This window comes from Ranitomeya variabilis, chromosome 1 (assembly GCF_051348905.1).
Source record: "Ranitomeya variabilis isolate aRanVar5 chromosome 1, aRanVar5.hap1, whole genome shotgun sequence".
Taxonomy (NCBI): domain Eukaryota; kingdom Metazoa; phylum Chordata; class Amphibia; order Anura; family Dendrobatidae; genus Ranitomeya; species Ranitomeya variabilis.
Window position 1 is genome coordinate 578,737,409 of NC_135232.1, and position 72,089 is coordinate 578,809,497.

Genomic DNA, 72,089 nt, shown 5'->3' on the forward strand with positions numbered 1-72,089 from the left:
GTCTCTGGAGAAGGGACATATTCGCCCATCCTCTTCCCCTCTTGGTGCAGGTTTTTTTTTTGTGGCCAGGAAGGACGTTTCTTTGAGACCTTGTATAGATTATCGTCTTCTGAATAAAATCACAGTCAAATTTCAGTATCCTTTGCCACTATTGTCTGATTTGTTTGCTCGGATTAAGGGTGCCAGTTGGTTCACCAAGATAGATCTCCGTGCTGCGTATAACCTTGTGCGCATTAAGCAGGGAGATGAATGGAAAATAGCATTTAATACGCCCGAAGGCCATTTTGAGTACTTAGTGATGCCTTTTGGACTCTCTAATGCTCCTTCTGTGTTTCAGTCCTTCATGCATGACATCTTCCGAGAATATCTGGATAAATTTATGATTGTTTATCTGGATGACATTTTGGTCTTTTCTGATGATTGGGAGTCCCATGTGAAGCAGGTCAGGATGGTGTTTCAGGTCCTGCGTGCTAATGCTTTATTTGTGAAGGGCTCAAAATGCCTCTTCGGAGTACAGAAGGTCTCCTTTTTGGGTTTTATTTTTTCTCCTTCTACTGTGGAGATGGACCCAGTCAAGGTCCAGGCTATTCATGACTGGACTCAGCCCACGTCTGTTAAGAGTCTTCAGAAGTTCTTGGGTTTTGCTAATTTTTCCGTCGTTTCATCGCTAATTTTTCTAGCGTGGTTAAACCTTTGACGGATTTGACCAAGAAGGGTTCTGATGTGACTAATTGGTCTCCTGCGGCCGTGGAGGCCTTTCGGGAGCTGAAGCACCGCTTTTCTTCAGCTCCAGTCTTATGTCAGCCAGATGTCTCTTTCCCCTTCCAGGTCGAGGTTGATGCTTCTGAGATTGGAGCAGGGGCTGTTTTGTCGCAGAGAAGCTCTGATGGCTCTGTGATGAAGCCATGTGCTTTCTTTTCAAGAAAGTTTTCGCCTGCCGAGCGGAATTATGATGTTGGTAATCGGGAGTTGTTGGCTATGAAGTGGGCATTTGAGGAGTGGCGACATTGGCTCGAAGGAGCTAAACATCGTGTGGTGGTCTTGACTGATCACAAAAATCTGATTTACCTTGAATCTGCCAAGTGCCTGAATCCTAGACAGGCTCGTTGGTCGTTGTTTTTCTCCCGTTTCAACTTCGTGGTATCATACCTGCCTGGTACGAAGAACGTGAAAGCTGATGCACTTTCTAGGAGTTTTGTGCCTGACTCTCCGGGAGTTTCTGAGCCGGCTGGTATTCTCAGAGAGGGAGTGATTTTGTCTGCCATTTCCCCAGATTTGCGACGGGTGCTGCAGAAATTTCAGGCGGATAGACCTGACTGTTGTCCACCAGAGAGACTGTTTGTCCCGGATAGATGGACCAGCAGAGTTATTTCCGAGGTTCATTCTTCGGTGTTGGTGGGTCATCCTGGGATTTTTGGTACCAGAGATTTGGTGGCTAGGTCCTTCTGGTGGCCTTCCTTGTCGCGGGATGTGCGTTCCTTTGTGCATTCTTGTGGGATTTGTGCTCGGGCTAAGCCTTGCTGTTCTCGTGCCAGTGGTTTGCTTTTGCCTTTGCCTGTTCCGAAAAGGCCTTGGACGCACATTTCCATGGATTTTATTTCGGATCTTCCAGTCTCTCAGAGAATGTCGGTCATCTGGGTGGTGTGTGATCGTTTTTCCAAGATGGTCCATTTGGTGCCCTTGCCTAAGTTGCCTTCTTCCTCCGATTTGGTTCCTCTATTTTTTCAGAATGTGGTTCGCCTGCACGGCATTCCTGAGAATATTGTGTCTGATAGAGGATCCCAGTTTGTGTCCAGGTTTTGGCAGACTTTTTGTGCTAAGATGGGCATTGATTTGTCTTTTTCATCGGCCTTCCATCCTCAGACGAATGGCCAAACCGAGCGAACTAATCAGACGTTGGAAACTTATTTGAGATGTTTTGTTTCTGCTGATCAGGATGATTGGGTGACTTTTTTGCCATTGGCCAAGTTTGCCCTTAATAATCGGGCTAGTTCTGCTACTTTGGTTTCGCCTTTTTTCTGCAATTCTGGTTTCCATCCTCGTTTTTCCTCAGGTCAGGTTGAGCCTTCTGACTGTCCTGGGGTGGATTCTGTGGTGGATAGGTTGCAGCAGATTTGGAACCATGTGGTGGACAATTTGAGGTTGTCACAGGAGAAGGCTCAGCGCTTTGCCAACCGCCGCCGCGGTGTGGGTCCCCGACTTCGTGTTGGGGATTTGGTGTGGCTGTCTTCTCGGTATGTTCCTATGAAGGTCTCCTCTCCTAAATTCAAGCCTCGCTTCATCGGTCCTTATAAGATCTTGGAAATCCTTAACTCGGTGTTTTTTCGTTTGGATCTCCCAGCATCGTTTGCCATTCATAATGTATTCCATAGGTCTTTGTTGCGGAGGTATGTGGTACCTGTGGTTCCTTCTGTTGAGCCTCCTGCTCCGGTGCTGGTCGAGGGCGAATTGGAGTATGTGGTGGAGAAGATTTTGGATTCTCGTATCTCTAGACGGAGGCTTCAGTATTTGGTTAAGTGGAAGGACTATGGTCAGGAGGATAATTCCTGGGTTGTCGCCTCTGATGTTCATGCGGCCGATTTGGTTCGTGCCTTCCACGCGGCTCATCCTGATCGCCCTGGGGGTCTTGATGAGGGTTCGGTGACCCCTCCTCAAGGGGGGGGGTACTGTTGTGAATTCTATTTTTGGGCTCCCTCTAGTGGTCACAAGCGGTACTGTGTAGTGTTGTCTTTCTGCAGGTTGGCTGCATCAGCTGGTTCGTTATCCTTGGTTGGTTTCCTATTTAGTTCACCTGGAGACTCAGTTCCTTGCCTGCTATCAATGTATTCAGTGCTCTTCAGATTCCTTGTGTCTACCTTGCTCCCAGTCTCTCCAAGACAAGCTAAGTTTTTGTTTGATCATTTTTTGATTATCAGTGTTCATTATGTTTTTAGTCCAGCTCGCTAAAATGTGATTTCCTCGCTTGCTGGTTGCTCTAGGGGACTGAGTTTCTCCCCCCACACCGTTAGTTGGTGTGGGGGTTCTTGAAATCTCAGAGTGGATATTTTGTAAGGGTTTTTTACTGACCGCATAGATTCCCTTTTCTATTCTCTGCTATCTAGTTTTAGTGGGCCTCATTTGCTGAATCTGCTTTCACCCCTGTGTATGTGCCTTCCTCTTACCTCACCGTTATTATCTGTTGGGGGCTTCTATATCTTTGGGGATTATTCCTCTGGAGGCAAGAGAGGTCTTTTCTTTCTCTCTAGGGGTAGTTAGTTCCTCAGGCTGGCTCGAGACGTCTAGGATTTTTAGACACGTTCACCGGCTACTTCTAGTGTGTTTGGATAGGTTCAGATTTGCGGTCAGTCCAGTTTGCCACCTCCCTAGAGCTTGTCCTATGTTTGTTACTTAGCTGGAGTAATTTGTGATCCTCAACCACTAAGGATCATAACAGAGCATATTCACTCATCATTACCTAACAGGCTAATTAAAGACTGAAACCTTGGTCAAACTTTTCTGAGCACACAAATCTACAGGGGTGCCCAAACATTTGCTTCGGTCCATTTTCCTTTTTGTAATTTTTAACATATACAAAATGTGATTTAAGAACCTGTGAATGATCGAGTTCATTGAGTTCATCCATACTAGAGTTAAAAGTTCGGTTCGAGTCTGAACTTGACCGCGAACCTGAGCCCAATAGAAATAAATGGAGACCCAAACTTTGATGCTTTAAAATGGCTGTAAAATGGTCCTAGTAAAGGGCTGGTGTGCTACAAAGTTAAGCTAAATGGGGGAAAGAGCAGGACAATTTCCTGCAGACAAATCTGGATAAGGAAATGACTTAAAATAACAAAGAATTAAAAAAAAATAAAAAAATTATTATGGTGAAGCAAGAGTCGGAGGTCCAAGTGGAGCAGAAGTTTGAGGAGAAGGTGGAGATAGCAGTGAGAAGCGTACAAGGAGTAAGTAGCCAACACTGTTTTTGTGTTTGGGATTTTTTAATTTACTTTTTTTGGGGGTACTCTGTATATAGGCCATGTAATACTAAGTAATATATAAGTTTTGGAGTTGAAAACAGTGAGGAGAGCGTCAAATAGTAGATGTGACCGAGTTGCTGGTGGTGAAGATGTAGCTGCTGCAGGGAGAGAGATGACATGGTCAATCTGTGTCTGCTATGCGCCCAAATGAAAAACCTTCCTTTGGTGCAAGCAGACGACAGGGCGTTCTGTGTAACTTCGTAGGCTCAAGTACCGCTGGGTGAATGTTGAGGCCTGAACAAGTAGAAGTGGTTTTAGATTGGTTGGTTGAGAGTGCCTTCAGTCCCTTTGCTCTGTCTTCCATCTGTTCCCCACTGAAAACTATGAGTTGGCACCTGAAGAAAATGGTAATATGGCTTCCACCTCATCCCCTTGTAAATCAGGCAAGCAGTTTAAGCCCCAAGTCATGCAGCAGTCACTTTTCTTTTTGATGACTCTGCTGGCTGTGGTTCTGTGGTCCATACACCTGACCCTAGCTCAAAATTCAAAGAAATTGAGTGCACTGATGCCCAAACACTTATTCTGTTGGAGGATGAATATTTGAGAGGAGTAGTGCAAGCGTTCAGCTGACCACTGCAGCAGATCTCTGATGATGCAGATGACGCATCACAGGTGCTAACTGCTGCAGCTTTCTGCTGTGCACACTGGAAAGGAGGGAAGAGGTGAAAACTAGGTGGAACAACATGATGGGGTTTATTATCATTGTATATTTTTAGAGAACCATTGATTCCATGGTGCTGTACATGAGGAGGGATAAGATACCAAACACAAATAGAAATTACAATGAACAAACTAATAGTGACAGGTGCAGTGAGGAGAGGACCCTAGCCCTGCGGCCTTATAGAGGATAATAGGGAAGGAGACAGTAGATTTGTGGGTTGCAGCAGCTCTGGTGTTTGAGGGACACTTTGAGGCTTGAGTGGCCGCTGTCCCCTGACTGCTGGGCCCCCTTTTCAGGTTATTATGGTCTCCCTTGCAGTGACGCTGGCAGAGGCTTGACCACACCTCCAGGGGGGTGTCCCCTACCCATGATGATGTGGATCAGTTGACCGGCAGAACATCCAGTCTCTTCAGTTACCCGGACCTGTTCCCGCCCTCCCTCCCTGTTTTATGTTGAATTTTTAAGTTGCAGCTGCGGAATGGGTGGAGATTTTGCTGAAGAAACCTGCACTGTGAGATCGGAAGGCAGATAATCTCCTTACACCCAGTTATTGGCAAAATATTGCCTGGTTTTGAGCTGCGACCACAATCTTAAGCCACATAAAGAGGAAAGTCTTGCTTAACTCTTTCCATATAATAAAGCAGTTATGTTTAAGAAAATGGTGTGGCGTCACTTCATGGGAGTTAAGAGTTTCAGGTGACAGCAGTCTGTGAGGTGGCTGCGAGGTCATTTCAGGCTGTAAGCTGTTCTAGAGACATGGGTTTTCAAGGTCCACTTGAAGGTTACGTAGGGGATAATTGGATGTGTTGGGCAACAGAATTCTACAGGATTGGAGATACTCGATGAAAGTCTTGCAGGCGATTGGATGAGGAACGATTGTGGAAGAGAGAAAAAGGTTTTGGGAGGACTAGAGATTACAAGGGGGAGGATATCGGGATATTAGTTCAGAGATTCATGGGGGAGACAGATTATGGATGGCTTTACAGTGTTAGTAGCTTGAAGAGGTTACGTTGTAGAATTGTGAGACAATAAAAGGATTTGTAGAAGGGAGAAGAAGAGGCATAGCGAGGACAGAAGTGGGTTAGTAGAACAGCAGAGTTATGGACAGACTGGAGAGGTGTGACTATGCAATGGGGGATGATGAGGTTCTAGACCTCAAGAGGAATCAAGGCTATCTGAGTGACATGGGCAGTTTGGATGAAGTGGTGGTCACACTGCCCCAGCTGCACAGCAAAAAAGGGAGCAGGGCGCAATAGCAGAGGCCAGCCCCTGGCCATTATGTTGGCTGCTACTGTGTACCACGGCCACCCCTAGACTTTTCTCTTTCCATGTTGCCTACTCATCTAACTCCACTTCCTTCTCAGTCTCCTCATCCGATCAGAAAGCGAGGGCCATCTGTGAGCACTTTTGGTGTTCTCACCCTGCTGCTTGCCTGTCTGAGGTGCAGCTTCACTTCTCCTTTTCTGCTCCACGCCTCGTATGTGATGTACCCGCAAGGTGGAACTCCACCTTGCATATGCTAGAGAGACTGTGCGAGCAGCTAGACACAATGGTGGAGTTTCAGCTGCAGCATACACAGATGAGTCAGCCTGCAGAACAACACCACTTCAAGACCAACGAGGTTGCCTCCATGCAAGATATGTGTGTACCATGTTGTGCCGCTTTCAGTACTCAATAAACATGGCCAACCCTGATGATGCCATCGTCAGCGTTACTATCCTATTTATATGCTTCCTTGAGAAAATGCTTCTGTCTATGATGGATCAGGTGCTGGCACAGAAGGAAGAGAAGGAAGATTACTTTAGAAATATATGGAGTCAGATTATGGACGGCTTTTGTGGTCAGTGTTAGTAGCTCGAACTGCATATGGATCGCCCCCACGTCAGGGCAATGGGGTACTCGGTACCAGGTCCTTCGGTTCAGGGGATGTCACGGTGGCTGACCCAGTCCGTGGCCCTCAGGGGTGTCCAGGAAAAGAGTTCATATATGGGAAAGGTCTTTAAAGGGGTAGTTCGTGAAGCCACCTGTGGTATTCGGTCAGGATGACCGACGCTGCTTAGGGATCCGCTGGGGTGATGTTATGGCAGCAAGATGGTATACCTTCCCACAGGTGAAGTGTATCCCCAGGGCTTCCCAGAAGTGTAGATGGTAGTGTTGAGCGATACCGTCCGATACTTGAAAGTATCGGTATCGGACAGTATCGGCTGATACCCGAAAAGTATCGGATATCGCCGATACCGATACCCGATACCAATACAAGTCAATGGGACACCAAGTATCGGAATGTTTCCTGATGGTTCCCAGGGTCTGAAGGAGAGGAAACTCTCCTTCAGGCCCTGGGATCCATATTACTGTGTAAAATAAAGAATTAAAATAAAAAATATTGATATACTCACCTCTCCGGAGGCCCCTGGACATCACCGCTGGTAACCGGCAGCCTTCTTTGCTTAAAATGAGTGCGTTTAGGGCCTTCCATGATGTCACGGCTTCTGATTGGTTGCGTGCCGCTCATGTGACCGCCACGCGACCAATCACAAGCCGTGACGTCATTCTCAGGTCCTAAATTCCGAATTCTTTCTTTGGATGCTGCCGCACGTCGGGCAGGCGCAGCTCCATGGACCCTCGTCCTCCTCAGACCGTAGTCTGGATCTGACTGGAACTTCCTCCAGCCAGCTCGGTCTGGAGACCTTTCTCACTCAGTCTCCAGCCAGGACTTTCTGTCTCACTTTCCCTCCAACTACCAGTTTTACCTAACTGTGAGGAGTGGCCTAATAGATAGAACCTTTGCTCCCCCTGGTGGCTGGAGTGTGAAGTGTGTGGTGTGTTGTGATACCTGAACTGGAGATCTCCTTTATTGCCTCCAGACGTAATATCACTCCCCCTGGTGGAAGAATGACACTACTGCAACGACCAGGACTCTGGGGCGCTGCACATACATTGAGAGACAATGAAGGGATGTCCAGAAGGGATACAAAAGGGAGAATCATTCATTTACAGTGCAAGAGCGGCTGATGAATACTCCCATCCGCCGCTCCTGCTTTCACTTTTATTCGTGGCAGCAGATGTCAGCTGATGGGAGCAGTAGTCCCATCAGCTGCCACCAGTGCCCGGAGGTAAACATTATACCTCTGATCACAGCTGGAAGCTCATGCTGTCTTTTGACAGAGTGGGAACTGTGGCTCTCTGACAGGCAGGGATGTTTACACCGCCGATCAGAAGCACTATGCCGGTGTTTCCCACGCTGTCACACAGCTTGGGAAACACCAGCTTTTGTGCTGTGTATGTTCGGCTATATTCGGCAATTAAAATGATGAATATTGCAGATTTGGTGATCGTGAGCCGAACTGAATATCGAAATATTCGCTCATCTCTAGATGAGGTCCTAATCAAGGCCATCCGAGTGACGTGGGCAGTTCAGAGGAAGAGGTGGTGGTCACTCTGCCCCAGCTGCACAGCAAAAGAAGGAGCGTGGCCACTAGTCAGTACATTGGCTGCTACTGGCCACCACACTGATGAACTGAGCACATCACAGGTCTGCTCAAAGGAGCTCCCTGACAAGACACAAACGGTTTGCATGCTGTGCTGTCAGAGACTGAAAAGAGGCATAAATGTTCTTAATCTGAGCACCGTATGCATGACAAGGCATCTGAATGAAAAGCATGAGCTGCAGTGGAGTACACACCTGAAAAACCAGAAAAGATCTGAGCCTCTTCCTGCTCCATCTTCTGCTGCAATCTCAGCCTCTTTCTTCCCCTTCCTAGCTCCCCACAAAGGCAGGATGTGACAGCACCACCAGCAGCAGTGTCCCTGAGCATCTCCACACCTTCCCACTGAAGGGTTCAGTATATGGATTCTACATGTGGCCTCACAAGTGATTTCTAAAGGGCTAATAATATGTTGGGATCACGGGAACCACAGTACATAGTTCCCAGCCGCCACTACTTTTCTAGCGGGCAATCCCTGCCCTGGGCAAACATGTTGCATACACAATCAGGTGTGCATTGTGCAAAGCCATCAGTGTAAAGGTACACATAACCACTGATACATGGACCAGTAAGCACAGACAGGGTTGTTATATCTTTCTAACTGCTCACTGGATAAAAGTGGTGGCTGGTCCTGAGGCAGAAAGCATTTTGGTGCAAGTCCTAGCATCGCAGAGGATTTCTGGATGTTTTTAGGATGTTTTTCTCTCCATGTTGCCTCCTCCTCCACCGCCTTCTCATCTGGTCAGCATAACACCTGCACCACTAACTTCAGCACAGCCAGGGGTAAACTACAGCAGGTAAAAAAAGGAGATACAAATGAGACAGGGAAACAACATGGCAATGCTTTTCAAACGTAGGTGACATTCTTCTTTAATGTTTTAAGGCCTTGAGAAAGAACACCATCTGCGTTCGAAATGCATTGCCATGTTGACTTCTGTCCCTTGTTTGTTACTTCATGATCTTGGGCAGCACTGATGACTCCATCATCAGCTTAACTATCCCACTTCTATGCCTTCTAGAAAAACAAAGCTTGATGTAATGATGGATGAGGTGGTTGCACAAGAGGAAGAGGAGGAGAAACAGGGACCACATCATTATCAGGCAAGGCATCCACATATGTCTTGGAGAATGAGTTTCTGTACAAAAGCGACCGGGTACACAAATGTTTAGCCAGCCAACAATTTTGAAGGACGAAGAGGGAGTAGGAGGAGGTGGATGAGAAACAGCCATGTTCACAGCAGGGTGGCACTCAAAGCAACTCACGGGCATCACAGGAGCGTGGCTGGGGCATACAGGTGACAGAGAGGGCCCAGACGATACACCTCCCACAAAGGACAGTTTGTCGTTGCCTCTGGGCAGCCCGACACATATGAGGAAATACATGCTGCTGTGCCTGCGCAAGGACCACCAAGATGATTATTATTATTATTTATTTATATAGCACCATTAATTCCATGGTGCTGTACATTAGATGGGGTTACATCAAAATACAAATATCACTTACAGTAAACAAAACTAACAATGGCAGACTGGTACAGAAGGAAGAGGACCCTGCCCTTGTGGGCTTACATTCTACAGGATTATGGGGAAGGAGACAGTAGGTCAGGGGTTGCAGTAGCTCTGATGGTGTTGTGGTGGCTGTGTTATAGGTTATAAGCTTTTTTGAAGAGGTGGATTTTCAGGTTCTGTTTGAAGGATCCAAATGTGGTGGACAACCGGACGTGTTGGGGCACAGAATTCCAGATGGTTTGGGATATTCGGGAGAAGTCTTGGAGGTGATTAGGTGAGGAGCAAATAAGCTTGGATGAGAGAAGGAGGTCTTGGTAGGACCGGAGATTAAGTGAGGGAAGATATTGAGAGATTTGTTTGGAAATATATGGAGGAGAAAGGTTATCAATGGATTTGTAGGTCAGTGTTAGTAGTTTAAACTAGATATGCTGGTAAATTGGGAGCCAGTGAAGGGATTTGCAAAGAGGGGAAGCTGGAGTGTAGCGAGGAGAGAGATTAATTAGTCGGGCAGCAGAGTTAGGGCTCATTTCCACATGCGAGGCACACGTCCGTATCTCGCATGTGGAAACCAAACTGTGGAGCCGGCACTCCTGAGCGGAGCGTGCGGCCGCATAGGAACACATGGAGCTGCACAGCTCCGCTCCAAAGTGCCGGCGCCAGAGCTTGGTTTCCACATGCGAGATACGGACGTGTGCCTCGCATGTGGAAATGAGCCCTTAAGGACAGACTGGAGGGGTGCGAGAGTGTTAGAAGGTAGGCCACAAAGAAGGATGTTGCAGTAGTCGAGGCGGGAGATGATTAGGGCATGCACAAGCATTTTGGTACAGTTAGGGTTGAGGAAAGGATGAATTCTGGATATATTTTTGAGCTGGAGGCGACAGGAGGTGGCGAGAGCTTGGATGTGCGGTTTGAAGGACAGGGCAGAGTCAAGGGTTACTCCGATGCAACAGGGGAAAGTGTGAATTTGATAGATAGATAGATAGATGAGGTAGAGAAGGTGTGCGAGATGGAGGAAAGATAATTAGTTCACATTTGTCCACATTGAGTTTGAGGAAACAAGAGGAAAAGGAGGATATGGCTGATAGACACTCTGGGATTCTTGAGAGCAGAGAGGTGACATCTGGGCCAGAGAGTTACAGTAGATCTGCGTGTCATAAGCATATAGATAGTACTGGAAGCCATAGTACTTTATGAGTTGTCCCAGGCCAAGGGTATAGATTGAGAAGAGAAGGGGTCATAGGACAGAGCCTTGAGGGACACCAACAGAGAGAGGGTTAGATGAAGAGGTAGTATGGGAGCAGGAAAAGCTAAATGTGCGGTTGGTAAGGTATGAGGAGATCCAGGACAGGGCAAAGTCTTTGACACCAAAAGAAGAGAGGATCTGTAGTAGGAGGCAGTAGTCATCTGTGTCGAAGGCAGAGGACAGGTCTAGAAGGATGTGTATAGAGAATTGTCAGTTAGCTTTGGCTGTAAGTAAGTCATTCGTAAGTTTAGTCAGGGCAGTCTCAGTGGAATAGTGAGGACAGAAGCCAGATTGTATGTTATCGAAGAGTGAGTTAGATGGGAGGTGAGAGGAAAGTTCAGCATGGACGTGCTGCTCAAGGAATTTGGAAGCAAATGGGAGAAAAGATATGGGGCGATAGCTGGACATAGCGCTCGGGTCAAGGGAAGGCTTTTTGAGGATAGGAGTGATTGTGGCATGTTTGAAAGCAGTGGGGAAGGTACCAGAAGTTAGTGATAGCTTTAAGAGATGGGTTAGGGATGGCATAAGTGTAGAGGTGACGTTGGGGAAGAGGTGGGATGGGGTCAAGTGCACAAGTGGTGAGGTGTGATTTGGAAAGAAGATGAGCATGCTGTCCTTCAGTGATTTTGGAGAGGGAAGTTAAGGGGTAAGGGCATTGGTCTGGCATACAAAGGGGTTGTGGTGGTCTATCTTATTTTTGAAGTGCATGGCAAAGTCCTCGGCAGAGAAGTCCGAGGGGGCAGTGGTGGGCAGAGGAGGGAGTTAAAACAGTTGAACAACTGTTTGGGGTTATGGGATAAGGAAGATACAAGGGATGTAAAGTAGGCCTGTTTAGCTGAGGTGAGAGCTGATTTGAATGTGAGTGTTGCTTTTTTGAATGCAGTGAAATCATCTTGCCACTGCATTTTCTTCCAACTCCGTTCTGCAATTCTGGATATTTGCCGAATCTTTTTGGTGATGTGATAGTGCAAGGGTGGTCTATTGATTCATCGCATTCTGTTATGCATGACAGGGTCGACCGAGTCGATGGCTGATGCCAGAGTGGCATGTAGAAACTAGTGGCAGTGTCTGTGTCGTGGAGTGAAAATATGGAGGACAGCGGTAAAATAGAGTCAGAGAGTGTGCGAGTGTCTAGATGTGCGAGGTTTCTGCGGGGGTGCGCATGTTGCTGGACATGGGTGACAGGTGTGGAGGACAGTGATGAGAAAGTGAGTAGATGATGGTCAGATAGAGGGAGAGGGGAGGTTGTGAAGTTAGATAGGGAGCAGAAACCGGTGAAGACCAGGTCTAATGTGTGTCTGTCTGTGTGGGTGGCTGAGGAGGACCACTGAGTAAGTCAAAAACATGAAGTAAGGGACAGGAGTTTGGAGGCTGCTGACTGATGGGTGTCAATGGAGATGCTGAAGTCACCCATGATGATGGTAGGAATGTCAGCAGAGAAAAAGTGAAGAAGCCAGGTGGAGAATAGGTCAATAAAGGTAATGGTCGGGCCCGGAGGTCGGTATACGACGGCCACTTGGAGGTTGGAGGGAGAGTAGATGCGGACAGAGTGGACTTCAAAAGAGGAGAGGATAAGGGAGGGTAGAGGTGGGATTGGATTAAAGGTACAGTTGGAAGAAAGGAGAATGCTCACTCCTCCACCATGTCTGTTGCCAGGGCGAGGAGTATGGGTGAAGTGGAGGCCGCCATAACATAGCACAGCAGGGGAGGCTGTGTCAGAGGGTGTCAGCCATGTTTGGGTGAGGCCCAGGAAAGAAAGATTGCGAGAGGTAAAGAGGTCATAAATCATGTGGAATTTATTGCAGACAGAGCGGGCATTCCAGAGTAATCCAGAGAGAGGGAGTAGGATGTTGGGCATCAAGGGCAAGGATTTGAGGTGGGCAAGATTTTGGGTGTTTATATTGGGTTGGCAGCGATAGAAGGGGGTAATAATGGGAGGTATGAGATGTGGGGGTCCAGAATTGGAGATATGTGACCAGCAGTAAGGAGAAGCAGAGAGACAGAGCAGGTGTGAGAAGGAGAGTGGGCGGCTTGGTCTGTGTTTTATTAGGAGAGATCCGAGGTTGAGGAGTAGGTCAGCAGAGGAGGTCAGGTGGGAAAGCAAGGAGAGATTATTACTTGGTTAGAGGGTGCTGGGGTTTGGGGATAATGAAGGAGAGTCAGGAGTAATGGAGCCAAAACTGTTAGAGCATATGTCAGCATGATGAGAGTAAGAGTGGAGGAAAGAGAAAGAAATTTAGTATATTTAATAAATGTGGTTAGGTGTACCTTCTGTTCACTTCTGGCTCATTTCTGGCATATTTCTGCTCCTTTTAGGGACATCCATGTAGAGACAGACCACAGTCAAAACAGACCTTTGACTCTAAATTTCTAACAAGCTAAGTGCACATGAAATAGGCCAGGTGTGATCAGGAGGGAGGGGCAGCAGGAAGACTGGTCACAGACACAGGAGGGGATTAATTAGAAGTCTGAAGGGAAAATGCAAAAGGAAATAGTCAGATTCAAATGGAAAGATAAAACCAACTGTGCATTAGCATCAAAGAATTAAGGTGGAAAAGCATGCAGGAAGAAAATAGAGAAGACAAAAAAACAGTAATAGCAGATGGATACAGGGTGAGTGGGATCACGAAAGATGGGTGATGATGATATTGCAGCCAGTGGACATACCAGGAATAGCAAACGGATACAGGGTGAATGGGATCACGAAAGATGGGTGATGGTGATGATATTGCAGCCAGTGGACATACCAGGAATAGCAGACAGATACAGGGTGAGTGGGATCAGGAAAGATGGGTGATGGTGATGATATTGCAGCCAGTGGACATACCTGAGGATGAAGCAGATTGATTGTCATATTGATAGCAATAATGAAGCATAGTGGTAATAATAATGAAGCATCTATAGGAGGGGGTTATTTTTCTGGCATATTTGTGCTGTATCCTTTTAGAGACATCCTTATTGAGACAGACCATGGTCAAAACAGACCTGTGACTCTGAGATGCCTGGATTGCAGATTACTGTATGATCACGCTGCTGGATCCCAACTCAGAGGCATAGCTAGGGTTTTGGTTAAGGGGAAACTTCTGAGTGGGCCCCTAACCAGGTAGCCTTCATTACAACTCGGTGATGCACCCTAATAGTGGAGGAGAACCTCAGCAGATGACCGCGCTGTTACTGAAGATAATCTCTATATAAAGACCAATATGGATATTACAGCCATATGGTCAGTGGTAGATACCAGCCCTACAGAACATATAACAGATCACTGCACTGCTACAGATAATGTCTTACCGCTGACGTTCTTTCTGATGGAATCGTTCATTTTTCCCATCTCTTCCATCTGGCCCAGACCGACATGACAACTTCTTCTAGCTACAACTCGGCTGCAGAGAATATAACAAAGACACATTTCACTCATATTCCAGCCCCATCACATCTATCTCCAACCTGCACAAACTCCTCATCCTGCGGATACCCCAATACTGAGCCACTGCTGCCGTATGTGTTCCTATTACTGCCCCTGATACCCCAATACTGAGCCACTGCTGCCGTATGTGTTCCTATTACTGCCCCTGGTACCCCAATTCTGAGCCGCTGCTGCTGTATGTTTCCCTATTACTGCCCCTGATACCCCAATACTGAGCCACTGGTGCCGTATGTGTCCCTATTACTGCCCCTGATACCCCAATACTGAGCCGCTGCTGCAGTATGCGTCCCTATTACTGCCCCTGATACCTCAATACCGAGCCGCTGCTGCCGTATGTGTCCCTATTACTGCCCCTGATACCCCAATACTGAGCCGCTGCTGCCGTATGTGTCCCTATAACTGCACCTGATACCCCAATACTGAGCCGTTGCTGCCGTATGTGTTCCTATTACTGCACCTGATACCCCAATACTGAGCCTCTGCTGCCGTATGTCCCTACTGCTGTGTGGTTCTCTGTGCCCTCTAAATTCTAAAGCACCCCTCTATAATATAGTAATACTGGGTGCAAGTGCTCTAGAAAACAGTGCCCATATTTTGCCCCCTAGAAAGTAATAATGCCCTGTGTGCCCCTTTGATAGTCACAGTAACCTGAGTTCCCCTATAACAATAAGTACCCACTTTACATTTAATAATGTCCCGAGTCTCCCCCTGTACAGCTCCCCTATACACAGCATGATGCTCTCTTATACACAGTATAATGCCCCCTCACTGTATAGTACCACCCACACATTATACTGACCCCTTAGTAGCCCCCAAACTGTTTGATTGCTCCAACACTGTATAATGACCCCCACACTGTAATCTCCATACTGTATGATGGCCCCTAGATAGCCTCCATATAGTATAATGCACCAGATAGTCCTCAATATAGTATAATGCACTCCCCATAGGCAGACTCTATAGCATAAGGCAGCCCCCATAGGCAGACACTGTAATAAGGCAGCATCCCTATAGGCAGACCCTGTAATAAGGCAGCCCCCATAGTCAGACCCTGTAATAAGGCAGCACCCCCCATAGTCAAACCCTGTAATAAGGCAGGACCCTCATAGTCAAACCCTGTAATAAGGCAGCACCCCCATAGTCAGACCCTGTAATAAGGCAGTACCCCCATAGTCAGACCCTGTAATAAGGCAGCCCCCAGAGTCAGACCCTGTAATGAGGCAGCACCCCTATAGGCAGACCCTGTAATAAGGCAGCCCCTATAAGCAGACCCTGTAATAAGGCAGCCCCCATAGTCAGACCCTGTAATAAGGCAGCACCCCATAGGCAGACCCTGTAATAAGGCAGCCCCCATAGTCAGACCCTGTAATAAGGCAGCCCCCATAGTCAGACAATGTAATAAGGCAGCACTCCTATAGGCAGACCCTGTAATAAGGCAGCCCCCATAGTCAAACCCTGTAATAAGGCAGCCCTCATAGGCAGACCCTGTAATAAGGCAGCCCCCATAGTCAAATCCTGTAATAAGGCAGCCCCCATAGTCAGACCCTGTAATAAGACAGCCCACATAGTCAGACCCTGTAATGAGGCAGCACCCCTATAGTCAGACCCTGTAATAAGGCAGCCCCCATAGGCAGACCCTGTAATAAGGCGGCAGACCCCCATAGGCAGACCCTGTAATAAGGCGGCAGACCCCCATAGGCAGACCCTGTAATAAGGCGGCAGACCCCCAAGGCAAACCCTGTAATAAGGCGGCAGACCCCCAAAGGCAGACCCTGTAATAAGGCAGCAGCACCCATTAAAAAATAAATAAATAAATAAATACTTACCTCTCTTCTTCCAGGTTCCTGCTCTACTCCCGCTGATCTCCTGACAGCGGGCGCCGTGCAGTGACGTAATCGTGCCCGCTGTCAGTGTCGGTGACGTCAGACGCCGACACTGACAGGGGGATGATGGGAGAAGGAGCTTAGCGCTCATTCCCTCATCATTGCGGTGAGCTGTATCGGCTAAATGCCGGTACAGCTGATCACCTGATGACGGCGGGGGGCCCACTGCTAGCACTGGGCCCCCCGTCTGCTCAGGGGCTGCACAGCGGCCGGGCGGCAGAGCAGGGAGATCGATTCTCCCTGCTGTGCCGCAGAATGTAACTGTATCGGCGCGCACAATAGCATAGCTCCGGGTGGGCCCCCCCAGAGCACCGGGCCCAGGGCCACCGCCCCCTTAGCCCCCAGTAGCTACGCTACTGTCCCAACTACAAGAACAACGTGCCATCCTTGCTTCACTCACTAGAGCGAGATCAGAAAATACAGGAATACAAGGGCACGCTGATAGACACAATATTCACGACATTCTCACCTTAAAGCAGAGGCTCAGTGGATGAAGAGAAGGAAGTTGTCAATGCTGCTTGGGCACCAGCACCACCTCATAAGAGAGGGTGAGCATGGCAGTAGTGACAGAGCCAATTTGACACTTAATGACCAAGCCAATTTTTACAATTCTGACCACTGTCATTTTATGAGGTTAGAACTCTGGAACGCTTTAACGGATCCCACTGATTCTGAGATTGCCTTTTCACGACATATAGTACTTCATGATAGTAGTAACATTTCTTCGATATTACTTGCATTTATTTATTTAAAAAAAACCGAATTGTGACGAAAATTTTTAACATTTTGCAATTTTCAAAGTTTTAATTTTTATGCCCTTAAATCAGAGAGATATGTCACACAAAATAGTTAATAAATAACATTTCGCACATACCTACTTCACATCAGCACAATTTTGGAAACACATTTTTTTGCTAGGAAGTTATAAGGGTTAAAAGTTGACCAGCGATTTCTCAATTTTACAACAAAATTTACAAAGCCATTTTTTTAGGGACCACCTCACATTTAAAGACACTTTGAGGGACCTACGTAACAGAATATACCCAAAAGTGATACCATTCTAAAAACTACACCCCTCAAGGTGCTCAAAACCACATTCAAGAAGTTTATTAACCCTTTATGTGCTTCACAGGAACTGAAACAATGTGGAAAGAAAAAATTAACATTTAACTTTTTTTTACAAACATTTTACTTCAGAACCAATTTTTTTATTTTCACAAGTGTAAAATGAGAACATGAACCACAAAATTTGTTGAGCAATTTCTCCTGAATATGCCGATACCCCATATGTGGGGGTAAACCACTGTTTGGGCGCACAGCAGAGCTTGGAATAGAAGGAGTGCCGTTTGACTTTTTCAATGAAGAATTGGCTGGAATTGAGATCGGATGCCATGTCACGTTTGGAGAGCCCCTGATGTGCCTAAACAGTAGAAACTCCCCACAAGTGACACCATTTTGCAATCTAGACCCTTTAAGGAACTGATCTAAATGTGTGGTGACTGAGCACTTTGAACCCCCAAGTGCTTCACAGAAGTTTATAACATAGAGCTGTGAAAATAAAAAAAAAATATTTTTTCCACAAAAATTATCTTTTGGCCCCCAAATTCTTATTTTTACAAGGGTAACAGGAGAAATTGGACAGCAAAATTTATTGCGCAATTTATCCTGAGTACACTGATACCCTATATGTGGGGGGGACACTGTATGGGCATATGGCAGAGCTTGGAAGGGAAAGAGCGCAATTTTGGAATGCAGACTTTAATAGAATGGTTTGCAGGAGTCATTTTGCGTTTGCAGAGCCCCTGATGTGCCTAACCAGTAGAAACCCACCACAAGTGACCCTATTTTGGAATAGAGACCCCCAAGGAACTTATCTAGATGTGTGGTGAGCACTTTGAATGCCCACGTGCTTCACAGAAGTTTACAATGCAGATTTGTGAAAATAAAAAAATATTTTTTTTCCACAAAAATGATTTTTTAGCCCGCAGTTTTTAATTTTCACAAGGGTAGCAGGAGAAATTGGGCCCCAAAAGTTGTTGTCCAGTTTATCCTGAGTACGTTGATATTTCATATGTGGGAGAAAACTCCTGTTTGGGCACACGTCAGATGGGAAGTAGTGATGTTTTTGAATGCAGACTTTGATGGAATGGTCTGCAAGCATCATGTTGCCTTTGCAGAGCCCCTGATGTGCCTAAACAATAGAAATTCCCCACAAGTGATCCCATTTTAGAAACTAAATCCCCCCAAGGAGCTTATCTAGATGTGTGGTGAGCATTTTGAACATCCGAGCGATTCACAGAAGTTTGACGAAGAGCCGTGAAAATAAAAAATCATTTTTTTCCACAAAAACGATTTTTTAGCCCCCAATTTTTTTATTTTCCCAAGGGTAACAGGAGAAACTGGACCCGAAAAGTTGTTGTTCAATTTGTCCTGAGTACGCTGATGCCCAATATGTGGGGGTAAAACACTGTTTGGGCCCACGGCAGAGCTCAGAAGGGAGGGAGCACCATTTGACTTTTTGAGCGCAAAATTGGCTGGAATCAATGGTGGAGCCATGTCGCGTTTGGAGACCTACTGATGTACCTAAGCAGTGGAAGCCCCCCAATTCTAACTCCAACCCTAACCCCAACATACCCCTAACCCTAATCCCAACCAGATCCATATTCCTCATCGCAATCCTAACCCCAATACATCCTTAATCCCAACCCTAACCATAACACTTATCACAACCCTAAACCCATCACACCCCCAACCCTAATCTCAACCCTAACCATAACCCTAATCAAAACCCTAAACCCAACACATTTCTAACCCTAATCTCAACCCTAATCCTAACCACAAATCTAACCCTAATCCCAACCCTAATCCCAATACACCCCTAATCCCAACCCTAACCATAACCCTAATCACAAACCTAACCCTAATTCCAACCCTAACCCTAATCCAAACCCTAACCCTAACTTTAGCCCCAACCCTACCCCTAACCCTAACCCAAACTTTAGCCCCCACCCTAACCCTAACTTTATCCCCAACCCTAACCCTAACTTTAGCCAAAACCCTAACCCTAACTTTAGCCCAACTCACTTTAATCCAACTGTAACCCTAATTGGAAAATGGAAATATATAATTTCTTTTTATTTTATTATTTTTTCCTAAATAGGGGGGTGATTACTGTGATTACTGTGATAGAGCCTGTCACGTGACCAAAATGAAACAATAGGAAAAATCTTCCTCCTGTTGCCGGGTGCCAGCCGGCAGATCTCTGGGGGCGCACTGCCCATGCACCCACCATTTTCTTACCGGAGGAAGACATCAGCGGCCGTGAGGGGAAGCAGCAGGATCCAGGGACACCGGGAGACACTGGAATGTATGGGGGTCATCGGGGACCCTATTTCTCTGTCCTATGATGTGCGATCACATCAGAGGACAGAGACATTGAATGGCACATTGGATTTTTTTTACAGTCTACGTTTAATACTGGCGAGTGTAAAATGGGGGTCAGTAAAAAATGACCTGGATCATGTTCTTTGGGGTCTTGGGTACCCACGGCAGCCGAGACCCCAAGATCTGCCTGGTGCCGGCCGGTAGGCGGGCGCACTGCGCATGCGCTCGACATTTTCTTACCGATCCGTCACCGTCCGTCGTTTCCTCGAATGGAAACCTATGGTGCCGGGACTGTCAAATGATGGAATCCGTCGAAGGATTCCGTTTTTTAACCCCTTTCTGACGTATGATGTACTATCCCGTCGAGGTGGTATGGCCCCGTATGACCACCGACGGGATAGTATGTCACCACCGATCAGCCGCGCTCACGGGGGCACGCGGCCGATCAGGGCCAGGTGTCAGCTGACTATCACAGCTGACATCTGGCACTATGTGCCAGGAGCGGTTACGGACCGCTCCTGGCACATTAACTCCCGGAACACTGCGATCAAACATGATCATAGCATTCCGGCCGCATAGGGAAGCATCGCGCAGGGAGGGGGCTTCCTGAGTGCTTCCCTGAGACCCTCGGAGCAACACGATCACATCGGGTTTCCTACCTCCTCCTACCTGCAGACCACGGATCCAAAATGGCCGCGGGGCTCCTTCCGGGTCTTGCAGGGAGATGGCTTGCAAGCGCCTGCTCAGTGCCGGCGCCAGCAAGCCTCCTGCAGTGCCTGTCAGATCGCTTATCTGACACAGTGCACGATCTGACACAATATAGTCATCTCCACCCCCCCGGGGCAAAGTAATCAAGTAAAAAAAAAATATTTACATGTGTAAAAAGAAAAAAAATATCCTAAATGAAGAAAAACAAATATTGTTCCAATAAATACATTTCTTTATCTAAATAAAAAAAAAACAATATAAGTACACATATTTAGTATCGCCGTGTCCGTAACGACCCAACTTATAAAACTATCCCACTAGTTAACCCCTTCAGTGAACACCATAAAAAAAGGCAAAAAACAACGCTTTATTATCATACCGCCGAACAAAATGTGGAATAACACGCAATCAAAAAGAGGCATATAAAAAAATGGTACTGCTGAAAATGTCATCTTGTCCCGCCAAAAATGAGCTGCCATACAGCATCATCAGCGAAAAAATAAAAAAGTTATAGTCCTCAGAATAAAGCGATGCAAAAATAATTATTTATGTAAAATAGTTTTTATCGTATAAAAGTGCCAAAACATAAAAAAATTATATAAATGAGGTATTGCTGTAATCGTACTGACCCGAAAAATAAAACTGCTTTATCAATTTTACCAAACGTGGAATGGTATAAACGCTCCCCCCAAAAGAAATTCATGAATTGTTGGTTTTTGGTCATTCTGCCTCACACAAATTGGAATAAAAAGCGATTAAAAAATGTCACATGCCCGAAAATGGTAACAATAAAAACGTCGACTCGTCCCGTAAAAAACAAGACCTCACATGACTCTGTGGACAAATATATGGAAAAATTATAGCTCTCAAAATGTGGAGACGCAAAAGCAATATTTTTCAATTAAAAGCGTCTTTTAGTGTGTGACAGCTGCCAATCATAAAAATCTGCTAAAAACCCCGCTATAAATAGTAAATTCATCACCTTCATCACCCCCTTAGTTAGGGAAAAATAATAAAATAAAAAAATGTATTTATTTCCATTTTCCCATTAGGGTTAGGGTTAGGGTTGGGGCTAAAGTTAGGGTTGGGGCTAAAGTTAGGGTTAGGGTTGGGGCTAAAGTTAGGGTTAGGGCTAAAGTTAGGGTTAGGGTTGGGGCTATAGTTAGGGTTAGGGTTTGGATTACATTTATGGTTGGGATTAGGGTTAGGTGTGTTTCAGGGTTAGGGTGTCATTGGGATTAGGGTTAGGGGCGTTTTGGGGTTAGGGGTATGGTTGGGAGTAGGGTTAGAAGCGTGTTCGTGTTAGGGGTGTGGTTAGGGTTATGCTTAGGGTTGGGATAAGGGTTAGGGGTGTGTTTGGGTTAGGGTTTCAGTTAGAATTGGGGGGTTCCACTGTTTAGGCACATCAGGGGCTCTCCAAACGTGACATGGCGTCCGATCTCAATTCCAGCCAACTTTGCATTGAAAAGTCAAACGGTGCTCCTTCCCTTCCGAGCTCTGCCATGCGCCCAAAAGTGGTTTACCCCAACATATGGGGTATCAACATACTCAGGACAAATTGCACAACAATTTTTGGGGTCCAATTTCTTCTGTTGCTGTTGGGAAAATAAAAAATTGAGGGCGAAAAGATAATTTTTGTAAAAAAATAGTATTTTTTATTTTTATGGCTCTACATTATAAACTTCTGTGAAGCACTTGGTGGGTCAAAGTGCTCACCACACATCTAGATAAGTTCCTTAGGGGGTCTACTTTCCAAAATGGTGTGGCTTGTGGGGGGTTTCAATGTTTAGGCATATCAGTGGCTCTCCAAGCGCGACATTGCGTCCTATCTCAATTCCAGTCAATTTTGCATTGAAACGTCAAATGGCGCTCCTTCCCTTCCAAGCTCTGCCATACGCCCAAACAGTGGTTTACCCCCACATATAGGGTATCAGCGTACTCAGGACAAATTGCTCAACAACTTTTGGGGTCCAATTTCTCCTGTTACCCTTGGTAAAATAAAACAAATTTGAGCTGAAGTAAATTTTTTGTGAAGAAAAGTTAAATGGTCATTTTTTGTTAAACATTCCAAAAATTCCTGTGAAACACCTGAAGGTTTAATAAACTTCTTGAATGTGGTTTTGAGCACATTGAGGGGTGCAGTTTTTAGAATGGTGTCACACTTGGGTATTTTCTATCATATAGACCCCTTAAAGTAACTTCAAATATGATGTGGTCCCTAAAAAAATGGTGTTGTAAAAATGAGAAATTGCTGGTCAACTTTTAACCCTTATAGCTCCCTAACAAAAAAAATTTTGGTTCCAAAATTGTGCTGATGTAAAGTAGACATGTGGGAAATGTTACTTATTAAGTATTTTGTGTGACATATCTCTGTGATTTAAGGGCATACAAATTCAAAGTTGGAAAATTGCGAAACTTTCTAAATTTTCGCCAAATTTCTGTTTTTTTTCACAAATAAACACAGGTAATATCAAAGAAATTTTTACCAGTATCATGAAGTACAATATGTCATGAGAAAATAATGTCAGAATCATCAGGATCCGTTGAAGAATTCCAGAGTTATAACCTCATAAATGGACAGTGGTTAGAATTGTAAAAATTGGCCCGGTCATTAACGTGCAAGCAACCCTTGGGGGTAAAGGGGTTAAACTGAGCATGCTTCAATTTATTTAGGATCCAATTAGCCAGATTCGCTAGTCAGATCCATAAAAAAACGAATCTGTCACATCAGTTTTTCACAATCTGCAACGGATCCGTCGATCCGTCAAGCCAACGGATTGTGACTGACAGCAAAAAACTGATGTATGAAGTGGGCCTTAGGATACGCTGTGCGGAACAGGAGTTTGTTGCTATTGGAGATTCGTCTTCCTGTACTGTGTGCTTATACTAAGTGTTTGGAAAGATGTTGTGGAGGTATCCTGCAGTACGTGTGTGCTAATCTCCTCGTCCCTTTTCCCATTTATTCCTTCCGGTCCCTATCCTCCTTCCTATTGTTAGCTTGTTTCCTATTGTGCTTTTGCATAATAGAGACTTCTGTCATCCTCGTTTTGTCTTTTGCGTCTTGTTCACATTACATTTCTGTCCCAGGCTCCACAAGGTGGGGGATGGGGCAGATCAGGGATTGACAGGAGCATAGTGAGGTCGGAGACTCAGGCCTCTCTACAATTAAGGGTACCACTGGGACAGGGATTGTTAAAATCCCAGTTCCCGGGATAATTTGAGGCCCCCCTCCCTTACATAAGACCGTCACTTTATGACAGCACAGCGGTAGAGTAGAATTAATTTTTAGGCTCACTACTCGTACAGATGGAGCGGCCCCCAAACGCAGGGCAGCGGGGCACTCGGTACCGGGTCCCTCGGTCTCGGTACTAGGGGTGTCATGGTGGCCCGACCCGGTCCGTGACCCTGCTAAGGGACGCCCAAATAAAGGTGTAGGTGAGAGTTTGTCAAGTGTTCGTGACGCCACCTGTGGTATTCGGTCAGGGTGACCGACGCTGCTAGGGGTCCGCTGGGGTGATGGAATGGTAGCTAGATGGTGTAACTTCCCACAGGTGAAGTATGTCCCCAGGGCTTCCCTTGATGAGTAGATGGTAATGGTGTAGGTCGCAGTAAATGACGAGGACACAGGGTTGCAGTCTCTTTACCTTTTTACTGAAGGCTTCGGCATCCACAATCCAGAGCACTGCTAACAGGGCTGGCTGAGACCGGCCGGTCCGAAGGCACATCCAGAGTTCCCTTTGCAGGTGGAAATCAGTAGCCTTCCTACTAGTGCCTGGGTGTTGTAGTACTTCCCTGCTGAGCACCACGGGATAGTCCTCACAACTGTCGTGTATGTTTCTGTTCTCTCTCTCCGTCCCCAAGATGGTTTGGATAGGACGCACCCATATGACGGGGTAGGCCTGGAGTTATTTTATAGGGACCCTAGAGACGCCCCTCTCCCACAATTGCCTCCGTTGTCTTCATTAGGTGTAAAGGTGAGGCAGCCAACCTAGAGTTAACTGCCCTGCCGTAGTTCAAAGTAATGCGTAGAGCCTATTACTTCCTTGGTGTGCCAGCCGCCGGCTATGCGCCTCAGAAGGATGTTGCCAATCTTGGGGCAAGACTCCTCCCGGTGTTATCTCCTTGTGCTGTGATCTCGTTTCTCACTTCTCCACAATATACTTCGCTTCGTGTCCTTTCTTAAGATGCCGCCGCAATGAAGTGCAGGCGCGGCTCCGTAACGATCTGTCTCGTGCTAGGCCACTGCCAGGATCCCACCCCTGACAGGAACCTCCCTGAGTCTTCCCAAGCAACTCTCTCTCTCACTAGATGTTACCTGGGCAAAACCCAGTCAGCTTCTCTCTAACTTCCTATCCGACTCCCAGTTTTACCAGAGTGTGAGGAGTGGCCTAATACATAGAACCTTTTGCTCCCCCTGGTGGCCGGAGTGTGAAGTGTAGTGTGTGACTGTGATACCTGGTCAGGTGAACTCCTTTAGTGCCATCAGACGTACTATGACTCCCCTTAGTGGCGGAGCGTCAGTACTGCAACGACCAGGACTCTGGGGCGCTGCACAGACATAGCTGCAAAGTATACAGAGAGGCTTTATGGCACAGTACCCCACTGAGGCTTTTTGACACAATACTCACAGATTCTTTTTAGCACAGAGCCTTATAGGCATAGTTATTTTTTTAGGCACAGCCACAACTCATATAGATACAGTGGTAGAATATAATTTTTTTATAGGCACACTACTCACAAAAAGACGGCTGCTGAGTAGAATCATTTTTTAAAAACACTTCTCGTATTGACACAGAGGTAGAACAAAATTTTTTTTGGCTCACATAATTTTGACCAAGGGTGCCCAAACTTTTGCATGCCACTGTATATATCACTTTATATACGTTTAGTACAGGCACTTTCATTATGTTCACCAGTTGAAAACAATGAAGTCGACCATTGTCATGATTCGTCTCAAGAGTGTGGATGAGACGCAAACTAATATTTTGCCGATAATCATGATGATCCTATCTGCAGTTCTTATTTTCTTCAGAATTTCACTACTGTGTGCAGACAGATGCGGAGCCTCTAGCAGGTGCCGCTCTGTATTTAATAATTTCAAATGTACTGGATACAAGGTAAAACATATGTCAACTAAATTAATAAGTTGGTATGGAAGATGGTAAAGCTGTCCAAATTTGATTGATTGACTCTGGAGAGTAGAAGACGGAGAGCTGGGGGTTATAATTATCTGTAATGAAAACATGTTCATATTCTAGACCAAAACTTTTCTCCATTGTGATCTGGATCTCATGAGTTGATGGATCATTATGTGACAGTCAGTGGGGTGCAGAGAATTGGAGACCAATGTTAACGTAGTGATTCCTAGTTGGATATGTAATAGGGTGATTGAGGGGTCTCACTTTAAAGAATCAGTTGCCCTAGGAACCAATCTCCAACTACAATTCTTACCTTTATGGCTGATGCAGTAAACAAGGCTGTTTCAACTCTATTGGTCAATTCCTCGGAGCCTTTCCCGATGATTCTACCCCTTCCTAGCACACTCCCTCTCAGTCTACTATACCACAAGGCTTAGGCTATGTTAACATTAGGTCTCTAACATGCATTTGTGGCTCTATTGGAGCTTCCTTATGGAGTCCTGAAATACAAGTTTTGGAATGAACACCTGATAGAGCCATAATGGGGTAGACAGAGATAATTAGACAACAGTGTTCTTCATTTTTGGTGGGCACATATGCATGATAGACTGCCCTTTCGTGCACACCTTACAAAAGACACACTGTTGAAAGGGATCTCTGACAGTCTAAAGTGACTGTCTAAATACATTGAATGGCTCCTGTTCTTCAATGCTTCAGACAGAAACCCAGAAGGGACCATATTCGTGTACCAGAAACCAGGTCAAACTTTAGGCTTTAGGCAGCAATTACAGGAGAACAGTTACTGCTCAACCTGGCCATACGTCCCATGAACTTGTTTACCCCTTCCTACAACATTGTCACTTAGGCTAGTACACCACAGAACTGAACCAGCTGGGTCACAGAACAGGTCTATGTGACAGTCAACTTTATGCTTCACCAGTCCCTCGCAGTCCAATGATACTGCTCGCTCACCAGATGTGAAGCATGTTCTCCAGATCTTTTAAAGCACTTCCTTATTAAAGAAAAGTGTCATGTTCCACAACTTCCAGCAGTGTTTAAATATCCCTTCACTTTCTATAAAATTTCTGTATATGTTGTGACCTCATCAGTCCCACAAACACAGTTAAATAGACAGGAAAGAGGAGGGAGAAGCAGCTGCAACTTTTTTCTTGGTAAAAGGCCATTAGGTAGGGAAGGATAATAGTGTGGGGAAACATATTATTGATTATGCACAACAGAAACTTCACACTAGGGATTGTCTGCTCACTTAGCAGGCATCAAGTGAAACATTTGCATCTTCAGGAGCTCTGCAGGCCCAGAAATAACCTACAAGCCTTGAACAACATTATATTTAGATCCAAATTTCAGTGCCAATTTCTTAATTCATGGAGCTACCTTCACTTTTTGGCACTTGCTAGATAGTTTCTTTCATTTGGAGAGAGCTAATTTGCATACTTTTTTCCCAAAGAGCATTGCAAATAAAACTGCATATTCATCTGATCTCCACAAGGAGGACCAGTTCCCATGCCAAACCTCTCAACATCTGGAACTTCAAATCCAAAAACAGAAAGGGGGCTGTCGTATCCACTACTTCTTAAATAGGAGGAGATCCCAGGAGCTGCAGCCATAACCTGATGATGTGCGGGGTGGTTTGACAATCATCGGAGGATGCCGATCTGGCTGGTGAAAGGAGCCACAATGAGGAAAAGGAAGGCTTTAGTCCGGCACACCCATCCTGATAAAATGGTAACGTTTATTTATTTCAATCTAAAAAACATAAAAGATGTTAATGTGTTTCTGGCACAGAAAAACGCCCTTAGTCATGACTAGCCTCTACTAAAGTAAGATATATGGCATATCAAACATCGGCGCTAATCGAGAGGGGTTTGCTACATCCCGTCACACTGTAGTCCTACCAACTTTGTGAGAGTTGGGGCAAGAATGGTGAGAAAATGCCAGAATTTGCACTTTTTTCGCAAAATCATGTTTTGTGAAAAAACAACTTTTGAAAGCTGTTGTCTTAAGAGATCTGGCAAAAAAGTTGTTGAATTGCTCCCATGGAATTTAGATTGAGGTTCCTCAAGTGGTGGACATCCCCTTTAGCTAATAGATTTCTATCGCTGTCCATCAGCTGTACTTTGTACTCAACTAAAAAACAGGATTTAGACAGCTCCAAAGCTCCCTCTAGTGGTGGTGGAAAGAAGATAGAATTGTAGCCATGGGACTGACTTTAGTTCTTGGGGTTACACTGTATTTTGTGAATAGTTGGTGGATAATTTAAGAAAATGCTGTACATTGTTCCACGCAGTCTCCATCCTCCGTGCAAGCTGGACTACTTCTGCAGGTAATTAGAATATTTGGCAGAGCGGTTTGAAGCTTCCTTGGCTTTTCTGTGCACCGAGCTCCTAATTATGTTCCGGTTGTGCTGCCCACGCTGTATACAATGCACTATGTGTATAAATAGAAGATTGTTACAGGATAATGCCGCCTGTACTTTCTAAGGCAATGTTCCCCAGCAATGTATTTCACTGCCCATTCAGACCACATTATGTGACTGCTGATATACAGTTGCAATTATAATTATTCACGCCCTATTGCAAATTAGGTTTATTGGCAAAATTTACAAACTTTTCACTGTTGGCAATAAATCAGATATACAGGTCCTTCTCAAAAAATTAGCATATAGTGTTAAATTTCATTATTTACCATAATGTAATGATTACAATTAAACTTTCATATATTATAGATTCATTATCCACCAACTGAAATTTGTCAGGTCTTTTATTGTTTTAATACTGATGATTTTGGCCTACAACTCCTGATAACCCAAAAAACCTGTCTCAATAAATTAGCATATCAAGAAAAGGTTCTCTAAATGACCTATTACCCTAATCTTCTGAATCAACTAATTAACTCTAAACACATGCAAAAGATACCTGAGGCTTTTAAAAACTCCCTGCCTGGTTCATTACTCAAAACCCCCATCATGGGTAAGACTAGCGACCTGACAGATGTCAAGAAGGCCATCATTGACACCCTCAAGCAAGAGGGTAAGACCCAGAAAGAAATTTCTCAACAAATAGGCTGTTCCCAGAGTGCTGTATCAAGGCACCTCAATGGTAAGTCTGTTGGAAGGAAACAATGTGGCAGAAAACACTGTACAACGAGAAGAGGTGACCGGACCCTGAGGAAGATTGTGGAGAAGGACCGATTCCAGACCTTGGGGAACCTGAGGAAGCAGTGGACTGAGTCTGGTGTGGAAAGGCGTGTGCAGGAAATGGGCTACAGGTGCCGCATTCCCCAGGTAAAGCCACTTTTGAACCATAAACAGCGGCAGAAGCGCCTGACCTGGGCTACAGAGAAGCAGCACTGGACTGTTGCTAAGTGGTCCCAAGTACTTTTTTCTGATGAAAGCAAATTTTGCATGTCATTCGGAAATCAAGGTGCCAGAGTCTGGAGGAAGACTGGGGAGAAGGAAATGCCAAAATGCCTGAAGTCCAGTGTCAAGTACCCACAGTCAGTGATGGTGTGGGGTGCCATGTCAGCTGCTGGTGTTGGTCCACTGTGTTTCATCAAGGGCAGGGTCAATGCAGCTAGCTATCAGGAGATTTTGGAGCACTTCATGCTTCCATCGGCTGAAATACTTTATGGAGATGAAGATTTCATTTTTCAGCACGACCTGGCACCTGCTCACAGTGCCAAAACCACTGGTAAATGGTTTACTGACCATGGTATTACTGTGCTCAATTGGCCTGCCAACTCTCCTGACCTGAACCCCATAGAGAATCTGTGGGATATTGTGAAGAGAAAGTTGAGAGACGCAAGACCCAACACTCTGGATGAGCTTAAGGCCGCTATTGAAGCATCCTGGGCCTCCATAACATCTCAGCAGTGTCACAGGCTGATTGCCTCCATGCCACGCCGCATTGAAGCAGTCATTTCTGCCAAAGGATTCCCGACAAAGTATTGAGTGCATAACTGAACATTATTATTTGATGTTTTTTTTGTTTGTTATTAAAAAACACTTTTATTTGATTGGACGGGTGAAATATGCTAATTTATTGAGACAGGTTTTTTGGGTTATCAGGAGTTGTAGGCCAAAATCATCAGTATTAAAACAATAAAAGACCTGACAAATTTCAGTTGGTGGATAATGAATCTATAATATATGAAAGTTTAATTGCAATCATTACATTATGGTAAATAATGAAATTTAACACTATATGCTAATTTTTTGAGAAGGACCTGTACAAGAATAATTTAAAGGAGTATTCCACTTTCAATAAAGTAGTCGCTAAACAACTGCTGACCTTCCCACAGTGCAGCTGGTCCGGGTTCTGTGTTTTGGCAGAAGCGATGACATCACAAGCAGATCAACACTGCAGCCAATAGCCAAGCTCGGCTGCTCTGCCGATGTAGACCGTACGAGCTGCTGAGCTTGGTGATTGGCTGCAGTGTTGATCTGCTTGTGATGTCATCGCTTCTGCCAGAACACAGAACCCGGACGAGCTGCACCGCTGCAGCCAATCACCGAGCTCAGCAGCTCATTCTATCTACATAAGCGGAGCCGCTGGGCTCAGTGATTGGCTGCAGCGGTGATGTGTACTGTAATTGTGATGTTACTGTTACAGCCAAAACAAGGAAGCCGGAGCAGTGGCAGGTGCTAGAACGGGAGATGGTAAGAACAGTGGCTGATTTTTTTTTTCTCTCCGCCACAAATATTTATTTTTTATTTTTTGACATTTAAAATGACAACTCATCCAGCACTAATCATATAGAGATTTCAACGGAAAAAAACGTTATGGATCTTGCGAAACAGGGATAAAAAAGTATAATGGCAGTAGCGAAAGTAGCGTACTAATTCTCAAACTCTCTCTCGCATCCAATAGTCCAAAACTTTTTTTTTTCTAGAATGATCATCAAAAAAGAAATAACTTGGGTGTAAAGGAATTTCCTCCAATTATTACAGTATATTGTTGTTATTATTGTTATATATTACTAGTGTGCTGTCGTTACTATTGCATTGATGTGCTGCATATATGAGAAAGTATTCATCGACATGCTGTACCTACCCGGGAAACCTATAAGTGAGTGACGCACCGGCCATAGGTGACAGCAATGATCAGGTCCTGCACAAAAAACGCTCTGAATATAGTCTATTATGAGCTTTCACGCACACAAGCCGCATTCAGAAAATAGCAGTGTGTCGCAGTCAATAACTGTATTCTCTTCCTCCTATTACCTGGCTCCCACAGTGCCGGCAACCTGGTACCGAGGATATGCCGCAGTCTCCCCATCACTTCTTACTCCTGCCAAGCTAATCACAATGTTGCTTTTGCATGCATTGGCCATTTTTTGAAGACATAAAAGCATATGGTAAGTGACGGTATTCCACTGTGTATGGCAGATGACACAATTAATCAGCAGGTAATGATGAGATCAGCCAAACATGAAGCAAGGAAATGAGAGCAATCAGCTTGCTATATCCATGAGATAGAATATACATATGATATCTGTCCATGATGTCTACTGGTAGCACATAGAGGTCTGGAATATTGGGGGTCTAAACACAAATCTTAAAGTTAGGTTAGCTACAGCTGGAAGCAGGCAGAAGATATCTGGAGTCCTAGGCTATTAATATCAGCCTGCAGCTGTCTGCCTAGTCTTTGCTGGCTATTAAATTAATTATATGGGGACCCCATGTCATATTTTGGGGGGTCATCCATTTTATTAACCAGTAAAGGCTTAGTATACAGTTGTGAGCTGATATTATTAGCCTAGGAAGCTCCACTGGTATTACCCCCTTCCAAGACTATAAACATTTTCACCAGCTGTCCACTTTCCCTCTGCTGGTTAATAAAATGTATGGGAATCCCACATCATGTATTTCAGATAATAAAATATTTATTAAAATACATGTACAATAAGCTACACAAGCACTATACTAATGGAGCGCCCCCAAGCGCAGGGCCGCAGGGTACTCGGTACCGGGCCTCTCTGTCTCAGTTCTGGGGTTGTCACGGTGGCTGGACCCAGTCCGTGACCCTGCTAAGGGGCGTCCAATGAAAGGTGTAGGTGCTCGGTGCGTGGTGCAGGTCGCAATGAATGACGAGGACACAGGATTGCAGTCTCTTTACCTCTTTACTGAAGGCTTCAAGATCCTCAATCCAGAGTACTGTTAACAGGGCTGTCTGAGACCGGCCGGTCCGATGGCACCTCCAGAGTTCCCTTTGCAGGTGGAAATCTGTGCCTACCTTCTAGCGCCTGTGTGTTGTAGTACTTCCCTGCTTAGCACCACGGGATAGTCCTCACAACTGTTGTGTCTGTTTCTGATGTTATTTCCCACAACTTATGTCTGTTGTGATGTTCTTCTCCGTCCCCCAGATGATATGGATAGGACGCACCCGTATGACGGGTAGGCCTGGAGTTCTTCCGGGACCCTAGTGACGCCCCTCTCCCACAGTTGCCCCCTATGTCTGCTTAGGTGATTTAGGTGAGACAGCCAACCTATAATTAACTGTCCTGCCGTTGGTTTGAAGTAATGCTTGGAGCCCAATACTTCCTCGGCGTTCTGGCCACCGGCTACGCGCCTCAATAGGATGTTGCCTCGATCTTACAGCACGACTCCTACTGGTGTTATCTCCTTTTTGCTTTGATCTCATTTCTCACTCTCCACAATAAACCTCGCTTCTTGTCCTTTCTTGAGATACCGCCGCGATGTAGTGCAGGCGCGGTTCCTTAACGTTCTTTCCTTTTCACTAGGCCTCTGTCAGGATCCCACCCCTGACAGGGACCCCCCTGAGGCTATGTGCACACTTTGCGGCGTCCTCTGCGGGTTCTCCCGCAGCGGATTTGATAAATCTGCAGGGAAAAACCGCTGCGGTTATCTCTGCAGATTTATCGTGGTTTGTTTTGCGGTTTCCGCTGCGGGTTTACTCCTATACTATTGATGCTGCATATGTAGCAATATGCAGCATCAATAGTAATGTTAAAAATAATAAAACATGGTTATATACTCACCCTCTGACGTCCCGATCTCCTCGGCGCTGCACGCGGCGGTCCGGTTCCAAAGATGCTGTGCGAAAAGGACCTTCGTGACGTCATGGTCATGTGACCGCGACGTCACGGTCATGTGACCGCGACGTCACCGCAGGCCCTGCTTGCACACCAACCCTGATACCGGACGGCCGCGTGCAGCGCTGAGAGGTGAGTATATCATTATTTTTTATTTTAATTCTTTTTTTTAACACAAATATGGTTCCCAGGGCCTGGAGGAGAGTCTCCTCTCCTCCACCCCGGGTACCATCTGCACATTATCCACTTACTTCCCGCATCGTGGGCACAGCCCCATGCTTGAAGTTAGTGGATCAATGCTTTCCTATGTGTGCAGAATCGCAGCGATTCTGCACAAAGAAGTGACATGCTGCGGAATGTAAACCGCGGCATTTCTGAGCGGTTTTTCCCACAGCATGTGCACAGCAGATTGCTGTTTCCATAGGGTTTGCATGTAAATGTAAATGCTATGGAAACTGCTGCGGACCCGCAGCATCAAAATCGCCGCGGATCCGCGATAAAACCCGCAAAGTGTGAACATGGCCTGAATCTTCCCCTGCAACACCCTCTGCCACAGGATGTTGCCTGGTTCCAACCCAGTCAGCTTCTGTCTAACTTTCTATCCAACCCCCAGTTTTACCAGATTGTGAGGAGTGGCCTAATACATAGCGCCCTTAGCTCCCCCTGGAGGCCAGACTATGAAGTGTATTGGTGTCTGTGATACCTGGTCAGGTGAACTCCTTCAGTGCCATCAGACGTACCATCACTCCCCTTAGCGGCGGAGCATCAGTAGTGCAACGACCAGGACTCTGGGGCGCTGCGTTCCCCCCCAGTTAAATCCAGTACTCCCGGACTGGGAAGAAAACAACAATACATGTCAGCAAATGACATACAAATTTTGGAATGCAATAAACAAGTAATAAGAAATAATAACAGTGCTTCCCTTTATGGGAGGTGAGGACCCTTAAACGTTGCAAACAAGACATGGTAAAATACTTTAAATAACACACTATAAATAACTTTTGTTACCCAGCCGGGTATTCTACTAAGTGCAAATTCTGAACAATAATTTTACTTTGCCTCTAAGGACGTATAAGCTGGATCCACTAAAGGCCTTCTATAAAACTCTTAAAATTTAAATTAACTTTTCTTCATTTCTTTCTTCTAAGTGCAACACCTTCTTCTTGATTTCTGATTTGTCTTATGCAGGACCGCCTGTCTATCTGCCCAGGCCTACTGCCTCTTTTCTTAGCACAGGAACACTGAACCATCTCTCTATGGCTCCTAGGAGGACTCACCCACTAACCCCTACGGGTTCACATCCTGTCCTCAATTTTTTAACAACACTATCAAACATTTTCTATGACTAACTAGCTACATATAACTTTCTATGTATAACATTATTACTGCGCACTCTCTTTTAAAGCAAAATTGTACATTAAGTGCAAATGGTGAACATTCCCTTTAAGAGGGAACCAAGTCTCTTTTAAGTAGTGCAACTGCTCAAGTTGCAAGTCCGTGTAGGGCAGGAACTCCAGTACTGTATCCAGGAACAGTTTCTTCGCAAAGAGTTCTGTTTCTTGTAAAACCAGTAGAGGGCACCCTTAATAAGGTGCAAACTATTTACAAAGCAGTTTGTGAACCATTCACCGTCCATGATTCGGTAGTCTTTATAACAGGGGTGAACAAGGAGCAAAAGGAAAAATAAAAGCAAAAATAAAAAAGTGTAATAGGGGTCCCAGGTAAACAAAGGGACCCCCCTTTTAGACCAACCCTGGTCGGGTATTAGCAGCAGGAAACACAGAAGACGAACAGTTAACTATTTACATACTCGTGGTTCCAAGGTTTATCCTCACAGAAGGTTGCACTGCATCAATTGGTGATGGGCACTCACCGGCCGGGAAGGCTGCGGTCCTCTGTCCTCGGTGGATGCAGAATCAGTATCATTGGTTGGTCTCCCAGGCGCGGTCAGATCACCCAGTGTCTGGATTCGAATGTCAGCTGTGGTTGCAAGTTCAGTAGTGGCGATTATACACACTGTGGCAACAGTAGTGGCATTGGTCAAATCTGGGTTAGTCGTAGTCGGGACAGCAGGTGGCGCTACCACAGGCTCACATCGTTGGACGTCCCGGGCGCACCACCCCTGCGCACTCCGGTGGCGAGTGTAGGTCACCTGGTCCCCTTTACATGGTAGCTGATTGTCATATCGATTGCGGGTCGGGGCTTTTCACATTGTAGCTGGTAAAGAAGATTTCTGTCGGCAGTCCCGGTTCTTGCATGGAGCCCCAACCCTGCTTTGGGTGAAAGGCTAGTACAGTCCCCTGCCTGACCGGGTTCCTCCTGTTGTGTTCAGTCTTTGGTCTCTGTACTCTCGGTGGGTCATTTGGTTCTGTCTCTTTTTGGTTTTGCCATTGTCGAATTAAGCATTGTTTATACTGTTCCCAGGTGAGTGCAGCAATGCTGAGGCCCTCCTGCTTGGCCCCGTCCAGTCCGATCCGTGGGGTATCCCACTGGAAGGTCACCCCTTCTGAGCTCACATCTTGCGGTTTCCCCATTGTTGTTGGTAACGGGGGCACCAGCTTCTCCATGGTGCCTGGGGTCAGTATTACTAGCTCGGCGGTGAAAACTCTGTTATTGTCGGGCTGGGGAGCGGTCGGGGGAGCAGGGACGCTTTCCATACCTGCGTCTGATGTGATTCCACCAATGTCGATCCGTTTTGTTGACAAGGACACTGGAATCGGCTGCAGCCCGGACTGCGGTTCTTCCAGGGCGGTCTCCTGGCACGGCTCCAACCCCCATTGCTTTGCATCGGCTGGCTCCTGATTCGGGATAGGCCGGCCCGGCTCCGCCGCCCATGGCTCCAAGGGATCCAGGCCCTCCAGTGGCGGCAGGTTCGGATCCGCCTCCGGTCGGTGGGGATAGTCCGGGATCACTTCGCCGTCGCTCGGGTACTCGCTGATCATCTTCGCTGTCCCGCAGTCGACGGCTGCACATGCACCTGGCTCCGCCATTCCTTCGGGGTGGAGCTACTTCTTCCCCTCATTCCCACCGTTGCAAATCAGGGGGCGGTTCTCCTCTGCTTCTGTGCAGGTCGTCATCTCGCAGCAGTAGTCGGAGGGGGCGGTCGCCACTTTTGGCACCGCTTTGGTAGTCTCCTCCCATGGCACGCCCTTCTTCTTCTTCTGTGCTCCCCGTGGCGCCGCAATGGTGGCGGTTTTGGCGGGAACTTTTGGCGGCAAGTGGCAATACACAGTCTTTGCAATAAATCACGGTTTAAGCACAGTTCAATCACAGCTCCAAGGCACACATGACCTGATTCTTCAGGCTTAAGTAGATCCTGTTCGTGACGCCAAGTTTGGAGCACCCCCAAGCGCAGGGCCGTGGGGTACTCGGTACCGGGCCTCTCTGTCTCAGTTCTGGGGTTGTCACGGTGGCTGGACCCGGTCCGTGACCCTGCTAAGGGGCGTCCAATGAAAGGTGTAGGTGCTCGGTGCGTGGTGCAGGTCGCAATGAATGACGAGGACACAGGATTACAGTTTCTTTACCTCTTTACTGAAGGCTTCAAGATCCTCAATCCAGAGTACTGTTAAGAGGGCTGTCTGAGACCGGCCGGTCCGATGGCACCTCCAGAATTCCCTTTGCAGGTGGAAATCTGTGCCTACCTTCTAGCGCCTGTGTGTTGTAGTACTTCCCTGCTGAGCACCACGGGATAGTCCTCACAACTGTTGTGTCTGTTTCTGATGTTATTTCCCACAACTTATGTCTGTTCTGATGTTCTTCTCCGTCCCCCAGATGATATGGATAGGACACACCCGTATGACGGGTAGGCCTGGAGTTCTTCCGGGACCCTAGTGACGCCCCTCTCCCACAGTTGCCTACTATGTCTGCTTAGGTGATTTAGGTGAGACAGCCAACCTATAATTAACTGTCCTGCCGTTGGTTTGAAGTAATGCTTGGAGCCCAATACTTCCTCGGCGTTCCGGCCACTGGCTACGCGCCTCAATAGGGTGTTGCCTCTGTTATGACCTGGTGGTTAGGAGCACCCAGAATGACCTGATGGTCAAAACGGAAAACCTGGGACAAGCTCTGAGTAGGTGGTAACTCTACTGACCGCAATCCCTAATCCTATCACACACACTAGAAATAGCCGTGGAGCGTGCCTAACTCTCCCTAGACGCCTCTTCACAGCCTAAGAGCTAACTACCCCTAAAGATAGAAATAGCAGCCTACCTTGCCTCAGAGAAATTCCCCAAAGTAAAGGTAGCCCCCCACAAATATTGACAGTGAGTTAAGAGGGAAGAGACAAACACAGGAATGAAACAGATTTTAGCAAAGGAGGCCTAATCTTCTCTAGATAGACAGAGGATAGGAAAGGGAACTATGCGGTCAGTAATAAAAACTACAAAAACCACGCAGAGTGTGCAAAAAGACCTCCACACTGTCTCACGGTGTGGAGGTGCAGCTCTGTACCCCCAGAGCTTCCAGCTAGCAAGGAAATATCATAATAGCAAGCTGGACTAGAAACATAGCATGTACTGAGAAATATATTCAAAAAACCATTAAACAGCAAATGGACTAGCAGGGACTTAGCTTCTGCTGGAGTAGACAGGTCATCTGAGAAATCCAAGAGAGATCTGAACCAGTACTGAGACATTGACAGCTGGCATGAACTAACGACCTGAGCAGAGTTAAATAGGGAAGCCAGCAGAAGCAATAAGCAAGGGCAGCTGAGAAAGCCAACCTCAAAGATCAGCAATTCCACTCAAAGCCACCAGAGCGTGTCCAACGACCGAACTCACCAAAGTACCATTCGCGACCACAGGAGGGAGCCCGAGAACGGTATTCACAACAGTACCCCCCCTTGAGGAGGGGTCACCGAACCCTCACCAGAGCCCCCAGGCCGATCAGGACGAGCCAAATGAAAGGCACAAACCAAATCAGCAGCGTGGACATCGGAGGCAACAACCCAGAAATTATCCTCCTGACCATAACCCTTCCATTTAACCAGGTACTGAAGCTTCCGTCTCGAAATACGAGAATCCAAAATTTTCTCAACCACATATTCCAACTCCCCCTCAACCAACACCGGGGCAGGAGGATCAACAGATGGAACAACGGGTACCACATATCTCCGCAACAACGACCTATGGAACACATTATGGATGGCAAAAGAAGCTGGAAGGGCCAAACGAAATGACACAGGATTGATAATTTCAGAAATCTTATAAGGACCAATGAAACGAGGCTTAAACTTAGGAGAAGAAACCTTCATAGGGACATAACGAGAAGACAACCAAACCAAATCCCCAACACGAAGTCGGGGACCAACACAGCGACGGCGGTTAGCAAAACTTTGCTCCTTCTCCTGAGACAACGTCAAATTGTCCACCACGTGAGTCCAAATTTGCTGGAACCTGTCCACCACAGAATCCACACCAGGACAGTCAGAAGGCTCAACCTGCCCTGAAGAAAAACAAGGATGAAAACCAGAATTAAAAAAAAAAGGCGAAACCAAAGTGGCCGAACTAGCCCGATTATTAAGGGTGAACTCGGCCAATGGCAAGAAGTTCACCCAATCATCCTGATCAGCAGAAACAAAGCATCTCAGATAGGTTTCCAAGGTCTGATTGGTTCGTTCGGTTTGGCCATTTGTCTGAGGATGGAATGCTGAAGAAAAAGACAAATCAATGCCCATCTTAGCACAAAAGGACCGCCAAAACCTAGAAACAAACTGGGAACCTCTGTCAGACACAATGTTCTCCAGAATGCCATGCAAACGAACCGCTTGCTGAAAAAATAATGGAACCAAATCAGAGGAGGAAGGCAATTTAGGCAAGGGTACCAAATGGACCATCTTAGAAAACCGATCACAAATCACCCAGATGACGGACATCCTTTGAGAGACAGGAAGATCAGAAATAAAATCCATGGAAATATGCGTCCAGGGCCTCTTCGGGACAGGCAAAGGCAAAAGCAACCCACTGGCACGAGAACAGCAAGGCTTGGCCCGAGCACAAGTTCCACAGGACTGCACAAAAGAACGCACATCCCGTGACAAAGAAGGCCACCAAAAGGACCTAGCAACCAAATCTCTGGTACCAAAAATCCCAGGATGACCAGCCAATACTGAACAATGAACCTCAGAAATAACTTTACTAGTCCATCTATCAGGGACAAACAGTTTGTCCACTGGACAGCGGTCAGGTCTATCAGCCTGAAACTCCTGCAGCACCCACCACAAATCAGGGGAAATGGCAGACAGAATCACCCCCTCTTTGAGAATACCAGCCAGCTCAGGGACTCCCGGAGAATCAGGTAAAAAACTCCTAGAAAGGGCATCAGCCTTCACATTCTTAGATCCCGGAAGGTATGAGACCACAAAATCGAACCGGGAGAAAAACAGCGACCATCGATCCTGTCTAGGATTCAACCACTTGGCAGACTCGAGGTAAGTCAGATTCTTGTGATCAGTCAAGACCACCACGCGGTGTTTGGCTCCCTCAAGCCAATGTCGCCACTCCTCGAATGCCCACTTCATAGCCAACAACTCCCGATTGCCGACATCATAATTGCACTCAGCAGGCGAAAACTTTCTAGAAAAGAAAGCACATGGCTTCATCAAAGAGCCATCAGAACTTCTCTGAGACAAAACAGCCCCTGCCCCAATCTCAGAAGCATCAACCTCGACCTGAAAAGGGAGCGAAACATCTGGCTGACGCAACACAGGGGCTGAAGTAAAGCGACGTTTAAGCTCCTGAAAAGCCTCAACGGCTGCAGGGGACCAATTCACCACATCAGCGCCTTTCTTCGTCAAATCAGTCAACGGCTTAACCACACAAGAAAAATTAGCGATGAAGCGACGGTAAAAATTAGCAAAGCCCAGAAACTTCTGAAGACTCTTCACAGATGTAGGTTGAGTCCAATCATAAATGGCCTGAACTTTAACAGGGTCCATCTCGATAGTAGAAGGGGAAAAAATGAAGCCCAAAAAGGAAACCTTCTGAACTCCAAAGAGGAATTTAGACCCCTTCACAAACAACGCATTAGCACGAAGGTCCTGGAATACCATCCTGACCTGCCTCACATGAGACTCTCAATCATCCGAAACGACCAAAATATCATCCAAATATACAATCATGAACCTATCCAGATACTTCCGGAAGATGTCGTGCATAAAGGACTGAAACACAGATGGAGCATTAGAAAGCCCGAATGGCATCACCAGGTACTCAAAATGGCCCTTGGGCATATTAAATGCTGTTTTCCATTCATCGCCCTGTTTAATACGCACAAGATTATACGCCCCTCGAAGGTCAATCTTGGTAAACCAACTAGCCCCCTTAATCCGAGCAAACAAATCAGACAGCAGAGGCAAAGGGTACTGAAATTTGACCGTGATTTTATTGAGAAGGCGGTAATCTATACAGGGTCTCAGAGAGCCATCCTTCTTGGCCACAAAAAAGAACCCTGCTCCCAATGGTGACGAAGACGGGCGAATATGCCCCTTCTCCAAGGACTCCTTTACATAACTTCACATAGCGGCATGTTCTGGCACAGATAAATTGAACAGTCGGCCCTTAGGGAACTTACTACCAGGAATCAGATTAATAGCGCAATCACAGTCCCTATGAGGAGGTAGGGCACTGGACTTGGGCTCATCAAATACATCCTGGTAATCCGACAAAAACTCAGAGACTTCAGAAGGAGTGGAAGAAGAAATTGACATCAAAGGAACATCACTGTGTATCCCTTGACAACCCCAACTAGACACAGACATTGATTTCCAATCCAGTACTGGATTATGAACCTGTAACCATGGCAAACCCAACACGACAACATCATGCAAATTATGCAACACCAAAAAGCGAATATTTTCCTGATGTGCGGGAGCCATGTACATGGTCAGCTGAGTCCAGTACTGAGGTTTATTCTTGGCCAATGGCGTAGCATCAATCCCCCTTAAGGGAATAGGATTCTGCAAAGGCTCCAAGGAAAAACCACAGCGCCTGGCAAACTCCAAGTCCATCAAGTTCAGGGCAGCGCCCGAATCCACAAATGCCATAACAGAGTAGGACGACAATGAGCAAATCAGAGTAACAGATAAGAGAAATTTAGGCTGCACAGTACTAATGGTGACAGACCTAGCAAACCTCTTAGTGCGCTTAGGACAATCAGAGATGGCATGAGAGGAGTCACCACAGTAAAAACACAGCCCATTCTGATGTCTGTGTTCTTGTCGTTCAGCTCTGGTCAAAGTCCTATCGCATTGCATAGGCTCAGGCCTCCGCTCAGAGGACACCGCCAAATGGTGCACAACTTTGCGCTCGCGCAAACGCCGATCAATCTGAATGGCCAAAGACATTGATTCATTCAGACCAGCAGGCGTGGGGAACCCCACCATAACATCTTTAAGGGCTTCAGAAAGACCCTTTCTGAAAATTGCTGCCAGGGCACACTCATTCCATTGTGTAAGCACAGACCACTTTCTAAACTTCTGGCAATATACATCTGCTTCATCCTGACCCTGACATAGAGTCAGCAAGATCTTTTCTGCCTGATCAACAGAATTTGGTTCGTCATAAAGCAATCCAAGCGCCAGAAAAAATGCATCTACATTTAGCAATGCCAGGATTTCCTGGCTCAAGGGAGAATGCCCAGTCTTGCGGGTCAACACGCAACAAAGAAATAATAATCTTTACTTGCTGAATGGGGTCACCAGAGGAGCGGGGTTTCAGAGCAAGAAACAGTCTGCAATTATTTTTGAAATTCAAAAATTTAGATCTATCCCCAGAAAACAAATCAGGAATTGGAATTCTAGGCTCTAACATCGGATTCTGAACTACATAATCTTGAATACTTTGTACCCTTGCAGTGAGTTGATCCACACAAGAGGACAAACCTTGAATATCCATATCTACACCTGAGTCCTGAACCACTCAGAGGTTAAGGGGAAAAGAAAGACAAAACAAGCTGCAAAGAAAAACAAATTGACTCAGAGCTTCTCTTTTCCCTCTTTTGAGATGCATTAACACTTTGTGGGCCAGCTGTACTGTTATGACCTGGTGGTTAGGAGCACCCAGAATGACCTGATGGTCAAAACGGAAAACCTGGGACAAGCTCTGAGGAGGTGGTAACTCTACTGACTGCAATCCCTAATCCTATCACACACACTAGAAATAGCCGTGGAGCGTGCCTAACTCTCCCTCGACGCCTCTTCACAGCCTAAGAGCTAACTACCCCTAAAGATAGAAATAGCAGCCTACCTTGCCTCAGAGAAATTCCCTAAAGTAAAGGTAGCCCCCCACAAATATTGACTGTGAGTTAAGAGGGAAGTGACAAACACAGGAATGAAACAGATTTTAGCAAAGGAGGCCGAATCTTCTCTAGATAGACAGAGGATAGGAAAGGGAACTATGCGGTCAGTAATAAAAACTACAAAAACCACGCAGAGTGTGCAAAAAGACCTCCACACCGACTCACGGTGTGGAGGTGCAGCTCTGCACCCCCAGAGCTTCCAGCTAGCAAGGAAATATCATAATAGCAAGCTGGACTAGAAACATAGCATGTACTGAGAAATATATTCAAAAAACCAATAAACAGCAAATGAACTAGCAGGGGCTTAGCTTCTGCTGGAGTAGACAGGTCATCTGAGAAATCCAAGAGAGATCTGAACCAGTACTGAGACATTGACAGCTGGCATGAACTAACGACCTGAGCAGAGTTAAATAGGGAAGCCAGCAGAAGCAATAAGCAAGGGCAGCTGAGAAAGCCAACCTCAAAGATCAGCAATTCCACTCAAAGCCACCAGAGCGTGTCCAAGGACCGAACTCACCAAAGTACCATTCGCGACCACAGGAGGGAGCCCGAGAACGGAATTCATAACATGCCTCAATCTTACAGCACGACTCCTACTGGTGTTATCTCCTTTTTGCTTTGATCTCGTTTCTCACTCTCCACAATAAACCTCGCTTCTTGTCCTTTCTTGAGATACCGCCGCGATGTAGTGCAGGCGCGGTTCCTTAACGTTCTTTCCTTTTCGCTAGGCCTCTGTCAGGATCCCACCCCTGACAGGGACCCCCCTGAATCTTCCCCTGCAACACCCTCTGCCACAGGATGTTGCCTGGTTCCAACCCAGTCAGCTTCTGTCTAACTTTCTATCCAACCCCCAGTTTTACCAGATTGTGAGGAGTGGCCTAATACATAGCGCCCTTAGCTCCCCCTGGAGGCCAGACTATGAAGTGTATTGGTGTCTGTGATACCTGGTCAGGTGAACTCCTTCAGTGTGATCAGACGTACCATCACTCCCCTTAGCGGCGGAGCATCAGTACTGCAACGACCAGGACTCTGGGGCGCTGCACTAATTATATACTGTATGTCACTGACATATTTATATCTATCTATTATATGTATATATATACATATACTGTATATATCTATTCTATCTATTCTATTCTGTCGGGTCATGCTGTGATTTTGCTGTACGTGGCAGATGAAATGTTGGGTTTTCAAGGACATGGGTTTGTAAAAATCAGACAGCAGTTGCATAGTTCAAGTGTCATGCGATTTTTTTTTTTGTTATCACACGTATTGACTTGCATTGGCGAGTCTCGTCCGAAATACAAGAACAATCAGAGCATGCTGCAATTTCTTTATTTAGCCCGATCTAAGCTGAGAAAAAAATCTCAGATTAGCAGAGAATCATAGATTAACATTAGACAGAGTGCAATCCAATTTTTTATCGGATTGCACAGGTCCATTTTTTTCTCAAGTGAGTATGAGTCCCCTTCTCAACATAGAGCCATGAAGTTCAGCTTCTCTAACTTTTGGAAGCCAACTGTTATCACTGGGAGAATCAGCAAAGACCACTGAGGTTTGGTAGTTAGGAATGACCTAATTGCGTCAAGGTAAATAAAACTCGCTCTTAATGTCACAAAAAAGAGATTTTCAAAATTGTATTTTTTGGCTAAATTTGAACAAACTGCCAAATTCAAATTTCAGCAAATTTGCTCATCACTAGTAATATATGGCTTCATTGAGTCTGCTAGACTGAGAAATGCTCTTTCTGATAGACTGAAAGGCACATAGAACTGTAAGAACCTGGAAAGCAGGTTATGCTGGACAGCAAACAAGCAAGGCAGAACGCAGGAGGGCGGAGCAAGTCAGATGTAGTTAGCAGAATTAACAGCAAAATGTAACATACTGAGGGCAGAATCTAAGAACAGTTGGTGATGCTTATATCAAATGATAGGTGAAAGTAAGGCTAGGGTCACATTGCGTTAGGTCAATCCGTTAAGCGCATAGCGCTAGCGGATTGCGCTTACGCAATGCTTCTCTAGGGTCCGCGTTCGGCGTCCCCGCTAGCGCAGATCCCCGATCTGCACTAGCGAGGACGGACCTCGGGCGCGCCCCGGACGCTGCAAGCAGCATCCGAGGTCCGTCACTCAAATGACGGCACATCGCTAGCGCACGCCCAATGTGGGCGGGCGCTAGCGACGCGTTCACCATTACAGGCTATGGCGGCGTTAACGGACTACGTTAACACCGCGTTATGCCGCGGTGTAACGTAGTCCATTAAACGTGGTCACATAACGCAATGTGACCCTAGCCTAATACAATCCACAGCATATTGTAACATAAAGCTTGTGATGCTAGCAGCAAATGAGGGTTTGAATGGAAGGTCTAAGAAGTACAAATGCAAATACTTGAAAATCAGAGGAGTCTGAGGAGATACAATAATGAGGCAATACAAGAATCTAGATGATGGCAACTGAACTCATTACAGTCTAAATACTCAGACACAAAAGAAGTGTGTCAGGCTTCTTTCACACTTCAGTTTGGCGTCAGTCAGCTCCGACATCGTGATGGATCGACGGATCCGTCAAAATTGTTGAGAAAACAGTTCTAACGGATCAGTTTTTGTGACGGATCAGTTACACTGTTCCGTTAAAAAAACGGATCCATTAGAACCGTTGCTACCATTTTTCCATCCGTTGTAACCGTTTTTTGATGGATCCGTTTTTTAAAAAGGGAGGATCTCAATGTGATTGGCTACTGGAAACTACTGGAAAACTATATATACTGTGTATTTACACCACAGCTTTGAAAGGTTGTAGAGAAAGTGGCAAAGATGGAAGGGGTGCTGGCGAATATTGTGAAGATATGTGCGGATTTCACTTTTGAGGCTAATCGGTTGGCAGTCATCATTCGAGACAAGGAGGAAGAAAGACTGCGCATCCTGTGGCAGCGGCGGAAGAGAAGGCCGTGGATCCATCCTATCACAGCCCAACGCATGACCCGTGGTGTTTATTCCACACTTTACATTGAATTGAGGGAAAATCCTCAAAAATTCTTCAGCTATGTGCGAATGAAAGTAGAAAATTTCGAAATTTTGTTGGGCCATGTGGAGGAATCTATACGGAGATGAGACACCCAGATGCGCTTCTCCATATCACCAGCGGAGCGTCTCATGGTGACTATTCAGTAAGTTTTTTTTTTTTTTAATGATTCTCATTCATCAGACTTATAACTATAATGTTGTTTTTTGAAGTTTTTATTAATTATTGTCTTTTCCTTTCGTTAACAGATTCCTTGCAACTGGAGAGTCATTTTCATCCCTACATTTCCAGTTCAGGCTTGGGATATCCACAATCTCAGGGATCATCAGAGAGACCTGCCGGGCATTGTGGGAGTGCTTACAAGCGGAATACATTCCAGAGCCATCACAGGAGAGGTGGCTGGAGATTGCCCACAATTTTGAACAAATATGCCAGTTCCCAAATTGTGTTGGAGCAGTCGATGGGAAGCATATAAGGATTGTAAAACCTTCTGGCTCTGGATCAGAATTTTACAACTACAAGAAGTACTTCTCTATTGTATTGATGGCCATAGCCTATGCACACTGCAAGTTTATAGCTGTGGATATCGGTGCGTATGGACGCGAAAATGACTCCCAGATTTTTAAAACTTCACCAATGGGGCGTCGTTTGTATGGAGAGACATTTGACTTTCCACCGCCTAGACCTCTCCCTGGAACCACCGCTCCACCATTACCATTTGTGTGCGTTGGAGATGATGCCTTCCAGCTATCACCACACTTGCTTAAACCCTATGGAAGTAGTGGACTGACCCAGAGGAAGAAAATTTTAAATTATCGCTTAACCAGAGCACGAAGAGTTGTGGAATGTGCCTTTGGCATCTTAACTGCTAAATGGAGAATCCTACTAACTGCAATTAAACTGCAGACTGAAACTGTTGATGATGTGGTGAAGGCTTGCGTGGTACTTCACAATTTTGTTTTATCCAAAGAACATGTTTCCCTGGAAGATAATGTGTCAGAAACCACCTTGCGGGATTACCAAAACACAAGTTTTCGCAGTCCAGTGGCAGTGTCCAGAATGCGGGACAATTTTGCAGACTACTTCATGTCTCCTCAAGGATCAGTTGACTGGCAGTACGAAATGGTGTAAAAAAAATTTTTTCACACTTGTAAATATACCATGTTTTTTGTTTTGTTACAAAACCTTTGGACTTTAACCTCACAGTATTGTATGTTTTGAACCGGTACCCCTTTACACATTTTCTCCTGTTACTTTTACCATAATCTTGGTGGTTTTAATACAGTTTAAAAAAAAAAAAGGAAAGACAATAAAATTGTTTTTGAACCCAAAAAAGTTTTATTTATTTACAAGTTCTCATAATTTGGGGTGGAGATAGTAGCGCAGGGGCTGACAGGGCGGACCACGTCGATAGTGGGGGATAGGACATCATGGGGAGGAACAGAAGTGGAATGGGTGGTGAAAACATGAGGTCGGGCAGGGAGTTGAGGTACAGATGTGGTCTGTGGGAGGTATGGTGAAGGTGTTGGTGGGATTGGGAACGGTGAAGTTAAAGGGGAAGAATGGAAAGGGGAAGGTAGGTACTGGGAAATACTGAGGGGGGAAGGAAGGAATGGCGAAGGAGTAGAAGTAGGATGGATGGGAGAAGGATGGACGGGAGGAGGATGGACGGGAGGATAGACGGCGGCTTGAGAGGGGAAAGGTGTTGAAACATGAAGGGTAGGTGGAGGGGCTTGGGACATCGCCTGTGCTAGAGCAGTGTGGCAGCCTTGCATCACATGCATCTGCAGGTCAGGAATTAGATTTTCCATGTGCCTGAGGACCGACTGAAAAAAACAGTGTCTTGGTGACAGGTTTGCATCTGAATGCATCCTATCCAGACGACTGCTGAGTTCAAGTATGCTTTTGTTAAGCATATTGTACCCAGCATATGTTTGCTCACCCAAAAGCTTGATGGCATTCTGGAAGGCTGCATTCAAATGCAAAAACTCAGGCGCATAGCTCCTTTCCTGACCTCTCTGGCGCTGCAGTCCTGACTCCAAAGGTGGTCTAGATCTTGCGGCACTGTCAGAGGGGTGGGGTAAAGGGAACTCTAACTCATCACCTGCAGCTTCAAGTGATGAAGTCCGCCCTGCTGCTCCAGTGCTGGTGGATGGGGCCGAGGATCACACAAAAGGGAAGGTACAGATACAGAGGGGTTGACGTGGTCCCCGGTGGCGGACTCCAGAGAGATCGCTCCAGAGGGGTGCAACTCTGATGCGGGCTCCCGAGTGCTGCAGACAGTGCTGTTAAAGAAGAAAAAAAAAAAACATTTGTATCTTGATATTACAATTGCCCTTGCTGCCAAAAAAATATGAAGGTTACACATTTTATCAGTTTGACTGAAAACATGTGGTGTTGAATATTTACCTTCTGCTCAGCAGTGTCGACCGGGGGAATGACAGGGCTCTTGCATATTTATACCTGCTCCTGCGTCCTCTAGACCCACTCGGGGCCTGCATCTCCTTGTTGAACTCCCTCTTGAAGCGATCCCTGAGTGACCGCCACCGCACGATAGCCCTGTTACCTGGAAAGATAAAGCAAAAATTGGTTACTATACAGCACATTAAATCATGCTAACATAAGGTAATGAAGTGTGAATACTTACGCGCTAGATCTTGGGCCCCAGCGTCGAGTTCCTCCCAGTTCTCCAGAACAGCACTGCACACTTCCTCCCATAGCCGTCGGGTGACGAACTGGTCAGCATGGTGGCGGTCCGCCATGTTCCACAGCGGCTCCCAACTTTGGACCGCTTGAATGAGGGTGTCCACATCAATGCCCTCCTCTTCCTCAGCCTGTTCGGGAGCACGCTGTGAAGCCTTAACAAAAAAATAAGAATAAAAAGGGAAAGATTATACCACATGAATTTTACAGTTTACGAAACACCAAACCAAAAAGGAACTTACTCTTCGGTGACCGCCGCGATTAGCATTCCGACGACTATGGGAGGTGCTTTGAGGAACTCTACGCCGAGCCCCGGATTGTGAAGACTAAAAAAAAAATAAATAAATAAATAAATTATGTGCTTGCATGGAGGCATATGTACTGTGTGTGTGCTGTGCTGAATGTTTGTGTTGGATGTAGTGTGTTTTATGTGAGGATCGGTCTCTGCAAAACGACGTACACTATGCGCTCCAGCTCCTCTCATTTCTCCACCCTGCCCGTCTCCTTCTGGAAGCCCCTCTGCTTCAGCTTCCTGTGAAAACAGAATAAATACATATAGGGTTCAAAAACAGAATAAATACATATAGGGTTACCAGAGATGTACCCAAAAAAAATTATGAAGAAAAAAAACTATCACCTCAGGTGGCTGACGATGTGAGGGGGGGCTCTCAGAAGAAGACATTATGGTCCTGCATCTGTCTTAGGTCCTTGCTGCATCTGTCTTGGGTCCTTGCTGCATTTCTCTTGGGTCCTGTTTTTCTTGGGTCCCTAAGAATCTGCAAGTATAAGGAGAGTTCTAAGCTACTATACAAAAGGATAGATAAAGCTTTTGGGACTTTATACTTACATCTGTTTTCCAAACTCTTGGGTCCTTGCTGCGTCTGTCTTGGGTCCTTGCTGCGTCTGTCTTGGGTCCTTGCTGCATTTCTCTTGGGTCCTGTTTTTCTTGGGTCCCTAAGAATCTGCAAGTATAAAGAGAGTTCTAAGCTACTATACAAAAGGATAGATAAAGCTTTCGGGACTTTATACTTACATCTGTTTTCCAAACTCGGGTCCTTGCTGCGTCTGTCGTGGGTCCTTGCTGTGTCTGTCTTGGGTTCTTGCTGCGTTTCTCTTGGGTCCCGTTTTTCTTGGGTCCCTAAGAATCTGCAAGTATAAAGAGAGTTCTAAGCTACTATACAAAAGGATAGATAAAGCTTTTGGGACTTTATACTTACATCTGTTTTCCAAACTCTTGGGTCCTTGCTGCGTCTGTCTTGGGTTCTTGCTGCGTCTGTCTTGGGTCCTTGCTGCGTTTCTCTTGGGTCCCGTTTTTCTTGGGTCCCTAAGAATCTGCAAGTAAAAAGAGAGTTCTAAGCTACTATACAAAAGGATAGATAAAGCTTTCGGGACTTTATACTTACATCTGTTTTGCAAACTCTTGGGTCCTTGCCTCTTTCACACTTCAGTCTTTTGGCGTCAGTCTGAAACCACCATTTTACTCAAATAGCGGATCCGCCATTTTTTTTTGGCGGATCCGCTATTTTCCCATAGACTTGCATTAGCGACGGATTGTGATGGATTGTCGTCCGTTCCATCCACCATGTGACGGATCCGTCGAAATTTGGCGGACGTCATCTAGACATAGACGGACATTATAACTTTTTTGTCTGCGCTGAAATGGCGGTTCGCGATGGATCCGTCGCGTCCGCCATTCCATAGAATGGCCGCCTATGGGCGAGGGAACCGTCGCGACCGTCATTTCGGCGGATCAGTCGCCCCAATCCGCTTTTTCAATTGCGCATGCTCCAAAAAGTAGATACTTTTCCCAGACAACCCCCAAGTAACGGATCCGTCAAAAAAACGGATCCGTTAGAACCGTTTTCTCAACAATTGTGACTTATCCGTCGAGCAGACTGACGCCAAACATCTGAAGTGTGAAAGAAGCCTTAGTGGGTCTTAAAAAGTCTTGAGAGCAGAGCAAAGGGCAATGACCATTGGAGAAGGGAAAAGAGCTTAGCCTAGAAGATGAGACACGTGTGAAACAGTGGGACTACTTTTATGAATACAAAAAAAAAACTGTTGAAAGGGAAAAAAAATCCAGTCCTTAGAGGGCTAATACACCTTCTCACACAACTCAGCTCAGACCTAGCTTTTACGCAAGTGACTGCAGAAGAATCACTCCCCAAATGTATTGTGTACAATAAAAAATTATGAATGCTAATGCCATAGCTCTGTTGTCTGAAAAAAGCTAGCAATGGAAAGCGTCAACTTTTATCACTGATTTCTTTGACAGTATTCCTTCAAGAGTAAAATTAGAAATGACACTAAGCAGAGGCGTAAATTGACACTTCTGGAGCACAATCTAAACCCTGCACCATATATTATGATAATGTCAACCTATGTGGCAGCAGAGTTTATGGGCTATCCTTAGATGCCAGAACTGGGTGTGACTATTTCAGCCTCCCATGCCTCTGACTTTTGGAAAAAAGTTAGAAATTTGGGATTTTATAAAGGCACAAGTAGAAAAAGACATAACCTCCTTAACAGTCTGTTGGGCACGCTTTACTTCTATTACAGGGCTGGGCTGCTGAGCATGAACCACAGATACACCTCTGTAGCAAATATGAAAGTAAACTTTACGAACATTTTCTTCCAGTGATGTGACTACTTTGGTGCTAACCACTTGATAGCTGCGCTTCAAAGACAAACTTTTCATCCACTGATGAGGGATCTTCCAAACAACAGAAATCCAGATCAGAGACTTTCACCTTAGATGTTAAGCTTTGCATATATAAAAAAGACAGAAGGGAGACTTCCCAGAAGGGAGTCAGAATGTGCATCTTTATCAAGCAGTCACGGGTCTCAGTGACCTCTACATCCCGGCTTCTATGATTCAGGCAGTTCTGACCTTTAACCTTCCCTCTGGCGAGCTTCAGGGTATATTGCATTGCTCTTCTCTCCATTCGCTGGTTTTTCATCTCTTTCTAGTTCACTTACTCGGTGATAAAGGCGCACAGCTTGCATTCATGGAAACAGAAAAGAAGCAAGGGATATGTTCCATAGAAATCAGCCCGGCATGCAATAATCTATCCCGCTCCGTAAGAAGAGAAGAATTCTACATATGTGTCGGCGAAGAAAAGAAAATGAGAATTTTGACTGCTGGAGTCAGGATGGCGGGTTTCGCTCTTGCAAATCATTGACCCCTTGGACATCCTTTAGAAGTAATACAAAAAAAAATGTATATATATATATATATATATATATATATATATATATATATATATATATATATATATATATATATATATATATATATATAAATCACATATTAGAAAAAGAAGACTTTTGGAAAAGTTTTATGGGATGAAAAGGCTTCAGTTGTGCCTGCATCTAGAGATGAGCAAACTTGTTGGGAAAACATTCATCAATCTCAAATTCGGCACAAACATTGCACATTCAGATTTGTGTTCAGATTCGGATTTTCCTCAAAATTGCAAAATTTGGCAAAAGATTGGTAAATCATTGCGTTTCTACTAATGCTTTTGTTAGGATTTTGGCTACAATAGTGGTGATCAGGGGTGGGATTCAAATTTTTAACAACAGGTCCTCTAAGTCGCGGCGGCCGGAATTTTGGCCACTCCCATTTTCAATAACCCCGCCCATACTAATAAGCCACGCCCAGTGGCACGATTCATATTTTTGGAAGCATGCGAGCAGGTCTGAGAGTGCTGGAGCGCATACCTGCGCTCCTGTTACAGAGCCCGCCCCGACCGCAGGTGTCCTAAACGGGACTCAGAGAGGCAGTGCGATGCTGCCTCTTTGAGTCCCGTTCAGGACACTTGCGGTCGACTCCGGGCTTTGAACAGGAGCGCAGGTATGCGCTCCCTCCAGCACTCTCAGACCCGCTCGCAGGGCAGGTTTGACAGCCGCTTTGCTGCGATTATACGCACCGTATAATCGCAGCAAAATCGTCCGTGTGCGCCTGCCCTTAGGTAAACCTGCATTCGCAGGGGGTTGGACCCGATGGCCCTTGAGGTCCCTTCCAACTCTACAATTTTATAATTCTAAGAATGCTAGCACCAAAGAACAGGGCGCTGATACTGTATATGGGAGAGGGGTGTTATACGGGTTGTGTACTACAGCTCTGCATTTCTCTATACATTATTCAAGGACCAAACAAACCTTGAGGAGTCTTCCATGATGTCAACGTGGCATCCACTGTGTTTCTAGCCAGCAGCTTCAGCTGGTAGCTAAAAATAAGAGAGAAAGTGTTAGGGGCACTGTGATGTCTATATGAACACGATCGTGTCATATACACATCAGCTTCTCCCTCCTATATAGTCCATGACTGGCTGCCACATCCAACAGGGCCCAGGGAAGGCTAGAGGGCTGCAGGGCAAAGGAGGAGGCTAGTGGGGACTGGGTGCTGCAGGGCCCAGGAGGGAGGCTACAGAGTCCAGCGGGAGGCTAGTGGGACTGGGGGCTGCAGGGCCCAGGGGGGAGGCTACAGAGTCCAGCGGGAGGCTAGTGGGACTGGGGGCTGCAGGGCCCAGGGGGAGGCTAGTGGGGACTTGGGGCTGCAGGGCCCAGGGGGAGGCTAGAGGGCTGCAGGGCCCAGGGGGAGGCTGGTGGGGACTTGGGGCTGCAGGGCCCAGGGGGAGGCTACAGGGCTGCAGGGCCCAGGGGGAGGCTAGTGGGGACTTGGGGCTGCAGGGCCCAGGGGGAGGCTAGAGGGCTGCAGGGCCCAGGGGGAGGCTGGTGGGGACTTGGGGCTGCAGGGCCCAGGGGGAGGCTAGAGGGCTGCAGGGCCCAGGGGGAGGCTAGTGGGGACTTGGGGCTGCAGGGCCCAGGGGGAGGCTGGTGGGGACTTGGGGCTGCAGGGCCCAGGGGGAGGCTACAGGGCTGCAGGGCCCAGGGGGAGGCTAGTGGGGACTTGGGGCTGCAGGGCCCAGGGGGAGGCTAGAGGGCTGCAGGGCCCAGGGGGAGGCTGGTGGGGACTTGGGGCTGCAGGGCCCAGGGGGAGGCTACAGGGCGCCCCCCCCTCTATAATACTATCTACAAGGCACAAATACCGCCACACCATGACCAGATGACATATTACCATCACAGTGATCGAATAATATCAAATACAAGGAACAAATACCAAAACATCATGACCAGACCACATATTACCACCACATAGTGACTGAATACTATAGTACTGATCAATAATAAAAAAAACCCCACAATACTATCACCATAAGTGCCATTATACACAGGAGATCTGTACTTAGTATGCAGTGTCTGTGTACAGGTAATCCAGTGATCACCAGTGACATTATACACAGGAGCTCTGTATATAGTGTATGGGTAATACAGTGATCACCAGTGACATTATACACAGGACCTCTGTATATAGTATACAGTGTATAGTGTCAGTGTATAGGTAACACACTGACTCACCAGTGACGTCTCTAGGTGAAGTCCTTCATCTTTCATCCCGCACAGACCGCCATCACTTCATCCAGCCAGGACTCGTCTCTGCAGGAAATAACACAGTTATCTCGAGTTCCACTTGCAGAACACATTACTTAATTTTCCCAACTTTTACATTACACCACACGAAGAAAGCGACATAGTGTCACTGTACACAGTAATAGGACCGCCCCTCCATTTAAAACAGTGTACTCAAAAAATAAAATAAATACATCACTGCAGTAATAATATCCCTTAATTAGCCCCCTATGGTAATAATATTCGCCATCCTAGCCCCTGTGTGTCTCATTCCTGGCGTCAGCCATATGTTCTCCCATCCTGCCCTAATGAGTATCCATCCTGCCCCATATGATCTTCCCATCCTGCCCCATCTGTCTCCATCGTATCCATCCTGCCCCATGATCCTGCCCCATCTGTCTCCAATCCTGCCTCCAGTGTCTCCAGTCATGCCGCCATGTCTGTCATCCTGCCCCCTGTGTCTCCAATCATGCCCCGTTTCTCCATTCTGCCCCTGTGTCCAGCAATCTGCCCCTGTGTCATGCTTTCTACCCCCGTGTCCAGCTTTCTGCCCCCCTGTGTCCAGCTTTCTGCCCCCCTGTGTCCAGCTTTCTGCCCCAGTGTCCAGCTTTCTGCCCCAGCATCCAGCTTTCTGCCCCAGCGTCCAGCTTTCTGCCCCAGCGTCCAGCGTTCTGCCCCAGCGTCCAGCGTTCTGCCCCAGCGTCCAGCGTTCTGCCCCAGCGTCCAGCTTTCTGACCCCCTGTGTCCAGCTTTCTGACCCCAGTGTCCAGCTTTCTGCCCCTGTGTCCAGTTTTCTGCCCCTGTGTCCAGCTTTCTGCCCCAGTGTCCAGCTTTCTGCCCCCGTGTCCAGCTTTCTGCCCCAGCATCCAGCTTTCTGCCCCAGTGTCCAGCTTTCTGCCCCCGTGTCCAGCTTTCTGCCCCAGCGTCCAGCTTTCAGCCCCAGCATCCAGCGTTCTGCCCCAGCGTCCATCGTTCTGCCCCAGTGTCCAGCTTTCTGACCCCCTGTGTCCAGCTTTCTGCCCCTGTGTCCAGCTTTCTGCCCCTGTGTCCAGCTTTCTGCCCCAGTGTCCAGCTTTCTGCCCCCGTGTCCAGCTTTCTGCCCCAGCGTCCAGCTTTCTGCCCCAGCGTCCAGCTTTCTGCCCCCGTGTCCAGCTTTCTGCCCCAGCGTCCAGCTTTCAGCCCCAGCATCCAGCGTTCTGCCCCAGCGTCCATCGTTCTGCCCCAGCGTCCAGCTTTCTGACCCCCTGTGTCCAGCTTTCTGACCCCCTGTTTCCAGCTTTCTGCCCCCCTGTGTCCAGCTTTCTGCCCCAGTGTCCAGCTTTCTGCCCCTGTGTCCAGCTTTCTGTCCCAGCGTCCAGCTTTCAGCCCCAGCGTCCAGCGTTCTGCCCCAGCGTCCATCGTTCTGCCCCAGCGTCCATCGTTCTGCCCCAGCGTCCAGCTTTCTGACCCCAGCGTCCAGCTTTCTGCCCCTGTGTCCAGCTTTCTGCCCCCCTGTGTCCAGCTTTCTGCCCCAGTGTCCAGCTTTCTGCCCCCGTGTCCAGCTTTCAGCCCCAGCATCCAGCTTTCAGCCCCAGCGTCCAGCGTTCTGCCCCAGCGTCCATCGTTCTGCCCCAGCGTCCAGCTTTCTGACCCCCTGTGTCCAGCTTTCTGACCCCCTGTGTCCAGCTTTCTGCCCCTGTGTCCAGCTTTCTGCCCCTGTGTCCAGCTTTCTGCCCCAGTGTCCAGCTTTCTGCCCCCGTGTCCAGCTTTCTGCCCCAGCGTCCAGCTTTCTGCCCCAGCGTCCAGCTTTCTGCCCCCGTGTCCAGCTTTCTGCCCCAGCGTCCAGCTTTCAGCCCCAGCATCCAGCGTTCTGCCCCAGCGTCCATCGTTCTGCCCCAGCGTCCAGCTTTCTGACCCCCTGTGTCCAGCTTTCTGACCCCCTGTTTCCAGCTTTCTGCCCCCCTGTGTCCAGCTTTCTGCCCCAGTGTCCAGCTTTCTGCCCCTGTGTCCAGCTTTCTGCCCCAGCATCCAGCTTTCAGCCCCAGCGTCCAGCGTTCTGCCCCAGCGTCCATCGTTCTGCCCCAGCGTCCATCGTTCTGCCCCAGCGTCCAGCTTTCTGACCCCAGCGTCCAGCTTTCTGCCCCTGTGTCCAGCTTTCTGCCCCCCTGTGTCCAGCTTTCTGCCCCAGTGTCCAGCTTTCTGCCCCCGTGTCCAGCTTTCAGCCCCAGCATCCAGCTTTCAGCCCCAGCTTCCAGCGTTCTGCCCCAGCGTCCATCGTTCTGCCCCAGCGTCCAGCTTTCTGACCCCCTGTGTCCAGCTTTCTGACCCCCTGTTTCCAGCTTTCTGCCCCCCTGTGTCCAGCTTTCTGCCCCAGTGTCCAGCTTTCTGCCCCTGTGTCCAGCTTTCTGCCCCAGCGTCCAGCTTTCAGCCCCAGCGTCCAGCGTTCTGCCCCAGCGTCCATCGTTCTGCCCCAGCGTCCAGCTTTCTGACCCCAGCGTCCAGCTTTCTGCCCCTGTGTCCAGCTTTCTGCCCCCCTGTGTCCAGCTTTCTGCCCCTGTGTCCAGCTTTCTGCCCCCCTGTGTCCAGCTTTCTGCCCCAGTGTCCAGCTTTCTGCCCCCGTGTCCAGCTTTCAGCCCCAGCGTCCAGCTTTCAGCCCCAGCGTCCAGCGTTCTGCCCCAGCGTCCATCGTTCTGCCCCAGCGTCCATCGTTCTGCCCCAGCGTCCAGCTTTCTGACCCCCTGTGTCCAGCTTTCTGACCCCCTGTTTCCAGCTTTCTGCCCCCCTGTGTCCAGCTTTCTGCCCTGGGCCCCCCCCGATCGCCGCTCTCAATAAAAAAAAAAAAAAAAAAAAAAAAGTTCTGCTTACCTGACCGCGATCCTGCTCTCTCTGGTTATCGGTGGGGCGGCCATCTTCCTGAGGCCGCGCGTGCGCAGGTGGAGTGCTCTGCTGACCGGGGCTTCAGGAAAATTTTTCTGAAGCCGAGATGCGAGCAGGTAAATTCTGCGCCGCCGGCGACCCGCCCCCCGTATTGTGCCGCCCCCCGCATTGTGCCGCCCGGGGCGGACCCCCTCCGCTTCCTACGCCACTGCCAGTGGTAACCATTTTGAAAATTTCTATCTGCCAGCGTTCCGGTAATTGAAAATGGCATTTTCAATTACCGGAACGCTGGCAGATAGAAATTTTAGTAAACGGCTGCCCCGTACCGGGTCGTACCGGCTGAATCCCACCCCTGGTGATGAATGGGGGGATGTGTTTGATGAGGGGAGAGGGTGGGAAGAGGTCAGAGTAGCGGTGGACTGTATTTTTTTTTTTATTAACTTACTGTGTGGAGATTGAGCTAGCATGTTAGTGATGCAACTATTTTTTATTCACGGTCTTAAAGCAACTGCTGTAGATGGCCACAATGCAATGCCCCCAGTCCACAAGATTCCACTCTTCCAACTTTTTAGGAGCAACACTGGAGCTATTTTTTATATGATAATGTGAGCAAGCCCTAAGATGTTGTCTGATTTCATAAATTTATGTGTAAGTTACCGGGGTGTTGACCTTTTACCTTTTTGTGCTTACTGCTGTTATATTGGCCTTATACACTTTTATAGCTTTACCGCTATTCACTTCCTTTTTTTAAATTGGTAATAAAAAGTACGCTTATTATAGGGCCCAGCAGACAGGCTTTATACACAGACAGACTACTGTGTATGCTTCATCTCCGACTTGTCTAAACCAACATTTGGTCAAAACTGGCAAATGTGCAAGACCCCTTGTGTGGTGACCCAGTCCAGAGTGTGTCCTTCCCTTTAAGTAATCCTGGATTGTGAGTAGCTTCTGTACACTACAGCTCACTCTCTAACTGACCCTCTACATTATCGCCTGCATTTGTGAGCTGTAATTCTCTATTTCTAGTCACCTCCATTTTACATGCAATGCATTTCTTATCTGCTGTGTTCTGGCACCATCTAATGGTAAAAGAATCATAATGACTCAATGACTCATAATTATTGTTTTGTAAGGATCTGTGATGTGAATTAGGTGTCCTATTGGCCAGCTCCTAGTCACATGGTCAATAGGAGGAGCTGTTTTCCAGGCAAGTCTAGAATGTTCTTTAGTCTGAGGGATGCCCTCAGGGAGAGCAGAACACACGTGGAGGCGGTTTTCACTACAAGATCTGCAGGCCTAAGAGACTGAGATCCCTCTCTAACCTGTACAGACATCATTCTAAAGTCTTTCTGACTGGATGCACCACAGTTTTTACATTCACCTATAAGTGACATCATTCTTTAGTCCTTCTGACTGGAATTGCCTTAGTTTTTACATTCATTTCAGTAATGTAGCTACCAGGGGGCAGAGGGGGCCATCACCATGGGCCCCGCACTCTGAGGGGGCCCACCCTGAGCTACACTACTGTAACTGTATCGGTGTGTGCACAGCGTGCCAATACAGTTACATTCTGCGGCAGAGCAAGGAGAATCGATCTCCCTGCTCTGCCCCCTGGCTGCCATGGTGCCAGCAGTGGGCCCCCACTTGTCATCGCAGGTTCAGCTCACCGCATTGATGAGAGAAGGAGCGCTATGCTCCCTCTCCTATCATCCCACTGTCAGCATCTGACTCAGACAATGACAGTGGGCGCAATGATGTCACTACCCGGCGCCCGCTGTCCAGAGATGAGCGGGTGCTCGGAGCAGCGGAGGAGCCAGGAAGAAGAGAGGTGAGTATTTATTTATTTTTATTGGGAGCTGGGTTATACTACAGAGTCTGCCTATAGGGGGGTCTGCCTTATACTACAGAGTCTGCCTATGGGGGGTCTGCCTTACACTACAGAGTCTGCCTATGAGGGGCTTCCTTATACTACAGAGTCTGCCTATGGGGGGGTCTGCCTTATTACAGAGTCTGCGTATGGGTGGCTGCCTTATTACAGAGTCTGCCTATGCGGGGTCTGCCTTATACTACAGAGTCTGCCTATGAGGGGGCTGCCTTATTACGGAGTTTGCCTATGGGGTGGTCTGCCTTATACTACAGAGTCTGCCTATGGGGTGGTCTGCCTTATACTACAGAGTCTGCCTATGGGGGGCTGCCTTATTACAGAGTCTGCCTATGGGGGCTGCCTTATTACAGAGTCTGCCTATGGGGGCTGCCTTATTATAGAGTCTAGAAAAAAGAAGAAAAAAACAGTTTGCACTCACCAGGCCCGATGAACCAAACTTATCTTTATTTAGGACATGTGCAGTAAATCAGGGAGAACGTGCTGAATGTCGGATGACAGCTGTTTCGCGCTCACTGCGCTTCCACTGATCCTGACTGATGCGGACAGTGTAATTTCTGCTCTCATCATATTACGGCAAAATCCTTGAAAATTGGTCCTATAGATCACGTGGTGTGTGAATTCATCTCCTGCAAAACCACACATGTAGTGTACGCCATAATATGACCTTGTGGCTTTTATTATATAGGCAAGACTTATCGCCCCCTATTTGTGCGGGTGAGGGAGCATTTTAGCTCGGTCCGCACTGGGAAGGGGGTTCCCCGCCTCATTAATCATGTTCGGCAGGTACACCAGGGTGATGTAAGATCGCTCTCGTTTGTGGGTTTGGAAAGGGTGTTTCTACCACAGCGGGGAGGGAATTTGAACAGGTTGCTTTTAAGACATGAGGCAACATGGATATTGCGTACGAACGCTGTGGGCCCTTTAGGCCTGAATGAGAAAATTGATATGTCCTTTTTTTATGACTTGATTTGTCTAGTGACCTTCCTTTGATGTGTTTGTCTTTTTGCTTGTTCGTCTTTTTCAGATTAAGCTGTACTGTTTTTAAGTTATGTTTTAACTTTTGTATTCACATTATGTATAAGGGGAGTGATTGCGTATGATGTCATGAGGTGGGAGGGGTGTGCATTTGTTTAAATGGTTACCTCATTTCCCCCATGCCATCAGGATCAGTGGAAGCGCAGTGAGCGCGAAACAGCTGTCAACAAAGAGATCAGGATCAGTGGAAGCGCAGTGAGCGCGAAACAGCTGTCATCCGACATTCAGCACGTTCTCCCTGATTTACTGCACATGTTCTAAATAAAGATAAGTTTGGTTCATCGGGCCTGGTGAGTGCAAGCTGTTTTTTTCTTCTGTTTTCTGGATTGTATATACTTTTTTGGCTATGCACCGTGAGTGCCCTCGCATGGACGAGTGGGTATGAGTACTGGAGCAGCTTTTGCAGGGCACACCATAAGAGGATCGCATCAGGCAGCAGTGCGGGTGCTTTTTCTTTTTTTGGACTTATTACAGAGTCTGCCTACGGGGGGTCTGCCTTATACTACATAGTCTGCCTATGGGGGGCTGCCTTATACTACAGAATCTGCCTATGGGAGGCTGCCTTATTACAGAGTCTGCCTATGGGGGTCTGCCTTATACTACAGAGTTTGCCTATGGGGGCTGCCTTATTACAGAGTCCGTATGGGGCTGCCTTATTGCAGAGTCTGCGTATGGGGCTGCCTTATACTACAGAGTCTGCCTATGGTGGCTGCCTTATACTACAGAGTCTGCTTATGGGTGCTTCCTTATACTACAGAGTCTGCCTATGGAGGTTTCTTTATACTACAGAGTCTGACTATGGGGGCTTCCTTAAACTACAGAGTCTACCTATGGGGGGCTGCCTTATACTACAGAGTCTGCCTATGGGGGGCTACCTTATACTAGAGAGTCTGCCTAAAGGGGGCTTCCTTATACTATAGTGTCTGCCTATGGGGGCTGCCTTATGCTGTAAAGTTTGCCTATGGGGGCAGCCTATGGGGGCTGCCTTATGCTATAGAGTCTGCGTATGGGGGCTGCCTTATGCTAAACAGAGTAGGCCTATGGGATTACATAATTCTATTTGAAGGTCTATGGGGAATGCATTATACTATATTGAGGACTATCTGGTGCATTATACTATATGGAGGCTATCTAGAGGGCCATTATAGAGTGTGGAGATTACAGTGAGGGGGTCGTCTTACAATGTTGGAGCCATGAAACAGTTTGGGGGCTACTAAGGGGTGAGTATATATACAGTGAGGGGTCATCATACTGTGTATAGGGGAGCTGTACAGGGGGAAACTTGGGACATTATTAAATGTAAAGTGGACACTTATTGTTATAGGGGAACTCAGGTTACTGTGACTATCAAAGGGGAACACAGTGGGCATTATTACCTTCTAGGGGGCAAAATATGGGCACTGTTTTCTAGGGCACTTGCACCAGGCATTACTATATTATAGAGAGGTGCTTTAGAATTTAGAAGGCGCAGAGAACCACACAGCAGGTGCACTAATAGGGACACATACGGCAGCAGCGGCTCAGTATTGGGGTATCAGGGGCAGTATATACGGCAGCAGCGGCTCACTATTGGGATATCAGCAGGATGAGGAGGTTGTGCAGGTTGGGAATAGATGGTGATGAGCTGGAATATGAGAAGTGCAATGTGTCTTTGTTGTATTCTCTGCAGACGAGTCCTGGCTGGAAGAAGTTGTCATGTTGGTCTGGGCTAGATGGGAAAGACGTGAAAAGTGAAGGATTCCATCAGAAAGGACATCAGCTGTAAGTCATTATCTGTAACTGTCCTGTAATCTTTTATATGTTCTGTAAGACTGGTATCTACCACTGACCATATGGCGGTAATATTCATGTTGGTCTTTTTATAGAGATTATTTTCAGCAACAGCGCGGTCATCTGCTGAGGTCCTCCTCCACTATTAGGGTGTGTCACTGAGTTGTAACCATGGTTACCGGGTTAGCGGCCCACACAGAAGCTTCGCCACCCCCTGAACCAGGACCCCTACGCCTCTGATTCATCTATAAGTACTTGTGCACGTGTCATGACACACTGTGGAGGTAACCCCAAGTACAGATCTGTAACCTCTAATTGCTGCATCTACCTCCTTCTGGAAACTACCAAAAGACACTGTCCAGGGCTCTTAAAGCTCCAGACCCCAATCACATCTCAGCATCTAAGTGTGAACAGTAATTGCCATGGACTACCCATAAGAGACTGTTCCTTATTTGTTCCAAGTTATAATTCCTGTTCCTGCTGAAGTAAAAGCAACTGTTATCTCTGAGACCGGTGTGTGTCATAATTCCTTCGGCTGCGGACACTGTGTGGGGGTGGATAGCAGGGAATGTTCAGCCTGGTCATTACACTTGTGTCTCTCCTAAAGCTCTACCTAAATAGGGGTTTCCATGACAGAATCAAAAGCCATAACTGTTGATGTAGCTGTACAGGGGCTTTTTGTAGTTTGTTCCATGCAGTTTTTATTATTATATTTTAGGACCTCCCGATCAGCGTCACCTGCATGTATACCAACTCAAACCAAGCTCAATGTTTGTGTTTTTTCTTTGTATTTTTGCATTCTGTGCAAGCCGGGGTGTGACCTGAGCCTCCCATTCTTGAGCTGGAAATCACATTTAAAAGCTTCCCCAGACTGGTTGGGACCCGGTCCTTTTGTCTGCCCTTATTCACACACTGAGGTCAACATTGACACATAGTAAGGTTTTAATATTAGACAGTATAGGACCGTCCCTATCAGAGTTACCTTGTCATGGTGGGATGGCTTTTATGCTATTTTTGATCAAAAACAGTACTAAGAACTCTGTGTTATTTAAATGCACTTTTGCTCTTTACTTATTTAGTTTCAGCAGAGTTTTTTGCTCAATTCGTTTCTTGTAGGTTTTGTAAATATAAGATCATCTGTCTGACATTATATATTGTTTGGTGATGCTATCTCTGGAACCTCTTGTGGAATACTTACTCTTTGTTCATGGTTTTACCTACTATTAATAATTAACTATATTTAATTAACTATAGTTAATCTCTATATTTTAAGCAGCACTCTATGACTCCCTACCCTTCCCTTTCCTTCCCATGTTTCTCCCCACTACTGACCCTTGTTTTTTAAATTCTTCTTACAACCATTTTGGTTCACAAATCCGCAGCCTTGTAGCGTTATCGTTGTGGTTTATTACGATTGTATTTTTGTTTTTCTATACTTTTCTATTTCTGGAAAATATTTACTCTTTTTTCCTTTCCTGTTATATTATTGAAATTTTCTAAATAAAGAATATATATCTACTATATAATTGTCTAAGGGTCACTTCCGTCTGTCTGTCTGTCTGTCACGGATATTCATTGGTCGCGGCCTCTGTCGGTCATGGAAATCCAAGTCGCTGATTGGTCGCGGCAAAACGGCACAGTCCAGTGGCAAAATGGTCGCTCCTTCCTCCCCGCAGCCATGCCCACTCCATACTCCCCTCCAGTCAGCGCTCACACAGGGTTAATGGCAGCGGTAACGGACCACGTTATGCCGCTGTGTAATGCACTCCGTTACTGCCGCTATTAACCCTGTGTGACCTACTTTTAACTATTGATGCTGCCTATGCAGCATCAATAGTTAAAAGATCTAATGTTAAAAATAATTTAAAAAATAAAAAATCATTATATACTCACCGTCCGTTGGCACTCGGATCAGGAACAGGCCTTCCCCGCTCCTCGCGACGCTCCGGTGACCGCTCCATGCATTGCGGTCTCTCGAGATGATGACGTAGTGGTCTCGCGAGACCGCTACGTCATCACCTCGCGAGACCGCAATGCACTCTTGGGACCGGAGCGCGCGAGGAGCATCGGTAAACGTCTCGCTTGGATCTGGGGCCAGCGGAAGGTGAGTATATAACTATTTTTTATTTTAATTCTTTTTTTTTAACAGGGATATGATGCCCCCATTGCTATATACTACGTGGGCTGTGCAATATACTACGTGGGCTGTGCAATATACTACGTGGGCTGTGCAATATACTACGTGGGCTGCTATATACTACATGGGCTGTGCAATGTACTACGTGGGCTGTGCAATATACTACGTGGGCTGTGCTATATACTGCGTGGGCTGTGCAATATACTACATGGACTGTGCAAAATAATACATGGGCTGTGCAATATAATACGTGGGCTGTGCAATATACTTCATGGGCTGTGCAATATAATACGTGGGCTTTGCAATATACTACGTGGGCTGTGCAATATACTACGTGGGCTGTGCAATGTACTACATGGGCTGTGCAATATAATACATGGGCTGTGCAATATAATACATGGGCTGTGCAATATACTACGTGGGCTGTGCAATATACTATGTGGGCTGTGCAATATAATACATTGGCTGTGCAATGTACTACGTGGGCTGTGCAATATAATACATGGACTGTGCAATATACTACGTGGGCTGTGCAATATAATACGTGGGCTGTGCAATATAGTACATGGGCTGTGCAATATACTATGTGGCCTGTGCAATATACTACATGGGCTGTGCTATACACTACATGGGCTGTGCTATATACTACGTGGACTGTGCAATATACTATGCAGGCTGTGCAATATACTACGTGGGCTGTGCAATGTACTACGTGGGCTGTGCAATATACTGCGTGGGCTGTGCTATATACTACGTGGGCTGTGCAATATACTACGTGGGCTGTGCAATATACTACGTGGGCTGTGCTATATACTATGTGGGCTGTGCAATATACTACGTGGGCTGTGCAATATACTACGTGGGCTGTGCAATATACTACGTGGGCTTTGCAATATACTACGTGGGCTGTGCAATGTACTACATGGGCTGTGCTATATACTACATGGGCTGTGCAATATACTACATGGACTGTGTTGTACACTATGTGGGCTGTGTTATACACTACGTGGCCTGTGTTATACACTACATGGGCTGTGTTATAGACTATGTGGGCTGTTATATACTACGTGAGCTGTGTTATATGCTACGTGCGCTGTTATACACTCCATGGGCTGTGTTATATACTACATGGCTGTGCTATATACTCTGTGGGCTGTGCTATATACTACGTGGCTGTGCTATATACTACGTGGCTGTGCTATATACTACGTGGCTGTGCATTATACTACATGGCTGTGCAATATACTACGTGGCTGTGCTATTTACTACGTGGGGTGTTATATACTACATGGCTGGCCACGAACAATCAGCGACAGGCGCAGTCCGGCTGCGAATTGGCACAGGATTTGAACCACACTTCGCTAATTGGTCGCGGCCGGCTGAATCCTGTGTATTCAATGTATTATTCTAAATCTTCATAAATAAACTACATACATATTCTAGAATACCCGATGCGTTAGAATCGGGCTACCATCTAGTATATATATATATACATATATATATATATATATATATATATATATATATATATATATATATATATATATACTATAAAACTATTCATTTCCATAGGAGCAACCAGAGATAAATCCCAGTAGCTTCCAGTATATATTTTTTTCTGTCTGTGTATACCATGAGCTGTCTGTCTGTGCACTTTGCACTTTATTAATGATACATTATCAATTATGTAATTGCAACCCTATGTATTTATTTTTGCTAAGAACCTGATCTGTAAGTTCATAGTCATCATTAATTCTCATAGTATGCAATAGTCAGACACAATTCACATGGAAATTATAATGGTACTTGGGTCATTCCATGTCAAGTGGACCAGTGGTCCCCACTCGACCTTCTCCGATTTTGCTAAAATTTATAAGGATGTACATGTATGTTTGAAAAGAGGTTCTGTAAATTTTTAGGGCCAGATCTCAAATACATTGGGCACTGTTGACCTTTCACTGGAGGTTCAACCAAGCCTGCGGCTTCAGCTAAGAGGATTTTGCAATCTTTGGCACATAGCCATTAGAGTTTTATACTTGCTATGATGCTGAAATTTGGCATAGTAGCCCAACTTTTGCTGCTAAACATGATAAAATTATTACCGGCTATGAATAAACTATATTTTGGCCGCAATTTTGTGTCAAAGTAGCTTGAAAAACGCGTTGCATAAAATTTATGCCAAACTTTGCCCATATATAACTCAAGACCAAAAACCAATAGTAACTGGTGCTTTGCCCTGTACACCAAACATCTACATGACTTTGCATTGCTGCAATATCACGGTCAAAGCATATGTATTTGAGGAAATATTCACACCCACATATGATGAAAAAAAAAACAAAACGAATTTTACCTATTTTTAGGTCAAATTTCTCAAAAAGGGTACCCCTAAAATATATTAATTCTGATATCATTAGAAAGAGCACATTTTTCTCTACAAGGATCATTGTTTTTTTTTTTGGAGTCTCTCAGTTTAAGAAATGAAAGATGCCACTGAACATGGTGTTATTTATTAATACGCAATGAATGGTAACTGCACTATTCAAACCCTTGCGTTGGTCCATGGTAGTTATACCACAACCAATTCCCTAAGAATTGGTATTATAATCCTATTAAGAATTGTAATAATGCTGTCTTTCGAGAAATGGCAGCCCCATCGCCTAGGAGCCATGGCCGATAGCCGTGCAAGGCGAGCCTTGGGCGGTCTCTTTATCGCAGGTTCCGAAGCCTGAGGGTGGGTGTCTTTGCCTAGGATCCCAAGCCTAATATTGGGTATCTTTTGTTGGTTCCCAAGCCATAATGTTCAGTCTAAGTAGTCTGGAATTGTTGCTGAATTTGCAACATAATCAGTTCAGAGAAGCTGTATTGTCGGCCCATTGCTGTTGCAGCTGGTGCTGGAATTATTGCAATGATTGACTGCTCGGGAATCCAGCATGTATCATTTCTCACAGGCCAGTGAAAGAAGCTAGCTGGTCCATAAGAATGCATAAAATTTATTAATGAATCATGCTCGTCGACTGAAATTTCAGAAATATTTCCAATCCACCAGTTCCTATCGTAAATGCAGGCAATGTATTGCCCTGGCTGGAGGTTTGCAATTGGCACAAAAGGCATTTCTGATCTGACAGATCTATCTACATGGGCAATGAAAGATGATGGGTCATTTGACACCCTTGAAATGCGAATCTTTTTGTCATCAATTGGCACAAACTGATGATTTTCTCTTGCTCCAGCAATTGTATGTCCATCTTTGAACCTTTCCTCTTGAACTACCCGTATTTCGTCAATTTTTTCTTTTGGAACAAAAAAAAACTTGATTCCATGCAGTTGCTCGTTGCAAAATTTGAATAAATCCACCGGGGTCAGTATTTGGTTTTCAGTTGGGCGTTGAAGACTGGCACGAGCTGCCAACCTCTTCGCTGTCCCTCCAATCCCATCACAGGGCGACTTTCCATGACTGGTACCAAAAAAATTCCATTCAGCGCTGATATTGAAATCAGCATTGTGGTGGCACAAGTTGAGAAAATTTTTGAAATTTTTGTACTGGGCTGCAGATCCATCGCTGAAGTAGAGGATATGATGAATCCCATAGATGAGTCTTGAGATACTCCACAATTACTGTTAAGAAAGTGTGGACTGCAACTGTGTCATGTCGTGAGCAATCACTGATTATGCACAAGCTGATGTTCTGCGCAGCTTCACCATTTAACTCCTTGAAGTAAATTACAAATGGGTGTACTGTAGCTTGACTATTTTCCCAGTGGAAACCTTGAATGGCATCTTGAACAATAAATGAGTAATTTTCAGCAAAGTCCATAAGGATCACAAGCTCTCCAGGTCTCAGATTTTCCTTCAACGATTTCAGATAGCAACTTTGATGCTTGGTGATGTAGTGATGGCTACAAAGTTTAGAAATTTTCAAAACCAATTCTTCAATGAAATCTTCTATAGTCAGTTGTTTGGCATCAAGCGTGTCTCGATCAGTGTGAATCCATTGTTTGAACTCAATAATATCTTCAGGGTCACTGTTGACAAACACATTGACTAGAAATTCTTTTAAAACTTCAGGACCCGGGCATTTATCACAACGGCCAAGCATACAGTCCTTTGATTCAATTCCACAGATCATTTTGCATATGAGCGCTTTGTAGTCATCATTGATTGGGCATGCTGCAAGCATTAGTTTGACATTTTGGTGAATGGTACTCACACAAACGGAATGTGTTCCAGCAGATCCAACGGATACGCACCACTTTGGCCGAAGCTCACAAAACTTGGAAAATCCAATTTCAGGGCCATTCCGATCCCGATAGGCAACAAACATTTCCCTCATATTGCTCAGTAATAGTCGCTTTTGCATCTGCTTTTTTTCTCCTGCTATTCGCACTGATACATAGTCTTTTTTACCAGGGCACATTCGACTGAATTCATCATCCTCAAAAAATGCCTGCACCTTTTTCTTCACGTCCTCAGAAACTTTCTTGCCACACTTGATTCTAGGTAAGGCTAAGATCTAGTATTGAGCATTCCGATACCGCAAGTATCGGGTATCGGCCGATACTTGCGGTATCGGAATTCCGATACCGAGATCCGATACTTTTGTGGTATCGGGAATCGGTATCGGGATTAATATCAATGTGTAAAAGAAAGAATTAAAATAAAAAATAGGGATATACTCACCTCTCCGGCGGCCCCTGGACTTTACCGCCGTAACCGGGAGCCGTTGTACCTAAGAATGCGCGCTTGAAGGGCCTTAAGATGACGTCACGGCGCTCTGATTGGTCCGTAGCGGTCGCGTGACCGCTACGTGACCAATCACAAAGCGGTGACGTCACCTAAGGTCTTTCAAGCGCTTGAAAGACCTTAGGTGACGTCATGGCTTTGTGATTGGTCGCGTAGCGGTCACGCGACCGCTACGGAACAATCAGAGCGCCGTGACGTCATCTAAGGCCCTTCAAGCGCGCATTCTTAGGTACAACGGCTCCCGGTTACGGCGGTAAAGTCCAGGGCGCGTCAGAGGGTGAGTATATCCCTATTTTTTATTTTAATTCTTTCTTTTACACATTGATATGGATCCCAGGGCCTGAAGGAGAGTTTCCTCTCCTTCAGACCCTGGGAACCATCCAGGATACCGTCCGATACTTGGTGTCCCATTGACTTGTATTGGTATCGGGTATCGGTATCGGATTAGATCCAATACTTTGTCGGTATCGGCCGATACTTTCCGATACCGATACTTTCACGTATCGGATGGTATCGCTCAACACTACTAAGATCCCATGTTCACATTTAAGCTTTCGAGCTTGTTTGACCATTCGTTCAGAGACACGGAATTCATCTGATATAGCCTTAATGGACCAACTTTTAGGTGCCAATGTCAAGATATGGACCTTTTTAGACAGCAATGGGCCGACAATACAGCTTCTCTGAACCGATTATGTTGCAAATTTAGCAACAATTCCAGACTACTTAGACTGAACATTATGGCTTGGGAACCAACAAAAGATACCCAATATTAGGCTTGGGATCCTAGGCAAAGACACCCACCCTCAGGCTTCAGAACCTGCGATAAAGAGACCGCCCGAGGCTCGTCTTGCACGGCTATCGGCCATGGCTCCTAGGCGATGGGGCTGCCAATTCTCGAAAGACAGCATTATTACAACTCTTAATAGGATTATAATACCAATTCTTAGGGAATTGGTTGTGGTATAACCACCATGGACCAACGCAAGGGTTTGAATAGTGCAGTTACCATTCATTGCATATTAATAAATAACACCATGTTCAGTGGCATTTTTCATTTCTTAAACTGAGAGACTCCAAAAAAAACACAATGATCCTTGTAGAGAAAAATGTGCTCTTTCTAATGATATCAGAATTAATATATTTTAGGGGTACCCTTTTTGGGAAATTTGACCTAAAAATAGGTAAAATTCAGTTTTTTTAAGTTTTTCATCATATGTGGGTGTGAATATTTCCACAAATACATATGCTTTGACCGTGATATTACAGCAATGCAAAGTCATGTAGATGTTTGGTGTACAGGGCAAAGCACCAGTTACTATTGGTTTTTGGTCTTGAGTTATATATGGGCAAAGTTTGGCATAAATTTTATGCGACGCGTTTTTCAAGCTACTTTGACACAAAATTGTGGCCGAAATATTGTTTTGTCATCATAGCCGGTAATAATTTTATCGTGTTTAGCAGCAAAAGTTGAGCTAGTATGCCAAATTTCAGCATCATAGCCAGTATAGAACTCTAATGGCTATGTGCCAAAGTTTGCAAAATCCTCTTAGCTGAAGCGGCAGGCTTGGTGGAACCTCCAGTGAAAGGTCAACAGTGCCCAATGTATTTGAGATCTGGCCCTAAAAATTTACAGAACCTCTTTTCAAACATACATGTACATCCTTATAAATTTTCAGCAAAATCAGAGAAGGTCGAGTGGGGACGATTTTTAAAACTGGTCCACTTGATGTGGAATGACCCACTTGTTTTCTCAGTCTTAGTGTTTTTTTCTTTTCTTGTATGGTATTTTAACATCGCCACAATTTTAATGGTTTTTATGTTTATTTTGCGTCAATAAAATTGGATATTTATATTATGTGCTGCTGTCTGGAGGACCTGCTTTCATTATATGTTTTTGTGCAATCACGGTCCTCCGTGTTATTTTGTAGGGCATCCTAGGCTGTTTTGTACAGGAGATAAACCTCACACCACAACAGTTAAGGTACCGTCACATTTAGCGACACTGCAGCGATCTAGACAACGATGCCGATCGCTGCAGCGTCGCTGTTTTGTCGTTGTGTGGTCTCTGGAGAGCTGTCACACAGACAGCTCTCCAGCGACCAACGATGCCGGTCCCCGGGTAACCAGGGTAAACATCAGGTTACTAAGCGCAGGGCCGCGCTTAGTAACCCGATGTTTACCCTGGTTACCAGTGCTAATGTAAAAAAACCCAAATACTACATACTTACATTCTGGTGTCTGTCCCCCGGCGCTGTGCTTTCCTGCACTGACTGTGAGCGCCGGCCGGAATCTGCTTTACGGCCGGCCGGCGCTGACAGTGCAGGAAAGCACAGCGCCGGGGGACAGACACCGGAATGTAAGTATGTAGTGTTTGGTTTTTTTACATTTACACTGGTAACCAGGGTAAACATCGGGTTACTAAGCGCGGCCCAGTGCTTAGTAACCCGATGTTTACCCTGGTTACCAGTGAAGACATCGCTGAATCGGCGTCACACACACCGATTCAGCGATGTCTGCGGGAGATCCAGCGATGAAATAAAGTTCTGGACTTTCTGCTCCGACCAACGATGGCACAGCAGGATCCTGATCGTTGCTGCGTGTCAAACTCAACGATATCGCTATCCAGGACGCTGCAACGTCACAGATCGCTAGCGATATCGTTCAGTGTGAAGGTACCTTTACTTAAAGGAATAAAAGAACAGACAGATCTGTGGCTTTTGCCGCTGAACCTCAAACCAGTCATGATCGTGTGTGATAATGATTGTAACCTGATTGCGGCTGTGAAGCTTAGCAAGCACACACACATACCATGCTTGGCACACATGCTCAACTTGGTAGTTTTTTTATTTATTCATTTTTTTTATATAGCGCTAACATATTCCGCAGTGCTTTACAGTTTTGCACACATTATCATCACTGTCCCCGATGGGGCTCACAATCTAAATTTCCTATCAGTATGTCTTTGGAATGTGTGAGGAAACCGGAGTGCCCGGAGGAAACCCACACAAACACGGGGAGAACATACAAAATCCTTGCAGATGTTGTCCAAGGTCGGATTAGAACCCAGGACTGCAGCGCTGCAAGGCTGCAGTGCTAACCACTGAGCCACTGTGCTTCAGCGGATTCAGAAAACCTACCCAGATTTGTAAGATCTTCTAGTCAAAGTACGCTGCCTCAGCGCTCATTTCCGTATGTCGGCTACAGTTGAAATCTGCCAGTGCTGCAACAGCTCATGCACGTACCAGCTCACCGACTGGTGTGCCACCTACCTACACACTGAAACTGTACAATGCACATGCTGTCAAGGCTTTGTGAGCAGCAGAGGCCAGTTGTTAAGTACCAGTTACAACACGCCTGTCGGTTTTATGGTCAGCCTCTGCACATAACAACTGAAGAGTGGGCATGGATGTCTGACATTTGTGCAGTTCTCCTAGACTTTGAGGATTCAACAAAAATCGTGAGCGGCGATCATGCCATAGTCCGTGCAATGATCCTGCTTCTGTGCCCACTTGAACAGTCGCTGCTCATAATTAAACATGAAGCTGAATGTGGACGAGGTGGAGATGGAGGAAGACATGAGAAAGAGAGAAACTACCCAGCCTAACCTTATCTCATCTGTTCAGTGTGGATTGGGTAACAATTAGGAGGTGAAAGCTGAGGAGGAACAAGAGCTGTTGGCTAGATTAAGAAATGCTAGTACCTATACAAACTTTGTCCAGTCTCTCCTATGTGGATGGGCTAAGGAGTGGAATGAGGAGAAAGAGGAGGAGGAGATAGGAAGCCATAGTCATCGTGGTAGAGACAAGGAAAAATAGAGAGCTTTGCACATATGGCTGACTTAATGTACCAATACCTTTCCTTTGACCCTCCTGTTATATTTATCTTGGCCAAAAAAGAGTACTGGTTGTTCACCCTGCTAGACCCATGCTACAAGGAGAACTTTGCATCTCTCCTTCCTGAGCCGGAGATGTCTTCTAAAATGTTTATATACCAGTAAGTCATTGTTGAAAATATGTTGAAAAAATTCCTATTAGATAATGCTAGCAGCAGGGGAGAAGCTTCTTCCTTGCTCAAACAATGAGGAGAGGCCAGTGAGACACATAGTAGAGGCAGAGGTAAACTGTCAAAGGCTTGGGGCCAATATCTTGACATTATCCCAGCATCCAGGGCCTGATGACCTGGTATTTTTGAAAAGAAGGGAAATGTTTTTTAAAGATGGTTAAGCAATACTTGGCTGACTAAACCAACATACTCTCTAATTCCTTTGCAAATTTCAGCTATTGGGTGTCAAAGCTGGACATCTGGCATGAGCTGTCCCTCTATGCCTTGGAGTATTGTGCTGCCCTGCCACGAGAGTCTTGTATGAGCAGGATTTTAGTGCCGCCGGGCAGGTCATAACAGACAGTCATTTTCGCTTGTCAACAGATGTGAATACTTTTCTGCCCAATGATAACAAAAGTATTCTAGGAGTGATACCTTTATTGGCTAACCAGAAAATAATATGTTTGCAAGCTTTCAGAGCACAGTGGCTCCTTCTTCAGGCAAGATTACAAATATATTAATAAGAAACAAGCACAACATTTAGAGAATACTACAGCAGGACATTTATTCAGGAGGGTGAGAAACTTTGGTGCCTTCTA

At 46.2% G+C, this 72,089-nt stretch overlaps 1 protein-coding gene and 1 long non-coding RNA gene across 3 annotated transcripts; one reads left to right on the forward strand and one right to left on the reverse strand.

The window, feature by feature from the left end:
- The first annotated feature begins 30,046 nt into the window (after positions 1-30,046).
- Positions 30,047-59,034, forward strand: LOC143805786 (uncharacterized). Its single transcript, XR_013221331.1, has 3 exons — positions 30,047-30,132; positions 30,710-30,830; positions 58,926-59,034. It is a non-coding gene; the product is annotated as an uncharacterized LOC143805786 (long non-coding RNA).
- Positions 46,913-48,053, reverse strand: LOC143805689 (uncharacterized). 2 transcript variants are annotated; one of them, XM_077285365.1, is made up of 4 exons: positions 47,788-48,053; positions 47,490-47,700; positions 47,252-47,408; positions 46,913-47,127 (listed from the first exon to the last, which is right to left on the reverse strand). In XM_077285365.1, the coding sequence occupies exons 2-4, from the start codon at positions 47,602-47,604 to the stop codon at positions 46,935-46,937; spliced, it is 465 nt and encodes a 154-aa protein (XP_077141480.1). In that variant the 5' UTR covers positions 47,605-47,700; positions 47,788-48,053; the 3' UTR covers positions 46,913-46,934. The 2 variants fall into 2 exon arrangements, with proteins under 2 accessions (XP_077141480.1, XP_077141391.1); XM_077285276.1 differs by having other exon boundaries at positions 47,490-48,053.
- Positions 59,035-72,089: the final 13,055 nt, after the last annotated feature.

Bases quoted from the DNA above. Each gene is read 5' to 3' on its own strand.
- LOC143805689 (XM_077285365.1), bottom strand. From the start codon at position 47,604: ATGGCGGACCGCCACCATGCTGACCAGTTCGTCACCCGACGGCTATGG. The intron at 47,409-47,489 runs GTAAGTATTCAC...TTATCTTTCCAG, and splicing joins TGGGGCCCAAGATCTAGCGC to GTAACAGGGCTATCGTGCGG. The intron at 47,128-47,251 runs GTAAATATTCAA...CTTCTTTAACAG, and splicing joins TCGACACTGCTGAGCAGAAG to CACTGTCTGCAGCACTCGGG.